The sequence below is a fragment of the Pinus tabuliformis genome, chromosome 3_1, assembly GCF_031772625.1.
Source record: "Pinus tabuliformis cultivar Carrire ecotype Pingquan chromosome 3_1, CPIR1, whole genome shotgun sequence".
NCBI lineage: Eukaryota > Viridiplantae > Streptophyta > Pinopsida > Pinales > Pinaceae > Pinus > Pinus tabuliformis.
In genome coordinates, this window is record NC_142301.1 from 637,885,338 (window position 1) to 637,957,426 (window position 72,089).

At 35.8% G+C, this 72,089-nt stretch overlaps 1 protein-coding gene and 2 pseudogenes across 1 annotated transcript; all 3 read left to right on the forward strand.

Moving 5' to 3' along the window:
- Positions 1–15,871: 15,871 nt before the first annotated feature.
- Positions 15,872–17,872, forward strand: LOC149188702 (caffeoylshikimate esterase-like; annotated as a pseudogene).
- A 2,181-nt stretch (positions 17,873–20,053) lies between these two features.
- Positions 20,054–24,361, forward strand: LOC149188703 (uncharacterized). The gene is made up of 3 exons (XM_089410043.1): positions 20,054–20,345; positions 20,673–22,229; positions 22,314–24,361. Exons 1-3 carry the CDS (start codon positions 20,054–20,056, stop codon positions 24,359–24,361), a joined length of 3,897 nt encoding a protein of 1,298 aa, XP_089266169.1.
- Positions 24,362–38,314: 13,953 nt separating this feature from the next.
- LOC149188704 (caffeoylshikimate esterase-like) lies at positions 38,315–40,324 on the forward strand (annotated as a pseudogene).
- Positions 40,325–72,089: the final 31,765 nt, after the last annotated feature.

The following is a 72,089-nucleotide window of genomic DNA, read 5'->3' on the forward strand; positions in this document are numbered from 1 at the left end:
ATTTTCAAATCAAGCACTCGATCGTGCTCTTGAGGTACTAAAAATCATAGTTTTAGCACCCCTTCTACAAATTTCTCTACAAGCCTATTTTATACCCTAGAGGATTTAGGGAGAATTTATCCTTAAGTGCCAGAGTTGATCATGTTGGATTCGGGAAAGAATCCTTTATCTAATGGCATATTAGTTTGAAACTTTCTAATTCATATGATATTTTTCATCTCATTTATTTTAAACATAATGTTTGAAATTTTTTGTACAATTTCAAAGGGACTGAATAAAATATCAATATCATAAAATATACAAAACGAAAAAATTTCAAGAAATATCACTATATTCATTTACGAGTCCTCCTCAAAATGGTACTATTGTTTTTTCAATTTATTTAAAGATTTGAATTTTTTTTTATGTGAACACATGTGTCTACAAAATGCAATTGAAATATTTCTTCGCCAACTTCAAAAAATATTAGAAAATATAATTTTGCATAAAAAATTAGAATTTTAATATGGAAAACTTAGTTATCTCCGTGTAGATAATGTTCACACACACACACACACACACACACACACACACACACACACACACATATATATATATATATGTAAAAAATACACATTTTAGACTAGGTTATGCTACACGAATACACAAATACCTCTTAAGATGTGTGAAAATTTTCAAGGACAACTATTGCATTTAATGGAAAAATTATAGATTATACAACTGATGAAAAGAGATCTGGGTATAAGCCCAAAATCCCCTTTCTTAAATAAATCCCAAAGTTTGGACCTATGGTTGTACCCACAAGGCCCTATCGGAAGCCTGCTCTGCTTTTATAACTATGGACTTATATTAAAATAGAGTCATCCCTTTTATATGGGATTTTACACCCATCGGAAGCCACCATCCATCCCCTTATTAACTATCGGCTAAGCCTTAAATCCCATGGCCTCAACCATCGCAAACATTGCAATATGTGTATTAAGTCTTAAAAGCCCCGTGGCCATATCTAATATGAATACATGGGAAAACATCATAAAACCCCGTTCCAATTGGTACACACAGATTTCAAATATTATAACTCCGCCTATATATATACCGGCGGTTCTGGCTTTCAGCGATTGCAACAATCCCTTAACTCCAACCTCCGATGGGATGCAGACCCGACGCCTCCTTACGTTCCCTCCTATACTAATTTTGGCTCCGATATATATCGGCGATTCCCTGTCGACGAGTTCTATTATGTATGGGTCTTGCGGACCCGACGAACCCTTTAACTGCGATATATAATATCTCGGGTTCTGTTCTCGGAACATACAGTTCTGAGTTTTCTGACCCGACGCCCTTTAGGAAACCCTATATAATATTTCGGCTCCAGATTTCGGAGCTCACCCACTTAGTCATGCTACGAGCTCCTTTCGGACCCGAAACTCTTATACGCCGTGCTCTATAATAATTCGGCTCCGATGGTTCGAAGCTTTCACATGACCATTCTAAAGGCCCCTCTCCAATGCGATGTTTGGTTTCGGACCCGATATGGGTCTCAACCAATCTTAATAAGATTTCGCATCTGCCCAATGCTCCGCTTATGTAAGAATTCGCTCGTCCTCCGTGTAAACAGAATTATACACAGAGCTTTATAAAAAGGTCTTAGAGAGTCTATGGAAGCAGCAGTGAAGGGTGAACTACCCTAAATGCATAAATCACACATCCCTGTGGTACTTCACTTCTTTAATGGATTAAAGGCTCCCATTCGATTCTTCTGAATCGCTGCAACTTGTCTCAAAGAGCTCACTGTGATTCCTCTTAAGGAATTACCTCCTCTGTGTCCTGCAGAATTCCTACGAACTCACAATAATTCATACATCATGAAATATTCTTCAACATCATTGACACGGGCAGAATTAACTCAAAATCTTTCTATATTAATGTAAAAGCAGAATTACACTCGAGACTCCTCGGTCTCGTTTACACCCACATGCATAAGCACGTAGGCCTAATATTCAACCATAATCAGGAGCCTGTATATATTAATAAGAAAGCATAAATTTACATTGAGACTTCGGTCTCATACACCCGCACAAACACACAGGCCAGATTTTCCACTCTAGTGGCCTCCTCCTTGCCCGTAGGCTTACATACATATATATCAAACTGGGATTGGATTACTAATCCCATCCTTTCCCCTAAATTACTCCAATAAAAGCTCTAACTCCTACATGCAATGCATACAAAAAGTCTCTTGAGGCTTTATTCCATCTTTTCCTGTTTTAAACCAAGAAAAGCCTCCTTATCCCTTAATGGTCCACATTCATTGCTTTTATGCCTAAAATCTCTCCCTAGTTTCTATGTTCTCATTTATTTTGAGAATATCTAATTAATCACTCTTAACAGCCTAAATATTAAACTGACTTGTAACTTAGGAAAATAATTCTAAAAATGCTTGACCCCCTATGTCTATATTTACAATGATTTTCCCTTGGGCTTGACCCGATATGGCTTTATACTCTTCTTTATAATAATTTCGGTTCCAGTTGTCGGAGCTTCCCACTTCGGTAGCCTCCAAGCCTCTCCTCCGATGCGATAATAAGGTTCGGACCCGATAAGGGCAAGAATCGATCTTAATAACGCTTCACGTCCGGAATACTGTTCCGGTTAAGGGAAATATCATGCACCCTCTGCATAAACAGAATTCTCCACTGGCTTTATAAAAGGACTTAGAGAGCCTACGAAAGTAGCAGTGCAAAGGAGATAACCATCAAAGCTTTAATCAAGCACTATGCAGAAAAACAAGGCAATTTCGCCAACTTCCAATACATAGTAACAAACTGTCTGATACGCATACACATTAACAGGACCCCATTAATTCCCATACACATCATAAACAATCATAGGGCAGGTACTTCATACATGTGAACATCATCAGGAACTCTGCATATATTAATCTGAAGGTAATGAATTTACATTGAGACTTCGGTCTCATATACATGCACACACACAGGCCAGAATTTCCTCACCAATGGCCTTCTCTTTTGCACATGCCAGATTAACACTACTAGTGGCCTCTCTCTCACAGGCCCGATTATCCATTCTAGTGGCCCCCCTGTTGCCCGTAGGCTTACATACATATTTATAATAATCATTGGATTGGATCCTTCAGGTACGATCAAAAGCCTAAGCTTCTACATGCATGCATCTATGACAAAAGCCTCTTGAGGCTTTATTCTATCTTTAGTCTGTTTTAAAATAAAAAAAGCCTCCTTATCCCTTAATGGTCCACATTCATTGCTTTTATGCCTAAAAGCTCTCCCTAGTTTCTATGTTCTCATTTATTCTGAGAATATCTAATTAATCACTCTTAACAGCCTAAATATTAAACTGACTTGTAACTTAGGAAAATAAATCTAAAAATGCTTGACCCCCTATGTCTATATTTACAATGATTTTCCCTTGGGCTGAATTCTCCTACATCAACAACACTATTTTTTTGGCAAAAAATATCATTCTGACAACAACACAATTCTCCACATATTGTATTTTTACTTTGGATAAAAATTCACAATGCTTGTATGAATTTTTAGGGCTTCAATTCGATAAAAGAGGAAGAATTTGAAATTTCATAGCCACATTTGGCCCAAAAATATAACCCTTCTTCATGCATCGACCCTATGGTATAAATCATAAAGGTGGATTGAAATTCAAAGATGGCATAAATTCCAAATTAGGTTTGTATGCTAAAATACTTTCATCAAACCTAACATCTCTCCCAATAAAAAAATCAATGGAATTAGATTGAAGAAGCATACGACTTTTTACATCTTCAAAATATCTAATAGAAATGCACTTCTCACTTTTTAACCTATAATAAATTCATTTTCTCATCAAGAATGTGAGCCAATGCTTTACTAAAATAAAATGAAAAAAACACGCTTCTGGTTTAATTTTACTCCATGCTTCTTTAGGTGTTATATGTTTTAAATCCTATGTGGGAGAATTATTGACTATGTAAATATAATAATTAATGGCTTTCGCCTAGAACGACAACATAATCTCTTATCATATAGTTTTCCATTTCCTTTTAAGTGCAATTATTTCTCTCAACAACACCATTTTTTGTGGTGTATATCGAATGACATGTTTTATCTGAATGCCTTATGCAATGCAATAAGTTGTAATTTTATTGTTAACGTATTTGCCTCTATTTTCTATCCCTAACTTCTACAATTAATGTCCATATTGTTTTTCTACAAGGGAATTATAGGCAAAAGACATGCCCAAAAATTCACTTTTGAGTTTTAAGAAATAAAACCAAGCTTGTTTAGAGAAGTCATCAATGAAAGTTAAAAAGTACTTGAACCTAGAGAAATAAGGCAAAGGAAGCACACCACAGTAATTAATATGAAAAAACTATAATGGGATTAGGACATGCTAAGAAGCACATTTTTCAAAACTATCTTGATGATGTTTGATAAGAACGCAATTTGCACAACCACCATCCTTGCAAGAAATGGAAGGAAGACTACTCACAACATTTTGATTATATAGTTGCTACAATGAGTGATAGTTTAGAAAATCAAATCTCTCACACCAATTTTTTCTCAATCCATCACTATGAGAAATAAAAAATGATGACCCAAAGTTTTCAAATATGGACAACATGGTAATATGATCAAGACTAGTTGGTAAAACATGCTTAGGATCTTTTAAATCCTTGATTATAACTTGGTGAGGTAAAAACTCTACTATTTTACAATCACTTAAATGAGAAAATAAATATATTGATAGGATACCATAGGATATACTTGGAACACATTATACATCACTAAAATGATCATGATCTAGTTAAGCTATTATGGACCCTACAACACTAAGAAATATATCATCGCCCTCAAATATTTATTTGGTATTACATTAATTAAGAGTAGAAAAAATGGTTTATCCTTAGTCATATAAAAATATTCTCTAAAATTAACAAGCAATTCATTAGACGAAGAAGTAGATGTTACATTAGAGGAAAAACTAAGAGCAAAAAGTGCAGGTCTATGAGAATACGAGTTCAAAATTGGGTCCATTCATCTTGAACCTAAAACACACAAGTCACATGGGATTTGGAAGGATAGGAGATATTGACTCTAAGAATTAATATTGATGTTGTTCTTATTCATTGTTTCTTCTAAATCTTGAAATATTAGACTCGAGATGACCCTCTTGCTCAAAAATTGCATTGTCTCTTAGTGTTCTTACTTTTGATTTCAATCGATTGTCGCCATTGGGAGTAGAATCTAGATGAGATGGTTTGGAATGCTTGTTTTGCCAAATGTTGTGAGGATGTTAGTTGTTTATATGTTTGGATCTATCATTTTCTAGGGATGCTAGGATTTTGTAGATGTACTTACAGGGTTGATCACTCCAAGATGCAAAATTTATCTTTCTCTTTAATCAAAGAATCACAAAATTATTCAAGAGACAGTGGCATGTAAGCATCCTCCGAATCTTCTTTAGTGGAGTGAAAAGTAACTACTAAACTAAAATATGCACTATCAAGCCTAATGAAAATAACATATACATACTTAGCATCATTATTTTTTATTTTACAGTCTTCAAGTAAAAGTTTGAGTGTTTTAAACTTAGCTAGATAATATTCAATATAAGAGAAATGACCATAATTAAAGAAACCAATTAGTTTTCAAGCTGGTGGGATCAAATATCATTGTGCTTCATCTAAGTCATACTAGAGATGGAAATTTCAACTAATCCATGTTCTTCATCATTTTTGTTATACTGTGATTTTTTTTTAGGCATTATTAGGGGTAGCTTTTTTCCAAGGTAATTATGTAAAGTCATTTACATCATAGTACATTCTCCATACCATATTTTCATGAGAAATTATTTGAACTTATAAGCAAAATATCACTTAGAATAATTGTTATAAAATATTTAAGTAATATGGTTTAATTAACTAATTTGACAAGTGAAGAAATAGGGAGTTTAAAAAATATGACACTAAAAATAGACCTCAAATGTTAAAATTGTGCATTTTTTAACAAATACACAAAAGATAACTAAAGTGGATCGTGCACATTGTGATAAATTTACAATAAAATTGATTAGTTTTTTTTTTTTTTTTTTAAGCTCACTTTTACAAATAAGATACTTTAACATGTAGTCACTTATTTTTTTTAAATAAGTGAGAATCACTTTTACAATAAAACTATTTTATAGATTAAAATATCATGCAAAAAATAGCTTAAAAAAATTAAAAAACATTAAGCTTATTTTATAGTGGTTAACTTTTATAATTTGTGTGAAATACAATTAATAATAAAGTTATCTTATAACTTAAAGTTGCATGCCCTCTTGTCAAAAAGTAATTTAATGAAAATAAAGATTTTAAATTAAGGCTTTTTTTTAATAAAGTAACTTTCAATTGAGATAAGTAATGCAAAATCTATATCAAAGTTTTTTGAAAGAGGTGAGTTTTTTTAAGTGCGTGTTTACCCTAGAAACTCTTATGTTTTTTTGCAATTTTTTTTAACATAGACATACACAAAAACAATTGAAAAAAATAAAAGTAGATACAAAGTTTAATAATAACATAGTTAGATCGTAGTTAGCTTAGTTATATGCATGTTTTCTCTTTCTTCATGATTTGTTGACAATGCATAATGCATAGAGCAAAATAAAGTACAAAAAATAAAATACTTTTGTCTTTGTTTTTGGTTTGTTGAGATTGCACAAATTACACAACAAAGAAAAAACACAACACATATATATAGAAAAAGATAGCAAACCAAAAATATGAATGGGAAAGTCTAAAATATTAACACGGTGTTAAAAAAATTAAAAACTACATGAAACTTTATACCTTTGGATTTAAAAAAAAAAATAGTTGTATCTTGGGAAAGCATAAACTTTTTCAAGTGAAACAAATAGTGTTTCCTTCTAAAATCAATACTTTAATGTAATGGAACAACTTGGTTAACCCCAAAATGCACATAAATAATAAAACCCACAATCTTTTTGATATATATAATAACACAAATTTAAGATTATGATAAACAACTAGAATGCACTTTCATATTAGCTCTATTGCTATATTCAATAAAATAAGATATTTCAACGTAAGTTGAACACTTTGAGAGATTTCTTATTCAAATAAATAAAAAGTAAATAAACTAATTCCAGCACATAAGAAATTGTTTATTCAAACAAATAAAAAAATCAATAAATAATTATAGTATATGATTAAAACATTAAAAAAAAATTCTAACTTAACTATTTTACGCAATATATTAATTAAAAACAATTATATAAAAAATTCAAAAGAATAGCAATCCACATTTTAAATAAAAAACATAAATCAAAGTAAAAGAAAAAGCAAATTTAAATTGAAAATATTATGAATATTAATTTACATAATTACAAATTTATTTTATAAAATATACCATATTTAAAATATATTAAACTAAATACATATATATGTAAACACAATTGATATTAAATTAGAGTAACTCGCTTTCGCAGAAAATAATGTCTAACTTCATTGTGAACCTTCTTTGAGGTTCTAGAACATTATTATCTTATGAACAATGTTATCTCAGGAACCTTATTATCTTATTATCCTATCTAGAACATTGTGTACGTTTTTTGGTATCGTTATGATCTTAAACGATATTTTTTAGAGGCATAATGTGATGAAACATCAAGATATATCAATATTATTTAAGTAGATATTTGAAGAAGAATGTGAAAAATGCGATTAATGATTATATATATATATATATATATATATAATAAATTATAAAAATTAAAAATTAAACAAATTAACTTAGAAAGATAGAACTTTGCACTTCTAACAAACTGTTATCTTAAATGATTTTTAATAAGACTACGATTATGAATTTAAAGTAAGTGATATGGAACGAAGTGACTCACATGCCATTGCTTACCGGTGAAGGAAATGCACCTTTGCTTTGTAAAGAGGCGAGTGCAGCTAAAAACCTCACATAATTGCTAATGATTAACTTTACAGCTGAGTACTCCATAACACAAATCTCCAATAGGTATTCCTTAGGATTAAGCTGAAATTTTCATCGTTAAAAAGGTATTCCTTTGAAAATGCAAGTTCCCAATTATTTAGCAAAATGGGCTGCTTCAGTAAGGTCGAAGAGTCAATTTACATACCCAATGGCCATTTAGTAATGGTTTCAGAAAATTATGTTGATGGTTTCAGAAAAATTTAAAATCACTTTCAATTTAGTTGCTCAGTTAATGGTTGCAGAAAATTACGTTGACTTTACATGATATTTTTAAATGTCTTCCAGTCAGTTGCAATGACAGATTGGAAATTTTTGTCAGGTAGTTTGACATATATATGTAGATGAAGGTTAATCTTTGTCATTCAAAGGACTTACGCAGTAGAAGCTATGACGATTACAGAAACACGAAACGTATAATCCTGGGATAAGGATTACTACAAGACGAAACGTAGAATCCTATACTCCACGAAATCCACTCTCTTACATTTTTTTAATTAGTATGGAAAGTTATGCATAATTTGGTTATTACTGTGAAGACCTACTGTCCATGGGTTTTTCTTACAGAAGAGTAATTTGCCATTGATACTTCGAGAATCACAGACCTTTCGATTTGGTGTTTTGAAAATCACTGAAAAACGAGAGGTTTGCAGAGCCGATGAAAAAGGACGATAACGTGCCCAAAATATCTTAAACCATGGAAAGGGCCGGTATGGAATCATTATTTGATCGCGTGGTTGCATATCCACTCTGTTAAACACACCATTAAAATTCATGTTCCGAATTCGAGAACTGTTATCAGTGATAGATGATTTTCATCGCTGGGCAGCTACAGATTTGACCGCCTTGTTTGAGTTCAGCGCTTTGCTGGATCACAATTATATTCTCTGACACTTTGGAGAGATCTTCCCTGCTCGGCCAACTTAGTTGCTATGGTAAGAAATCTGTTTGTATGGTATCATTCATTGCTTTAGTCTATTTGTTATATATTTTGGAGTTTTCTTAGATATTTTTCAATAAAATTTGTTCTTTGTTATATACTTTGGAGTTTTCTGAGATATTTTTCAATTAAATTTGTTCTTAGTTATATATTTTGGAGTTCATGCAGAGATATGTTAGAATCACACATTTAAATTGTAAACTCTAAATTATCTCAACAAATTTTCAGAGAATAAATTTTATATATAACAAAAACACATTTTACCAAAAATTATTTGGCTGACTGAAAAACTCCATAACAGAGACAACTCCGTTTCCATCTATTTCGGACACAATCCATGTTGAGAAGAGATGAATGCAGCTAGGAGCGTACCGATGTTGAAATTGTAATTTCAACTGCAGCAAAAATTAAACAGCAACATCAAACTGTTTTTCCTTATCCTTGCGATGCGATGAGATCGCAGATCGCAAATCGCAAGTTTGCTTTGAGCCTTCGTCTATTCACTTGATTTCTCCCATTGCGATGGTGCGATGTGATCCGATCGCATATCGCAGATCGCACCATATGTGTGTGCCCCAATTTTGTGTTCCGACCAAATGGGATTCTGCGATGTGATTTAAATGAAGTCAATGGTTGAAGTACAGGTCAGCATTAAATGAAATTTTATGTGAAGTCAAAGTTTTACTTACCGCCAGTAAATGTCAGTAAAACAGTAAATGCTATTTACTATGGGTTGGTAAGTTTTGATGAAATTTTTAATTTTATTTCAGCGGTAGTATGGGCACAAGAAAAGGTTGGTAAAACCATTTAATTTTACTATTTCTTTTACGGAAGCATGGCAAGTGAAAACGCATGCAAGTCCTTATTTTGTTGTCATATATATATGTAATGTTTTCTTATGATGAGTGTGAAGAGGGGAGACGCAGCAGCGCCCATGTAAGAGAATAGTAATGCACAACAGTGCGAAGTAAAAATATATACGCAGCAGCGTAGTATAGCAATGTGAGAGGAATGCACAGTAGTGCAGAAATGTTTTCTGTTTGTGCAGATTTGTAACAGTTTGAATGTTTTGCTTTTGGAACTGCAATTGAAGCAGTCTCTTGGTGAATCCCTCTGAGTGTAAGAGGATGAATTTTGTATCAGTTTATTTTGAATACAAATCCTTTATATGTGTGTTCAATACTCTGTTCTCAGTAATTTGTTTTAAAGCTTCCCTGTGCTAAGATCCTGTGTTTGAAACAGAGCATTGTCTCTGTGTTCTGTGATTTTGTTTTTGGGATTTTAACAAAAAAATCCCCAACAGTGGTATCAGAGCTAATCCAGGCTCTTTGAAGGGTTCAAAGAAGCTGAAGGAAGGATTCTTACTGCAGCAACTTCTCCAGCAAAGTGAAGTCTCACGCAAAAGAATCCAAGGTATTTCTCTTAAATACTTGACTGTATTTTGAAGCATAGTTAAGAGTGCAAAAATGGCTGGCACAAGCACCAGCAATAACATGGGTATGCAGCTCCCACTTTTGATGGCAAAAACTATGACTATTGGGCAATAACAATGAAAGCCTTGTTTGCTTCCCAAGACTTATGGGAAATAGTTGAGGATGGTTTTGAACAACCAGTAGAAGAAAATGAGTTTAATGCATTAACTCAGGGAGAGAAGGATCTGTTAAAGAGCCACAAGAAGAAGGACTCAAAAGCCCTCTTTTTCTTGTATCAAGCAGTGCATGGAAGCGTGTTTCCAAGGTTAGCAGCAGCTAAGACATCCAAAGAAGCATGGCAAACCCTCAAGACAGCCTATCAAGGAATGGAGAAAGTGAAGACAACAAAACTACAGTTGCTGAGGAAAGATTTTGAGAACCTGTGCATGAAGGAGTCAAACAATATTGACTCATTCTTCACTCAAGTAATTGACCTGGTCGCACAAATAAGATCTCATGGAGAGATACTTGAAGAAAGGAGGATTGTGGAGAAACTATTGAGAGTCTTACCCTCAAGGTTCCATGTGATTGTCACCACCATAGAAGAGACAAAGGATCTCACAAATATCTCAGTTGATGAGCTTCATGCATCATTGATCACACATGAGCAGAGGTTGAGTAGAAATGAAAACTCATCTCTAGAGCAAGCCTTTAAGACCCAGATGTCCTTTGGAAGAGGAAGAGGTCAAGGTAGAGGAAACAAGAGAGGAAGAGACAAAAACCAAAACAGAGGTGGAAGGAACAGTCCAGCAAATGCTCAAGGAAGAGGCAGCAATCCAAATCAGAACCAAGGTCAAGGCAGCAACCAACAAGGAGGAAAACATCATACTCAAGGACAAAGGTATGAAAAACCCAATGTCCAATGTTATTATTGTAAAAGATATGGGCATTATGCTAGTGAATGTAGGAAGAAGCAGCATGATGTGAATAATAGCTCTAGTGCAAATATTACTAGAGAAAATGTCAGCCAAGATAATGTATTGTTAGCTTGTAACATGGCTGAAACAAATAGTGAAGACATATGGTTTCTAGACTCCGGTTGCAGCAACCATATGACAGGAAACATAGCTTTGTTTTCTGCTTTATATCAAAGTGTGAAGTCACAAGTCACACTGGGGACTGATAGCAAAATTTCTGTTATGGGTAAAGGAGAAGTTAAGATATTTACAAAGCAAAGTGAAAAGAAAACCATAGCAGATGTCTATTATGTTCCTGGAATGAGATGTAACCTCTTGAGTATTGGATAGCTTGTCCAAAAAGGTTACAATGTCTTCTTTGAGAATGATGTATGCACCATCATGGATATTGCACCCAGAAAAAGATGTATTGCTGAAGTGAGGATGACGAGAAACATGATGTTCCCTCTCAGAATAAGAGCAGAATTGAAAAACAAAAAAGTAATTGCAGCAGTTACCCAAGAGGCTTTCCAAAGCCAACCAAAAGATGAAAATTCGTTGTGGCATTTGAGATTTGGACATCTCAACTTTGGAGGTCTTAACTTGTTGAGCAGAAAAGGAATGGTAAGAGGATTACCATTGATAGAGAAACCGGACAGCCTTTGTGAAGGCTGCATGTTGGGGAAACAACACAGAGAAAGTTTTCCAAGCGGGAAAAGCATAAGGGCAAAATCACCCTTAGAGATTGTCCACTCAGATTTATGTGGACCGATGCAAAATCAATCTTTAGCAGGCAGCCAATATTTTCTAACATTCATTGATGATTTTACAAGAAAGACTTGGGTTTATTTCTTGAAGAGCAAATCGGAAGTATTTGAAAAATTCTGAAATTTCAAAGCAGTCGTGGAAAATCAAAGTGGGCTGCGTATTAAAGTCTTGAGAACTGACAAAGGAGGTGAGTATATCTCTAAAGAATTTTTAAGTTTTTATAGAGAAAATGGAATACATAAGCAATTTACAGCGAGGTACACCCCACAGCAAAATGAAGTTGCTGAAAGGAAGAACAGGACCATTATGGATATGGCGAGGAGCATGTTGAAGGCAAAGCATTTGCCAAATGATTATTGGGCCGAAGCCGTAAACTGTGCAGTATATATCTTGAATAGGTGTCCTACAAAAGCTGTGATGAAAAAAGTGTCGGAAGAAGCATGGAGTGGGAGAAAGCAAGGAGTCACCCACATGAAGGTTTTTGGATGTGTGGCCTATGCACACATTCCAGATCAGCTAAGGAGGAAGTTGGACAACAAAGGGGAGAAATGTATCTTCATTGGATACAGTGAGGAACCCAAAGCTTACAGGTTGTATATCCCATCTATCAAGAAATTCTTTGTGAGCAGAGATGTTCATTTTATTGAGGAGGAAGCTTGGGATGGAAGCATAGAGAAAACAGTTAATGTTAAAAACTGTTTGTCTCATGACGAAGATCATGAAGAGATGGCTGAAACACCTCCCCAAACAACAGCGCCAACACAAGGACAGCAAGAGACACCTTTGAGAAGAAATGAGAGTGATTTTCCAAGCACACCACAAGGAGGAAATTCAAGTGCATCTTCAAGCACTTGCACACCAAGTGAAAGAGGTAAGAAATTTAGAAACTTAAGTGACATTTATAATGAAGGAATGAATTCCTTATTTGCCTTGTATTGTCATGTTGATGATCCTATTCATTTCGAAGATGCTATTAAAGATAAGAAATGGATAGAAGCTATGGATGAGGAGATGAATGCCATAGAAAGAAACAAGACATGGGATTTGGTTGAGCTACCAAAAGGTAAGGAAGTCATTGGAGTCAAATGGGTCTATAAGACCAAGTGCAATGTTGAAGGCAAAATTGAAAGACACAAGGCAAGGCTGGTTGTCAAGGGATACAAGCAGCAGTATGGAAGAGATTATGAGGAAACTTTCGCACTGGTTGCAAAAATGGAAACCGTGAGAGTAGTGCTATCCATAGCAGCACAAAACAAATGGAAAGTTTACCAAATGGATGTGAAGTCGGCATTCCTAAATGGAGTGTTAAAGGAGGAGGTTTAGATTGAACAGCCACTAGGCTATGAGAAGAAAGGCCAAGAGCACAAAGTGTGCAGATTGAAGAAAGCTCTTTATGGGCTGAAGCAAGCGCCAAGAGCGTGGTACAGTAGAATAGACTCCTATCTACTGGAAAATGAATTTGACAAATGTGAGGGAGAACCCACCGTCTACATCAAAGAAAAGAATGGAAAAATTTTAATTGTTGTCTTATATGTTGATGATGTTATTTTTACAGGTGATGATGGCTACCTCATTGAAAACTTCAAATCAGTTATGAAAGAGGAATTTGAGATGACTGACATGGGTTTGGTGAGATACTTCTTAGGAATAGAAGTAGATCAAAATGAAAATGGGATTTTTATCTCACAGGCAAAATATGTAAAAGAAGTGTTGGAAAGATTCCATATGCAAGAGTGCAAAGCAGCAAACACTCCCACGGTAATGGGATTAAAACTCAGCAAAGAGGACAACAACAAGGATTTTGATCCTAGTTTGTACAAGAGCATAGTTGACAGCCTTATGTATTTAACTGCAACTAGGCCTGACATAATGTTTGCTGTTAGTTTGATTTCCAGATTCATGGAGAGGCCAAAAGAGGTACGTTGGCAGGCGGCAAAAAGAATTCTGAGGTATGTCAAAGGTACAAAAAGATTTGGCATTTTATATACTTTTTCAGAAAATTCAGATTTAGTTGACTACACCGATAGCGATTGGGCTGGAAGTGTGGATGATCGGAAAAGCACATCCGGTTATGTCTTTCACATGGGTTCAGGAGCCATTTCATGGGCTTCCAAGAAACAACCAATTATGGTGTTGTCTACAGCAGAAGCAGAATACGTGGCAGCTACAACAGCAGCATGTCAAGCAGTGTGGATGAGAAGAATGTTGAGGAGCTTTGGCCAAGAGCAGGCAAAAGAAACAGTTATTTTTTGTGACAATAGTTGTGCTATTGCGTTGACCAAGAATTCTGTGTTTCACAAGCGAACAAAACACATTGATACAAGGTTTCACTACATCAGAGAATTAGTGAACAACAGAGAAATTGTTTTACAACATTGCAACACTCAAGAACAGGTAGCAGACATTCTGACAAAGCCATTAGATCAGAAAAGTTTTGAGTCTTTAAGGAAGCGCCTGGGTATGATTGATAACCCAGCAGTTGAAATTAAAGGGGAGTGTTGAAATTGTAATTTCAACTGCAGCAAAAATTAAACAGCAGCATCAAACTGTTTTTCCTTATCCTTGCGATGCGATGAGATCGCAGATCGCAAATCGCAAGTATGCTTGGAGCCTTCGTCTGTTCACTTGATTTCTCCGATTGCGATGGTGCGATGCGATCCGATCGCATATCGCAGATCGCACCATATGTGTGTGCCCCAATTTTGTGTTCCGACCAAATGGGATTCTGCGATGCGATTTAAATGAAGTCAATGGTTGAAGTACAGGCCAGCATTAAATGAAATTTTATGTGAAGTAAAAGTTTTACAATGTCAGTAAAACAGTAAATGCTATTTACTGTGGGTTGGTAAGTGTTGATGAAATTTTTAATTTTATTTCAGCCGTAGTATGGACACAAGAAAAGGTTGGTAAAACCATTTAATTTTACTATTTCTTTTACGGAAGCATGCCAAGTGAAAACGCATGCAAGTCCTTCTTTTGTTGTCATATATATATGTAATGTTTTTTTATGATGAGTGTGAAGAGGGGAGACGCACCAGCGCCCATGTAAGAGAATAGTAATGCACAGCACTGCGAAGTAAAAATATATACGCAGCAGCATAATATAGCAATGTGAGAGGAATGCACAGTAGTGCAGAAATGTTTTCTGTTTGTGCAGATTTGTAATAGTTTGAATATTTTGCTTTTGGAACTGCAATTGAAGTAGTCTCTTGGTGAATCACTGGTAAGAGGATGAGTTTTGTATCAGTTTATTTTGAATACAAATCCTTTATATGTGTGTTCAATACTCTGTTCTCAGTGATTTGTTTTAAAGCTTCCTTGTGTTAAAGATCCTATGTTTGAAACAGAGCATTGTCTCTCTGTTCTGTGATTTTGTTTTTGGGATTTTGACATAAAAATCCCCAACAACAGATTTGATGGCATAAGATTGATAAGAGAGGAAGAAAATCTACTTATGCTAGATATGCTAGATTTGATAGTATTAGTATTATACTTTCTTTTCAGGTTTCGGGTACTTGCTTTATTATTGGACCCAGCCTTTAAGTCTTTCACTCGTATAGTTCGAAGAATATTGCGTGCCAAGAAACGCAGAAAATTTATCTGAACGTCCTGCCTGCATGCTAGGGTTGCAACTCTGGAGCCAATCTTTTAGGCCTTTATTTCTGCAGTTCAAGGATTATTGCGTGGCAAATGCGGAGTTACGTTAACTTTTCTATGACAGTATCTGAATCTACTGATTTTCGTTTCCAGGCGGCGGCGGACATGTCAGGGGTGCAACTCAGTGGCCTCGTCGACTATGAAGAGGTAAATAACGGCAGTAACATAAAAGAAACAGTTCGTAAATTTAACTTTTTAGGTTATTCATTATTGAGAGGATCAAATTTCTATACAAATTGTGTTGAAAGGGATGAAATTCTTTTGGAAATATATTTATGAAAGTAAAAATTTGATAAAAAGCAATTAAAGAGAATCCAGCCAAGATCTTAGGCAAGTTCTCATGTCTCGACCAAAGGAGTTTATTATACATATGAAATGATTATTTCTTGTTATTAAACTCAAATAATCAATAGCTGTGAAGGTGAGATTTTAATATTGGGTCAGTGTCTCACGAGACTGATAAATTTCCACTACTAATGTTCTTTTAAACGAAATCCTCATCCAGGAGTTCATTGAAAGTTCGCGAGTGAAGCTCTTTACTTGCAGATGGTTACCTGCAGATAACGAAGCCAAAGCCATCATATGTCTCTGCCACGGTCAGCTTCCCAATTCATCGTCCACATCATAACGCAACCTAGTCACGAAACCATGGATTCGCCACTTCGTAAATTCGTTAAGGATTTCGAGTTTCTGTTGTGTAATTTGTTTTCTTCTTGTGCTTGCAGCCTATGGCATGGACTGCAGCATTTTCATGGAAGGTACTTCTAACTCTTTTCCCTGGAATAATATAAGTAAATATGACCAGGATGTTCATAAATGAACAATATTTGTTAGAGTGGTTTTACCAAAATTTCGTCTTAATTTAGCTATAAAATTAATAACCCAATTGGACCTATTATCAGACACAGGAGTGAGGCTTGCAAAGGCAGGGTATGCAGTATTTGGTATTAGATTATGAAGGGCATGGCAAATCTGCTGGAAGACGCTGTTACATAGAACACTTCGATGACCTTGTAACGGATTGTATAACTTTTTTCTGGAGCGTCGCTGTTATGTATTATTGGGTAATTATTGTCAACTGGTAATAAGAAAGTATGATAGCTACATTGCAGAACGCGGTGAGTATAGGGAGAAAACGAGGTTCCTTTATGGAGAATCAATGGGAGGAGCAGTGGCACTTCTCATCCATAGAAAGCAGCCTAACTATTGGAGTGGAGCTGTTCTTGTTGCACCTATGTGCAAGGCATAAATTATATTAATATTTCACATTGCATGGTTGAATTATTATATGCGCACTCACCTTGTTTATTGTTGCAACAGATATCAGAAGAGTTAAAGCTTCACCCCCTGGTTATAAGCATATTGAAGATGCTAACTGCAATAATCCCAACGTGGAAGGTTGTACCCACTAAGGATATTGTAGACGTTGGCTTCAAGGAACCAGAATTGAAACAGAAGGTAGTGAATCGTATTACTTGTTTGTCTCCTATTTATGAATTGTACGCAATTTGTCGAATTCCTAATTAATTTTCATGATCTGTTATTTTCTCTAATATCTGCACATAAGCACGCAAATCCTTTAGTTTATCAAGGTCGACCTAGTCTAAAGACAGCTTGCGAGCTTCTCACGATCAGCGTGGACATAGAGAAGCGACTGGACGAGGTACCATACTCGAACATTTAATTCAATCTGCAACTTTGTGCAGCTGCCTTTAGTAATTCCCTTTAATTAAATGCACCATCACAATCATTATGAATTATATGATGCAGGTGAGCTTGCCATTTCTGATTGTTCATAGAGAAGCCGATAGAGTGACAAGCCCGTCTGTGAGCAAATTACTGTATGCTTCTGCCAAAAGCACAGCCAGGACGCTGAAGCTGTATCCCAATATGTGGCATGGATTGACATATGGAGAACCTCCAGAACACATAGAGTTAGTGTTTTCAGACATTACTGCATGGTTAGGCAAGACAAGTGAAGCAGTAGGGCGCCCCGAAAACATCCATCCAGAGAGCAATACGGATTCGGCAGATTCCACCACGATGGTAGTGGAAAGTGAACGGAAGGCTGCCAACGACAGCCTATCCTGGTCAATCATTAAATAAGTTAAAGTAAATGAGTGATGTATTGCAAGGGGAAGCGAGCAGGAGTGGTGGTAATGATAAAATCGTATAATAAACGGCAAACGGATGTGTCGTGGAGTGGAGTGCGTTGTGAAAGGCTTTTTGCATCCCGGAACCGACCATTCGCTGTAAATGGCAACAGGTTGCGCGCAATTATCAGAGTTGAAATTATTTTATGTGGTTTATTGTTTTCAACCAGATGGGTCGATATTTATGCCAATAGCCCTCCCATTTATTGGAATGGGGTATTTTAATTTTTTTTTCTAATTAATTCCTTTGATCCGCTAGTCTAAACTATTCTTTTGATCCCATGGTCTAAACTCTCGTAGGGGTGGCCACTTCATTAATGGATAAAATTAAAAGCAATAACTTCCTTGTATATCTAAATTAATGGTTTAATTCTATTTAAATTAATTTTTTTACTAAATAATGATTAAAATTTTACTGTGCCTCTCATTTATCTCCACCTATATGAATTAACAAAAATGATATTAAAAAAAACAATGAAAAATATATGAAACAATATAGAGGGACAATTTTCCTTCTATATGGGCAGCCTCTTCGAGGGGGCAACCTCCTTTACATTACATAAATGAACAATTCTTGGATGATTCTAAGGCGTTGATCTATCTTTTCTATCTTTTCTTGAGCTGGTTTCATAACACAGGACCGGACAAATACTAAAGACAAAACCGCCGCAATACCCAACTCTTCAAAGAACAAGGGAGAACAATCAGAAGAAGACAAAGAGCAAAAAGACAATGATGAGGGACAGCCGGAGAAGGAGGGGGAAACCAGCGCAAACCCCAACAAGAATCCCACAACTAACAAAGCTTGCAAGCCCAAAAAGAACGATAATCTGAGGGTAATAATCAATGATCCAGAGATCCAGGCTTATAGGGAACACATGGTGGAACATGCCATTATCTGTAAATTTATGGGAGTCTGGCCATCAGAAAGAACTCTGTGCCAATGGATAAGACAACAATGGAAGCTGAGAGGGGATGTTCAGCTTCATCTGGGTGCAAAAGGTTTTTTCACGGTAGTGTTTTCTAATCTAGAAGATAAAGACCGAGTATTCGATGGTGGTCCATACTTTCTGGCTTCAGCGGGTCTGTACATGAGACCATGGAAGCCGAACTTCGTCCCATAAAAGGAATCTTTCACTCAAGTCCCAGTCTGGATCAGACTGTTCTCCCTCCCGATTGACTACTGGGGCTTGAATGCGTTAAAACAAATTGGTGACAAACTGGGAACCTTCATTAAGGCATCAGAGGCAACACTACAGAAAAGATATACCTCCTATGCCAGAATCTGTGTTGAAATGGATGTCTCTGGCGCGCTGCACGAAGGATTATGGCTAGAATACAGGGATGAGGAATACTTTCAGGCCATAGACTATGAGCAGATACCCTTTTGTTGTCGCAAATGCCACGAGCATGGGCATCTAATGAGAGACTGCCCGATGAACAAGAAGGAGGCAGAAACTGAAACAGTGCAAGACAACAAAGACAAAGACTCATTCATTAAACCAAAGAACAGACAAAGAGCCAACAGAAGAAGAGCTTACAAAGGCAACACAAATAGAAACAACTTCAACAACTCTTTCGGTGTCCTAGACCTTGAAACGGATTCAGAGGATAAGCACAACACATCGACTGAGGACGCAGGGCATGAAGGAAAGGAAGAACCAACCAGGAAAGAAACTGAGGAAGGAGATTTCAACAATGAAATCCAAATGCAAGAGAGAACTGAAGAAACGGAAGAAGAAACAGATATGCTTACCAGTGAAGGAGGGAGTGAGGATTTAGAGCTGGAAGAGGCCCTAACTTATGAAGGACTAAACCTCCCTGCTATTGCTGAAAGCTGGAGGACTCAAGGAATTGAAACAGCGTCGGATGAGGAAATCAAGAAGGTTAATGATTTATTCATAGCACGGCAAAAATCTGAACTAGAAAAACAAAATAGGAAGTTAGGAATAGTCAAAGGCAGTAGCCTCTACACCAAGAGCCTTCTGGGAAGAACCTCAGGTTCGAAGCAGAAACGATGCAGGGGCCGCAAAACAAGTGGAGAAGTACTGCAGGAGCTGGGTGAGATGCTATGTAACGCAGGAAAGATAAAGGTGCTAAGCGCCTTCCCGTCCTTCCAATAAATTGTTTTATCATGAAGATTGTATCATGGAATGCAAGGGGGCTTAACAGCCAGGCTAAGCAGAGAGTTCTAAAGAGGAAAATGCAGAAATACAAACCGGAAATATTGTTCCTACAAGAGACTAAATGTAACAGAGACAGCATTGAACGCATTCGCATCAAGCTGGGGAGAAATTTTGAAGTCCTGGAGATCGAGAGTCAAGGTCGTGAAGGAGGCCTGGCTACGTTTTGGGACACAAGGGTAATCTGGATTTTATCAGCGGAGGCAAGTAAACATTTCATTGCGATGGAGGTTCAACCCACAGGTAATTCTAGATCCTTCTTATGTATTAACATTTACAGCCCTCAGTTATTAGAAGACAAAATAAGTTTCCTATCTTCGATCTCTAGACTCATTGAAAGACACCCCAATTCCAAATGTATTCTGGGGGGGGATTTCAACATGATTACCACCCTTCTGGAAAAGAAAGGAGGCCTAAGGAAACTTAACAGGGATGCAGATGCCTTCACAAGTTTTATTGATAGTGCCAAGATGGTGGATGTTCACCCTAAGAGTGGTAAATTCACTTGGAACAACAGAAGGGGGGGCGAAAGATTAATAGCCTCCAGACTTGATCGTTTTTTAATTTCAGAAAGCATATTATTGGATGGAATAACAGTCGAATCGGATATCCTCCCAAGTGGAGGTTTGGATCACTGGCCTATTTCACTCATTGTCGAACTTCAGGGTACCCCCAGGAATAAGCCCTTTAGATTCGAAAAGTTTTGGTTAGACCATCCAAATTTTCTATCGATGGTTGAGCAGTGGTGGTCGGAACCGGCGGAAGAAATAGGTTCCAAAATGTTCAACCTCCAAAAAAAGCTAAAAACCATTAAAAATAGAATAAAAGAGTGGAACAAAACAGTGTTTGGAAACATCTTTCAGGAGAAAAGTATCATAGAAAACAAGCTGGAACAGATTCAAAGGGAAGGTACAGTAGGAAACAGAAGCGAGGAAACTTCTGAGCAAGAAAAAATGCTCACTCAACAGTGGCACAGCAGATGCAAGCAAGAAGAGACTTTGTGGAAACAGAAATCGAGAATCCAATGGCTGAAAGAAGGGGAGCAGAACACTAAGTTCTTTCATAGGTCGGCCATGGATTATAGAAGCACAAACAAGATCTTAGAACTAAAAAACAATGAAGGGGAGGTCCTTAAGAATCACACTGAAATATCAGCTCTGTTATCGGACCACTTCTGCTCCATAGCACAAGAACCGGGAACCAATAGAGAGGAAGCTATAAAGGAAATTACTAATGCCATTCCTAAATCTATCATACATGATCAAAACTGGGCCCTTCGGAGAGTAATATCTCTGGAAGAAGTTGAGGAAGCAGTGAGGAGCATGCCCAACGATAAAGCTCCAGGGCCGGATGGATTTACCATCAACTTCTACAAGGCCTGCTGGCACGTTGTCAAGCAGGAAGTTTGGGAGGTGGTGGAAGACTCCAGACGATCTAGTTCCATCTTGAAATCTTTGAACTCTACCTTCATTGCTCTCATACCTAAGGTTGAAGAAGCAAATAAACCGGAAAAGTTCAGACCCATTGCATTATGTAATGTCATCTACAAAATCATATCTAAGGTCATTGCCAACAGGTTGAAGTCAATACTACCGGGCATAATATCGCAGGAGCAATCTGGCTACGTTGAAGGCAGGCAAATTTTAGATAACATCTTGATGGCACAGGAGATGATTCACTCACTTCAGTCAAGGAAAGTAGCAGGAATGCTTATGCAACTAGATCTATCTAAAGCATATGACAAAGTAAGCTGGAACTACCTGGAAGCAGTATTAGAAGCGTTCGGGTTCAGCAGGCAATGGATAAAATGGGTGCTGGCTCTAGTTAAATCACCAAGATTTTCTATCCTGGTGAATGGCGCTCCTTCAGTCCCCTTCTCTCCCTCGAGAGGTATTAGACAGGGTGACCCCCTATCCCCTTTTTTATTTGTGATTCTCATGGAAGGCCTGAGCAGAATTATCGCCAAGAAAAAAGCAGAGGGCCATATTAAAGGTCTTCAACCTATCAGATCAATTCCAGCCACAACACATCAACAGTTTGTGGATGACACCATGTTACATGGTGTTCCCACAGTGAAAGAAGCGCAAGCCTACAGGGATATCCTCAACTTGTTCAGCAACGCCTCGGGTATGGAGATTAATTTCTCCAAGTCCATAATCTTCTTTTTCAACACTCATAAGGAAATCTAGATTCACCTGTCTCGGCTTCTAGGATTTCGAATTGGATCCCTTCCTTCGAAATATCTTGGAGCCCCTCTGACTCTCAAACCATGGCAGAAGGCTCATTGGGAAAAAGTTCTTGCCAGTATGGAAAGGAAATGCAAGCACTGGACTAACAGAGCTCTAAATTTCGCAGGAAGGCTTACTTTAACTAAAGCTGTCCTGCAGGCCATTCCTCAATACCTTTTATCAATTCTCTCAGCTCCTAAGGGGATCATGGATCAGATGAGAACAATACAACGATCCCTTTTGTGGAATGGAAAAGGAGACAAGAAAAAATGGTCTCTGGTAGCGTGGCAGAAACTATGCAAACCAAAGGACAGAGGTGGTTTAAATCTAGCCGATCCCCTAGTGGTCAACAGAATTTGTGGGGCCAAAATCTGGTGGAAATGGATAACTGATACAAGCTTACCTTGGGCCAAACATTGGAAGGAGAAGTACCTGCCGGAATATAATGATCAGGACCTCATAAGAATTCAGGACGTCCCTGCTGGCTCGCCAATTTGGAACCATGCCAAAAACAACAGAAATATAGTTCAGGAACACAGTTTCTGGGAGATAAGGAACGAAAGCCAGGCTCTTTTCTGGGAGGATGCCTGGCAGCAACTCCCTAAATTGGAATCCCCAGAGCTTGCATTCCTGAAGCAGATAAATCAAAATGAAGGTAAACACAGAGTTAACCAGTACTGGAACCCTAACAGTAGAGATCCGATTTGGAGGGAGTGGATGATCTTCAACACAGACATTGACGAGAACACAAGGGAGAACATTCAGCTTTTGAATCACAAAATTCTCAAAAGGAAGATTCGAAAAGCAGAAGAGAATGACAAGCTGAGATGGGGTCTGCATGGCAATGGAAATTTCTCCCTGAAAGAAGCCAGGAGCATAATAGAAAAGGAAGAGCAGCCTGAAGTCATGCCCTGGTGCAACAAGGTATGGGACAACCTCTTCTGGCCGAAAATCAGAACTTTTCTGTGGCTGCTGATGAGAAGGAAAACTCTAACCTGGGAAAATCTGTATAAAAAAGGTTTCAGGGGACCCTCAAGATGCCCAATGTGCACTAATGATGTGGAAACTATGAATCACCTTTTTAACTCTTGTGAGTGGGAAAACCAGCTGTGGAATTGGATGGAAAGTATTCTCGGCAAATCTGACCGTGACAGGGAATCCATTCACGGAACAATTCTCAATTGGAGAAAAAACTTCTCACAGTCTCGAAGAGTTAATAGCATATGGAAATGCATCCCAGGGTTTATGTTATGGACTATATGGAAGGAGCGTAATCGCAGAACATTTCAAGATGAACACAAAAATATAGAATTTGCTAAAGAAACAATTCTAGCTAATATCCAACAGCTTATTCAGACAAAATGTAAAGCAGAACAGGATGAGAAACCGTCAGCTCAGGACTTACGCATCCTGAAGAGCTTTCATCTGGAGGTCTCCAGCAATCCATCGACGTCGGTGAACAGGCCACCACCTTCCTCGCAAATCATAAGATGGCAACGTCCGCCGATCGGAGGTCTAAAACTGAATTTTGATGGAGCTTCAAGGGGGAACCCAGGTAAAGCAGGTATAGGAGGCGTAATTCGCAATCAGAATGGAGAAATTTTACATATATATTGCAGGGCGCTAGGAGAGAGCACAAACAACGAAATGGAATTTGCTGCGCTCGAACAGGGTCTGAGAATTCTTAAGACAATTCGAAGAGGCAATGTAATTGTGGAAGGAGATTCTTCACTAGTTATCTCTACGGCCAAACGCATTCAGGCAGGAACCAAGGCTAGCAAAGCCATTAACCACTGGAGGCTGGCTAAGGTCACTGAGAGTATCGCGGAGCTGTTGGAAGGAATGGGAGGCTTAGTGTTCCAAACGATCAGAAGGAAAGCGAATGGGTTGGCAGACCATCTGGCAAACTTCGGCGTGGACAACCAGGACAGAGTTTGGGACAGGTGTTGGCAGGAGGTGGACTGCCCTATTCTTAAAACAACATGTGCACAGCTGGCAGAGAAGGACTTAACCGAAGCCGATCGAGCTTAGCCGATAACGGTTTCTGGTCAAGGTACCGGATAAGTGGAGAAACCGGTAACGGCAGAAGTAATCTCCACGGGGGCTGGATGATAGAACAAAAGTGGCGGTGGCATTCTTGGCGGCAGCAGGACAGCCAGAACAACAATCATAGCAAATCACACCGCAGGTTTAACAGCATCAAAAGAACTGGAGACGGGACGCTTGGTACGTTTCCGTATAGAAAAATATCAGCAGCTTTTATGATAATATTGGGAGGGGCGATTCGGCCTGGGTCTTGGCACAAGCCGGCCAGCCAAGCTGGCAATTATGAAAAGTCACACCACCGAATTAACCGTAGCAGCAGCACAAATGAACGGGACACTTGGTGCATTTTTGGCTGGATGAAGATTTGCAACATTAATGTAATATCGGCTTGGATTGGCTCGGTTTGTGCGGCCATCACCCCAATTTATTACTACAGTACTCCCACTAGGCGATGGACAGGGACAAGCTTCATACGAAATAACATGGGGATACACTATATATCAGACTGCCGGGACCCTGGTTTACCTACTCTTATCTCCAAAGACGCTGAGAGAGTTTCGCTCATTGGCATTCGTATCAGCCGGGATAAGCACAGAGCGCAAGTCATGGATACGGGAAGCTGTAGGTCTGCGGCTGCTAACCATGAGCTGCGCGAGGCGCAGACTATGTATGAGACGAGAACGGCCAGCAGGAATAAGCGAAAGGTGGCCGAGCTGGAAGCCAAAGTGAAAGAGGAGGAGGCTCGGCGGACTGAGGAAGACATGGCGGGCGAGGTAAACTGGATTCAGGACCCCGGTACTCCCTCGAAGCGAGCCACACAATATGTCAGAACTAAAGCAGAAAATTGGCGCATCAAAACCCTCTTAGCCAAAGCCCTGGAATCTAACGACAAAGATAAAGAGCATGTGGTGAATGAAATTAATTTGACTGAGGCCCAGATGGCAAAAATCATAGACTACAACAGCTCGCTGGACCGTCGCATTACAACTGTGCATGAAGCAGTTGAAACAGTTAACAAGAAACTCACACTGCTTATCAGAATACTGAGGAATACCGTGTGTCCAGACCGCTCAAAGCAGCAGCACAAGACTACGGAGGTGCAGGAGAACGAGCCGATTGAAGCCCTGCAGGCCAAAGTGGATAAGCACGTTCTGGAGGTGGGCCTGGACACTATCAGTCACATGGGAAAGTTCATCTAGCTTCCTCCCTCGGTCTGTTCTCTCTGTTTCTGGTTCAGGCTTCGGCCTTTTGTTTTCTAGCTTTGCGTCTATGTACTGTCAAGTGTTTTTCTGTGTCGGTTCATTGAGCAGATGCTCTCAGTTTTGGCCTCCCTACGTGGTGTGCCCTTAGCTATCTTTTGAATCTTTTGAGCAGTTGGTTTGGATTTGTCTATCAGTCTGGCTTTGCTCTCGATCTGCCTAGGCATATTTTTTGTACTATATTTTGTGCTATAATATAACTTCTGACTTACAAAAAAAAAAAGAGAAGAGAATGAAATAAATTTAAGTAATTAAAAAATAATAGTTGTTAGGAATAAAATTAGAAGATTTGGAGAGTTTAATAAAGAATCCAAAGAGAGTGGATAAAATATGAGAAGAGGATGAAGATATAGAAAATTCGATGAAGAAGATATTGTATAATAATTTGCAACGTTGCTGAACTAAAGTCTAATATAAATTAAGTTTATATTCTTATATATGAAGTCTAAATACATATTTCAGAGGGAATTATTACTAACTTAGTGATAAGGCAAATCTTTTCAATTTGAGAGAATGAGAGATTCTTGAAAAAGCAAGCTAGTGATTACCTAATTGAAGGGCCAAGTTTATTTCATGAGAGAAAACAAAATCTATATCTGTAAATTTCTACAAATTTAATAAACTATAAAATAATTTGTGACTAAAAAACAATACAATACATAAATACACACACCATGATACAAGAAGGAACCTATTCAACTAGTTTCTAAGTATGTTAATATTTGAAAGCCTACTATACAATATCAAATTAGTTGGAAATGTTTTTCTTCATCAGAAGCACCATATCATTTAGCGTTTTAAAACGTGTAATTAAAATTACTATAAAAAAATAGTAAGAATAAATTTCTTAAAGGAAGAAATTATCATAACTATAGAGAATTTCACAATTCCAAAAAGAAAATGGAAGAAATGGGGGATAAGTATGAGAAAGCTAATGAAATTGTTGATAACAAAACAAAAAGAAATCAAAATTTAGAGGCTTTAGGTGATTTAGTGAACAAGGAAGATGCTTCAATGTTTTATCAACAATGAATGTACATTGTTATCATTTGTGGTGAAGAGGGACACAAATGATTTGAGTTTTTTTGGGAGAATTTACATGGAAAATTTAACACAACAATCAAGTAGTGCACAAGGAGGGGTAAGAGGATTTAAAAAACTATATGCTTCTACAAGGAACATTTTTAATGCATGTGAAAATATGGATATCCAATATATTTTATGTTTTCAATTATTTTCATCAAACTTGACAAAGTTTAAAATAAGGATCCTCCTTTATACTTTTGAACCATACTTTGCAATATATTTCAAGACTACATGTTGAGAAACAACTAGATGAATTTAATTGACATTAGATAGCCACTATCTAAGAAGACTACCATTGTAAACATTTCTAGCATATCATTAATACATGCATGCTAATTTATTTATTTTGCATTTATTAGTTATGAATTTAATATTGATTAATCACATGAGCCTTCCATGGAGCATTATAATGATATGCAATAATACACTCCCTTTTGGTGAAGCACAAATCTACACTACACTTTGTATGTCTTTAAAAAACTTGTTCTCTTTAAAAAATTATCATAACCTTCATGTGAGAATTGAAAGAAGAAACTTGTGAGGTTTTCAAAGGTAGGGATCATCATTTAGGATTCAAGGAACCATTAAATGTTATATATGATGATGGATGTCACAAAAATTTAATGTTGTTATATATGTTTAACAAATAATGTCTTCTCAACATGCACATTGGAAGGAGGGCTTCCCTTGCTACTTGTAGATCTTGACACATTTTCTCTCTTTTAACTCCTACAAGGACATAAAGCATCAATCAAACTAATGTTTATAAGTTTTGGAGCACTTACGTGAGAGCCTTTTTTGTATTCCCCCTTGTAAATAAATTGCCATGAATTGTAATTCATGTAAATAATATATGAAAATTATGCTACACTGGTTTTGTTTAGTTAATTCACATCCTTAGTTTTTTTGGGTTATCCTAAACCATTACAATTCGAAGATGGTTCATAATTTGTATGAATTCAAGTGGTTTAAAAAATTCCAATAAACCATGGTTTCAAGAGGTTTTTTTAGTTGTTTTTACATATAAATTTTTAACTACATGGTATTACTTTGAATGCTTATTTTATCTTAGTTTTATTGTTTTATTCTCCATTTGTTTCCTTTTTTCAATCATATTTCATAATGCATACAATATGGAGCAAGTAATATGAGAAGTGAGATAACTTGAGTTATCTGTATTTGCATGAGTTTCTTGAATTTGATGATCTTCTTGTTCTCTCAATGTCTATCATATTTTTCTCATCCTTTCTCTATATTTTTCTTGCATTTTCTCTGTGATTGGAATTTTCTTTCTTTTTCTAGATCCAAATCTCCAATTTCCCATGTTTGTTATGAATTCCTTTGTAACTTTCATGCTCTGATATTTCTTTATGAATGAATGTTTGATGTTATTTTTTCTACATTCAAATTTTTTTTTCTTGGTTGGCACCAAATGCTCAATCGAGTTGCTAATCCATAGCATTTAACATAAATGACATTAATAAAATTTGGCAAGCGGTTGGTGGGTGGTTAGTTTTTTAATGGCTTGATCGAGCTTATAGCTCGAGCAAGCCGCTGGTTAACCACCTTCACTACTCGATTGAGGGTTTCTTTAACGCTCGATTGAGCTATTTGAATTTTGAAATCAAGCACTCGATCGTGCTCTTGAGGTCCTAAAAATCATAGTTTTAGCACCCCTTCTATAAATTTCTCTACAAGCCTATTTTATACCCTAGCGGATTTAGGGAGAATTTATCCTTAAGTGTCAGAGTTGATCATGTTGGATTCAAGAAAGAATGCTTTATCCAATGGCATATTAGTTTGAAACTTTCTAATTCATATGATATTTTTCATCTAATTTCTTTTAAACATAATGTTTGAAATTTTTTGTACAATTTCAAAGGGACTGAATAAAAAATCAATATCATAAAATATACAAAACGAAAAAATTTCAAAAAATATCACTATATTCATTTACGAGTCCTCCTCAAAATGGTACTATTGTTTTTTCAATTCATTTAAAGATTTGAATTTTTTTTATGTGAACACATGTGTCTACAAAATGCAATTGAAATATTTTTTCGCCAACTTCAAAAAATATTAGAAAATATAATTTTGCATAAAAAATTAGAATTTTAATATGGAAAACTTAGTTGTCTCCGTGTAGATAATGTTCACACACACACACACACACACACACAGATATATATATATATATATGTAAAAAATACACATTTTAGACTAAGTTATGCTACGCGAATACACAAATACCTCTTAAGATGTGCAAAAATTTTCAAGGACAACTATTGCATTTAATGGAAAAATTATAGATTATACAACTGATGAAAAGAGATCTGGGTATAAGCCCAAAATCCCCTTTCTTAAATAAATCCCAAAGTTTGGACCTATGGTTGTACCCACAAGGCCCTATCGGAAGCCTTCTCTACTTTTATAACTATGGACTTACATTAAAATAGAGTCATCCCTTTTATATGGGCTTTTACACCCATCAGAAGCCACCATCCATCCCCCTATTAACTATCAGCTAAGCCTTAAATCCCATAGCCTCAACCATTGCAAACATTGCAATATGCGTATTAAGTCTTAAAAGCCCCGCGACCATATCTAATATGAATACATGGGAAAACATTATAAAACCCCGCTCCAATTGGTACACACAGATTTCAAATATTATAACTCCGCCTATATATATACCGGTGGTTCTGGCTTTCGGCAATTGCAACAATCCCTTAACTCCAACCTCCGACGGGATGCAGACCCGATGCCTCCTTACGTTCCCTCCTATACTAATTTTGGTTCCGATATATATCGGCGATTCGCTGTTGGCGAGTTCTATTATGTATGGGTCTTGCGGACCCGACGAACCCTTTAATTGCGATATATAATATTTCGGGTTCTGTTCTCGGAACGTACAGTTCTGAGTTTTCGGACCCGACGCTCTTTAGGAAACCCTATATAATATTTCGGCTCCAGATTTCGGAGCTCACCCACTTAGTCATGCTACGGGCTCCTTTCGGACCCGAAACTCTTATACGCCGTGCACTATAATAATTCGGCTCCGATAGTTCGAAGCTTTCACATGACCATTCTAAAGGCCCCTCTCTAATGCGATGTTTGGTTTCAGACACGATATGGGTCTGGACCAATCTTAATAAGATTTCGCATCTGCCCAATGCTCCACTTATGTAAGAATTCGCTCGTCCTCCGTGTAAACAGAATTATACACAGAGCTTTATAAAAAGGTCTTAGAGAGTCTACGGAAGCAGCAGTGAAGGGTGAACTACCCTAAATGCATAAATCACACATCCCTGTGGTACTTCACTTCTTTAATGGATTAAAGGATCCCATTCGATTCTTCTGAATCGCTGCAACTTGTCTCAAAGAGCTCACTGGGATTCCTCTTAAGGAATTACCTCCTCTGTGTCCTGCAAAATTCCTACGAACTCACAATAATTCATACATCATGAAATATTCTTCAACATCATTGACACAGGCAGAATTAACTCAGAATCTTTGTATATTAATGTAAAAGCAGAATTACACTCGAGACTCCTCAGTCTCGTTTACACCCACATGCATAGGCAGGTAGACCTAATATTCAACCACAATCAGGAGCCTGTATATATTAATAAGAAAGCATAAATTTACGTTGAGACTTTGGTCTCATACACCCGCACACACACACAGGCCAGATTTTCCACTATAGTGGTCTCCTCCTTGCCCGTAAGCTCACATACATATATATAAAACTGGGATTGGATTACTAATCCCATCCTTTCCCCTAAATTACTCCAATAAAAGCTCTAACTCCTACATGCAATGCATACAAAAAGTCTCTTGAGGCTTTATTCCATCTTTTCCTGTTTTAAACCAAGAAAAGCCTCCTTATCCCTTAATGGTCCACATTCATTGCTTTTATGCCTAAAAGCTCTCCCTAGTTTCTATGTTCTCATTTATTTTGAGAATATCTAATTAATCACTCTTAACAGCCTAAATATTAAACTGACTTGTAACTTAGGAAAATAATTCTAAAAATTCTTGACCCCCTATGTTTATATTTACAATGATTTTCCCTTGGGCTTGACCCGATATGGCTTTATACTCTTCTTTATAAGAATTTCCATTCCGGTTGTCGGAGCTTCCCACTTCGGCAGCCTCGAAGCCTCTCCTCCGATGCGATAATAAGGTTCGGACCCGATAAGGGCAAGAACCGACCTTAATAATGCTTCACGTCTGGAATACTGTTCTGGTTAAGGGAAATATCATGCGCCCTCTGCATAAACAGAATTCTCCACTAGCTTTATAAAAGGACTTAGAGAGCCTACGAAAGCAGCAGTGCAAAGGAGATAACCATCAAAGCTTTAATCAAGCACTATGCAGAAAAAGAAGGGAATTTCACCAACTTCCGATACACAGTAACAAACTGTCTGATACGCATACACATTAACAGCACCCCATTAATTCCCATACACATCATAAACAATCATAGGGCAGGCACTTCATACGTGCGAACATCATCAGGAACTCTGCATATATTAATCTGAAGGTAATGAATTTACATTGACACTTTGGTCTCATATACATGCACACACACACAGGCCAGAATTTCCTCACCAATGGACTTCTCTTTTGCACAGGCCAGATTAACACTACCAGTGGCCTCTCTCTCATAGGCCCGATTATCCATTCTAGTGGCCCCCTTGTTGCCCGTAGGCTTACATACATATTTATAATAATCATTGGATTGGATCCTTCAGGTACGATCAAAAGCCTAAGCTTCTACATGCATGCATCTATGACAAAAGCCTCTTGAGGCTTTATTCTATCTTTAGTCTGTTTTAAAATAGAAAAAGCCTCCTTATCCCTTAATGGTCCACATTCATTGCTTTTATGCCTAAAAGCTCTCGCTAGTTTCTATGTTCTCATTTATTCTGAGAATACCTAATTAATCACTCTTAACAGCCTAAATATTAAACTGACTTGTAACTTAGGAAAATAATTCTAAAAATGCTTGACCCTCTATGTCTATATTTACAATGATTTTCCCTTGGGCTGAATTCTCCTACATCAACAACACTATTTTTTTGGCAAAAAATATCATTCCGACAACAACACAATTCTCCACATATTGTATTTTTACTTTGGATAAAAATTCATAATGCTTGTATGAATTTTGAGGTCTTCAATTCGATAAAAGAGGAAGAATTTGAAATTTCATAGCCACATTTGGCCCAAAAATATAACCCTTCTTCATGCATCGACCCTATGGTATAAATCATAAAGGTGGATTGAAATTCAAAGATGGCATAAATTCCAAATTAGGTTTGTATGCTAAAATACTTTCATCAAACCTAACATCTCTCCCAATAAAAAAAAATCAATGGAATTAGATTGAAGAAGTATATGACTTTTTACATCTTCAAAATATCTAATAGAAATGCACTTCTCACTTTTTAACCTATAATAAATTCATTTTCTCATCAAGAATGTGAGCCAATGCTTTACTAAAATAAAATGAAAAATACACGCTTCTGGTTTCATTTTACTCCATGCTTCTTTAGGTGTTATATGTTTTAAATCCTATGTGGGAGCATTATTGACTATGTAAATATAATAATTAATGGCTTCCACCTAGAACGACAACATAATCTCTTATCATATAGTTTTCCATTTCCTTTTAAGTGTAATTATTTCTCTCAACAACACCATTTTTTGTGGTGTATATCGAATGACATGTTTTATCTGAATGCCTTATGCAATGCAATAAGTTGTAATTTTATTGTTAACATATTTGCCTCTATTTTCTATCCCTAACTTCTACAATTAATGTCCATATTGTTTTTCTACAAGGGAATTATAGGCAAAAGACATGCCCAAAAATTCACTTTTTAGTTTTAAGAAATAAAACCAAGCTTGTTTAGAGAAGTCATCAATGAAAGTTAAAAAGTACTTGAACCTAGAGAAAGAAGGCAAAGGAAGCACACCACACTAATTAATATGAAAAAACTATAATGGGATTAGGACATGCTAAGAAGCACATTTTTCAAAACTATCTTGATGATGTTTGATAAGAACGCAATTTGCACAACCACCATCCTTGCAAGAAATTGAAGGAAGACTACTCAAAACATTTTGATTATATAGTTGCTACAATGAGTGATAGTTTAGAAAATCAAATCTCTCACACCAATTTTTTCTCAATCCATCACTATGAGAAATAAAAAATGATGACCCAAAGTTTTCAAATATGGACAACATGGTAATATGATCAAGACTAGTTGGTAAAACATGCTTAGGATCTTTTAAATCCTTGATTATAACTTGGTGAGGTAAAAACTCTACTATTTTACAATCACTTAAATGAGAAAATAAATATGTTGATAGGATACCATAGGATATACTTGGAACACATTATACATCACTAAAATGATCATCATCTAGTTAAGCTATTATGGACCCTACAACACTAAGAAATATATCATCGCCCTCAAATATTTATTTGGTATTACATTAATTAAGAGTAGAAAAAATGGTTTATCCTTAACCATATAAAAATATTCTCTAAAATTAACAAGCAATTCATTAGATGAAGAAGTAGATGTTACATTAGAGGGAAAACTAAGAGCAAAAAGTGCAGGTCTATGAGAATACGAGTTCAAAATTGGGTCCATTCATCTTGAACCTAAAACACACAAGTCACATGGGATTTGGAAGGATAGGAGATATTGACTCTAAGAATTAATATTGATGTTGTTCTTATTCATTGTTTCTTCTAAATCTTGAAATATTAGACTCGAGATGACCCTCTTGCTCAAAAATTGCAATGTCTCTTAGTGTTCTTACTTTTGATTTAAGTCGATTGTCACCATTGGGAGTAGAAGCTAGATGAGATGGTTTGGAATGCTTGTTTTGCCAAATGTTGTGAGGATGTTAGTTGTTTATATGTTTGGATCTATCATTTTCTAGGGATGCTAGGATTTTGTAGATATACTTACAGGGTTGATCACTCCAAGATGCAAAATTTATCTTTCTCTTTAATCAAAGAATCACAAAATTATTCAAGAGACAGTGGCATGTAAGCATCCTCCGAATCTTCTTTAGTGGAGTGAAAAGAAACTACTAAAATAAAATATGCACTATCAAGCCTAATGAAAATAACATATACATACTTAGCATCATTATTTTTTATTTTACATTCTTCAAGTAAAAGTTTGAGTGTTTTAAACTTAGCTAGATAATATTCAATATAAGAGAAATGACCATAATTAAAGAAACCAATTAGTTTTCAAGCTGGTGGGAACAAATATCATTGTGCTTCATCTAAGTCATACTAGAGATGGAAATTTCAATTAATCCATGTTCTTCATCATTTTTGTTATACTGTGATTTTTTTTTAGGCATTATTAGGGGTAGCTTTTTTACAAGGCAATTATGTAAAGTCATTTACATCATAGTACATTCTCCATACCATATTTTCATGAGAAATTATTTGAACTTATAAGCAAAATATCACTTAGAATAACTATTATAAAATATTTAAGTAATATGGTTTAATTAACTAATTTGACAAGTGAAGAAATAGGGAGTTTAAAAAATATGACACTAAAAATAGACCTCAAATGTTAAAATTGTGCATTTTTTAACAAATACACAAAAGATAACTAAAGTGGATCGTGCACATTGTGATAAATTTACAATAAAATTGATTAGTTTTTTTTTTTTTTTTTTTAAAGCTCACTTTTACAAATAAGATACTTTAACATGTAGTCACTTATTTTTTTTAAATAAGTGAGAATCACTTTTACAATAAAATTATTTTATAAATTAAAATATCATGCAAAAAATAGCTTAAAAAAATTAAAAAACATTGAGCTTATTTTCTAGTGGTTAACTTTTATAATTTGTGTGAAATACAATTAATAATAAAGTTATCTTATAACTTAAAGTTGCATGCCCTCTTGTCAAAAAGTAATTTAATGAAAATAAAGATTTTAAATTAAGGCTTTTTTTAAATATAGTAACTTTCAATTGAGATAAGTAATGCAAAATCTATATTAATTTTTTTTTGAAAGAGGTGAGTTTTTTTAAGCGTGTGTTTACGCTAGAAACTCTTATGTTTTTTTGCAATTTTTTTTAACATAGACATACACAAAAACAATTGAAAAAAATAAAAGTAGATACAAAGTTTAATAATAACATAGTTAGATCGTAGCTAGCTTAGTTATATGCATGTTTTCTCTTTCTTCATGATTTGTTGACAATGCATAATGCATAGAGCAAAATAAAGTACAAAAAATAAAATACTTTTGTCTTTGTTTTTGGTTTGTTGAGATTGCACAAATTACACAACAAAGAAAAAACACAACACATATATATAGAAAAGGATAGCAAACCAAAAATATGAATGGGAAAGTCTAAAATATTAACACGGTGTTAAAAAAATTAAAAACTATAATGAAACTTTATACCTTTGGATTTAAAAAAAAAATAGTTGTATCTTGGGAAAGCATAAACTTTTTCAAGTGAAACAAATAGTGTTTCCTTCTAAAATCAATACTTTAATGTAATGAAACAACTTGGTTAACCCCAAAATGCACATAAATAATAAAACCCATAATCTTTTTGATATATATAATAACACAAATTTAAGATTATGATAAACAACTAGAATGCACTTTCATATTAGCTCTATTGCTATATTCAATAAAACAAGATATTTCAACATAAGTTGAACACTTGGAGAGATTTCTTATTCAAATAAATAAAAAATAAATAAACTAATTCCAACACATTAAAAATTTTTTTATTCAAGCAAATAAAAAAATCAATAAATAATTATAATATATGATTAAAACATTTTAAAAAAAAATTCTAACTTAACTATTTTACGCAATATATTAATAAAAACCAATTATATAAAAAATTCAAAAGAATAGCAATCCACATTTTAAATAAAAAACATAAATCAAAGTAAAAGAAAAAGCAAATTTAAATTGAAAATATTATGAATATTAATTTACACAATTACAAATTTATTTTATAAAATATTCCATATTTAAAATATATTAAACCAAATACATATATATGTAAACACAATTGATATTAAATTAGAGTAACTCGCTTTCGCAGAAATAATGTCTAACTTCATTGTGAACCTTCTTTGAGGTTCTAGAACATTATTATCTTATGAACAATGTTATCTCATGAACATTATTATCTTATTATCCTATCTAGAACATTGTGTACGTTTTTTGGTATCGTTATGATCTTAAACGATATTTTTTAGAGGCATAATGTGGTGAAACATAAAAATATATCAATATTATTTAAGTAGATATTTGAAGAAGAATGTAAAAAATGCGATTAATGATTATATATTTTTTTCTCGAAGGTGGTAAAACCTATCAACTCAGTTGTCAAACCAACAGTGAGGACAGCCATCTCTGGCTGCTATCCGCGGATGCTGGGTTTGACTCATCACTGTTAAATAGGAAAACCACGCCACCTGGTATAACCCTGCTGGTGGTCCGTAATCGGGAGCAGGCTCTCACGCCTGCCAGATGCCTCTGGGTCTTGGGCCGTTAACCTGTTTCCTTACGTCCGAGGAAGACGAGCTCTTAGCCAAGCAGAAGCAGTTTTACGGCATACTCCAGGCCGGCGATTAATGATTATATATATATATATATATATATATATAAAATAAATTATAAAAATTTAAAATTAAACAAATTAACTTAGAAAGATAGAACTTTGCACTTCTAACAAACTGTTATCTTAAATGATTTTTAATAATTTTTAATAAGACTACGATTATGAATTTAAAGTAAGTGATATGGAACGAAGTGACTCACATGCCATTGCTTACCGGTGAAGGAAATGCACCTTTGCTTTGTAAAGAGGCGAGTGCAGCTAAAAGCCTCACATAATTGCTAATGATTCACCTTACAGCTGAGTACTCCATAACACAAATCTCCAATAGGTATTCGTTAGGATTAAGCTAAAATTTTCATCGTTAAAAATGTATTCCTTTGAAAATGCAAGTTCCCAATTATTTAGCAAAATGGGCTGCTTCAGTAAGGTCGAAGAGTCAATTTACATACTCAATGGCCATTTAGTAATGGTTTCAGAAAATTATGTTGATGGTTTCAGAAAAAATTAAAATCACTTTCAATTTAGTTGCTCAGTTAATGGTTGCAGAAAATTACGTTGACTTTACATGATATTTTTAAATGCCTTCCAGTCAGTTGCAATGACAGATTGGAAATTTTTGTCAGGTAGTTTGACATATATATGTAGATGAAGGTTAATCTTTGTCATTCAAAGGATTTACGCAGTAGAAGGTATGACGATTACAGAAACACGAAACGTATAATCCTGGGATAAGGATTACTACAAGACGAAACGTAGAATCCTATACTCCACGAAATCCACTCTCTTACATTTTTTTAATTAGTATGGAAAGTTATGCATAATTTGGTTATTACTGTGAAGACCTACTGTCCATGGGTTTTTCTTACAGAAGAGTAATTTGCCATTGATACTTCGAGAATGACAGACCTTTCGATTTGGTGTTTTGAAAATCACTGAAAAACGAGAGGTTTGCAGAGCCGATGAAAAAGGAGGATAAGGTGCCCAAAATATCTTAAACCATGGAAAGGGCCGGTATGGAATCATTATTTGATCGCGTGGTTGCATATCCACTCTGTCAAACACACCATTGAAATTCATGTTCCGAATTCGCGAACTGTTATCAGTGATAGATGATTTTCATCGCTGGGCAGCTACAGATTTGACCGCCTTGTTTGAGTTCAGCGCTTTGCTGGATCACAATTATATTCTCTGACACTTTGGAGAGATCTTCCCTGCTCGGCCACCTTAGTTGCTATGGTTAGAAATCTGTTTGTATGGTATCATTCATTACTTTAGTCTATTTGTTATATATTTTGGAGTTTTCTTAGATATTTTTCAATTAAATTTGTTCTTTGTTATATGCTTTGGAGTTTTCTGAGATATTTTTCAATTCAATTGGTTCAAAATCATGCAGAGATATGTTAGAATCACACATTTGAATTGTAAACTCTAAATTATCTCAACAAATTTTCCAGAGAATAAATTTTATATATAAGAAAAACACATTTTACCAAAAATTATTTGGCTGACTGAAAAACTCCATAACAGAGACAACTCCGTTTCCATCTATTTCGGACACAATCCATGTTGAGAAGAGATGAATGCAGCTAAGAGCGTACCGATTTGATGGCATAAGATTGATAAGAGAGGAAGAAAATCGACTTATGCTAGATTTGATAGTATTAGTATTATACTTTCTTTTCAGGTTTCGGGTACTTGCTTTATTATTGGACCCAGCCTTCAAGTCTTTCACTCGTATAGTTCGAAGAATATTGCGTGCCAAGAAACGCAGAAAATTTATCTGAACGTCCTGCCTGCATGTCAGGGTTGCAACTCTGGAGCCAATCTTTTAGACCTTTATTTCTGCAGTTCAAGGATTATTGCGTGGCAAATGCGGAGTTACGTTAACTTTTCTATGACAGTATCTGAATCTACTGCTTTTCGTTTCCAGGCGACGGCGGACATGTCAGGGGTGCAACTCAGTGGCCTCGTCGACTATGAAGAGGTAAATAACGGCAGTAACATAAAAGAAACAGTTCGTAAATTTAACTTTTTAAGTTATTCATTATTGAGAGGATCAAATTTCTATACAAATTGTGTTGAAAGGGATGAAATTCTTTTGGAAATATATTTATGAAAGTAAAAATTTGATAAAAAGCAATTAAAGAGAATCCAGCCAAGATCTTAGGCAAGTTCTCATGTCTCGACCAAAGGAGTTTATTATACATATGAAATGATTATTTCTTGTTATTAAACTCAAATAATCAATAGCTGTGAAGGTGAGATTTTAATATTGGGTCAGTGTCTCACGAGACTGATAAATTTCCACTACTAATGTTCTTTTAAACGAAATCCTCATCCAGGAGTTCACTGAATGTTCGCGAGGAGTGAAGCTCTTTACTTGCAAATGGTTACCTGCAGATAACGAAGAGCCGTCATATGTCTCTGCCATGGTCAGCTTCCCAATTCATCGTCCACATCATAACGCAACCTAGTCACGAATCCATGGATTCGCCACTTTGTAAATTCGTTAAGGATTTTGAGTTTCTGTTGTGTAATTTGTTTTCTTGTTGTGCTTGCAGGCTATGGCATGGAGTGCAGCATTTTCATGGAAGGTACTTCTAACACTTTTCCCTGGAATAATATAAGTAAATATGACCAGGATGTTCATAAATGAACAATATTTGTTAGAGTGGTTTTACCAAAATTTCGTCTTAATTTAGCTATAAAATTAATAACCCAATTGGACCTATTATCAGACACAGGAGTGAGGCTTGCAAAGGCAGGGTATGCAGTATTTGGTATAGATTATGAAGGGCATGGCAAATCTGCTGGAAGACGCTGTTACATAGATCACTTCGATGACCTTGTAAGGGATTGTACAACTTTTTTCTGGACTGTCGCTGTTATGTATTATTGGGTAATTAATGTCAACTGGTAATAAAAAAGTATGATAGCTACATTGCAGAACGCGGTGAGTATAGGGAGAAAACGAGGTTCCTTTATGGAGAACCAATGGGAGGAGCAGTGGCACTTCTCATCCATAGAAAGCAGCCTAACTATTGGAGTGGAGCTGTTCTTGTTGCACCTATGTGCAAGGCATAAATTATATTAATATTTCACATTGCATGGTTGAATTATTATATGCGCACTCACCTTGTCTATTGTTGCAACGGATATCAGAAGAGTTAAAGCCTCACCCCCTGGTTATAAGCATATTGAAGAAGCTAACTGCAATAATCCCAACGTGGAAGGTTGTACCTACTAAGGATATTGTAGACGTTGGCTTCAAGGAACCAGAATTGAAACAGAAGGTAGTGAATCGCATTACTTGTTTGTCTCCTGTTTATGAATTGTACGCAATTTGTAGAATTTCTAATTAATTTTCATGATCTGTTATTTTCTCTAATATCTGTACATAAGCACAGATTCGGGCAAATCCTTTAGTTTATCAAGGTCGACCTAGTCTAAAGACAGCTTGCGAGCTTCTCACGATCAGCGTGGACATAGAGAAGCGACTGGACGAGGTACCATACTCGAACATTTAATTCAATCTGCAACTTTGTGCAGCTGCCTTTAGTAATTCCCTTTAATTAAATGCACCATCACAGTCATTATGAATTATATGATGCAGGTGAGCTTGCCATTTCTGATTGTTCACGGAGAAGCCGATAGAGTGACAAACCCGTCTGTGAGCAAATTATTACTGTATGCTTCTGCCAAAAGCAGAGCCAGGACGCTGAAACTGTATCCCAATATGTGGCATGGATTGACATATGGAGAACCTCCAGAACACATAGAGTTAGTGTTTTCAGACATTATTGCATGGTTAGGCAAGACAAGTTAAGCAGTAGGGCGCCCCGAAAACCTCCATCCAGAGAGCAATACGGATTTGGCAGATTCCACCACGATGGTAGTGGAAAGTGAACGGAAGGCTGCCAACGACAGCCTATCCTGGTCAATCATTAAATAAGTTAAACTAAATGAATGACGTATTGCAAGGGGAAGCGAGCAGGAGTGGTGGTAATGATAAAATCGTATAATAAACGGCAAACGAATGTGTCGTGGAGTGGAGTGCGTTGTGAAAGGCTTTTTGCATCCCGGAACCGACCATTTGATGTAAATGGCAACAGGTTGCGCGCAATTATCAGAGTTGAAATTATTTTATGTGGTTTATTGTTTTCAACCAGGTGGGTTGATATTTATGTTGATATTTATGCCAATAGGCTTCCCTTTTATTGGAATGGGGTATTTTAATTTTTTTTTGCTAATTAATTCCTTTGATCCGATGTTCTAAACTCTCGTCCCGGTGGTCACTCTATTAATGGATAAAATTAAAAGCAATAATTTCTATGCATATCTAAATTAATGGTTTAATCTAATTTAAATTAAATTTTTTACCAAATAATAAATTTTTCTGTGGCTCTCATTTATCTCCAAATATAAGAATTAACAAAAAATGATATTAAAAAAAAACAATGAAAAGTATATGAAACAATATAGAGTGACAATTTTCCTTCTATATGAGCAATGTGGCACATGCTATTACCCCATCATTTAATCATGAAACGTTTATCTCCACGTATAAATATTAACAAAAATGATATTAAAAAAACAGTAGAAGGTATATGAAACAATATCGGGCTACAATTTTCCTTCTATATGGGCAACCTGGCGCATGCCGTTATCCCGTCATTTAATCCTGAAATGTTTATCTCCACATATGGGACTCCATTATACAGACACAAGGTTCCTGGACTCAGTGCCATCACTGGAACTGCTCAAGTTTGTTGCAGTGGTTTTTATAAGAAAAAGAAATATCAGCATGCCTTCAGACATAAGCTTGTTTTACGAGAAGGATGAGGATGTTGAGTTCATAAAATCCGGTCCCAAGCTGCTCATGCACACAGATATTTTTCAGTAAGTTTTTACTAAGTTTCTCACAAAAATTCAATGAAAACAATTCACCTACTTTTGACAAAATTTGGAAGAAAAAGCAATCATTATTATTTTGATATCTCCTTTTTTCATTGGCAATGTATTAGGTTTCTAGACAAAGCGGCCATAATGGTACCAGACTCTCCAGCATGGAATACTGATACAGGGAGAAGAAAAGAGCCAAACCCATGGTATGTTTGCCTAGTAACTCAAGTAGAGGAAACCAAGCTTATCTTGAGGTATTCTCACTGAACATATCGCTCTTCGTAAAGCAAGGCAGAACCATGGATAGAAAACTAGGTCCACATTTCCAAGTGCCAGTGTCTTCTCTTCTGGTAGTCCAACCACTTTCTGCACTTGTTTCAGTGGTTATGTTTAATCATTGTATTGAACCACTGGCCAGAAGAATAACACGCAATGAAAGACGAATAACTGTTCTTCAATGGATTGGAATCGGCTTCCTTTTACTTATACTATCCATCGTGTCTGCAGCTCTGACAGAAAACATTAGGATCCATGTTGCAAAATCTCATGACTTGCTCCACCAACCCCAATCCCTCTCAACATTTTCTGCTTAATTCCTCAGTTTTTCTTGATCGCAGTAGCCGAGTTGTTTATTGTAGTAGCCTTACAGGAATATTTCTATGATCAATTCCTTGATGGCAAGAGCAGCTTCGGTATGGCCTTCAATCTCAGTGTTCTGGGATTCGGCAATTTTTTGGCCAGTTTTCTGGTCATCGTATTTCAGGCAGTGACTAAACGAGGAGGGCATCGAGGCTGGATTGGAAGCAATTTAAATAGATCTAAAATAGATTATTTTTATTGGATTTTGGCTGTAATTGAAACTGCTATTCTATGTTCCTAAATCAATCCATAAGATATATCTATGCTGGTAATATGTTTGCCCGTAGAAGTCCTCTTCTTTTTTCATAACTTCGTTGCATGAATATTGAGAATATTGATTTAATATTTGGTTTAACTAATCTGAATTTCATTCGTAACCGACCTTTTTTCCTTCCTTTTTCAGCCATGAGGTTTGACTTTAATGTTAATTCATTTTGTACCTGCAGGTGGGAATAAAAGAACGAATGAAGGAGTTGCAGCTCAAGAAACCATAAAAGAGCCGAGAATGGAGATGAACGAATCTCCAATGTAATTCCATCTCCAAAGAGGGGCGACTAGTACTACTGCAATTGCAAATCCTCATTGTTCGTTTAACACACCTCTGTGTTTGACGTCATAAGGTCTTTCGTTCGGGTAGTTGATATTTGTAATAGAAATAATTTTGTTACGTATTAGTTGAATTACGTATCTCAAATCCCTTCATTAACATGAGTGTGTTAGGGTTAATCTTTAATCTTTTTATATTTTTGCCTTCGCTTCCTCGTTGTCTTAATTTAAAACAATGTTACCAGAAACGGGACGGTTGCCACCGTTCCCCGTAAAAAACGTGTAAGAAACGGAAACCAGACGGAAACGCAGTTTTTTACGGTTATTTTAGCTAACGGGTGCATATATTTTATGGGAAATTTTTTATCAGTGGTAGTTCGCTCTTTTGCATGTCATTCTCAGCCTGGATTTTCACTCTTTATTGTAGATTTCACTCATGTATTCATTCAATAACTTAGAGGCTTATGCCAAGTATATAGAAAGTTGATCATTTCTGTACTATTGTCTCTTTTTTAGTTGATTTGTTTTCCTTTAATATATATATTGTTAAAATTCATAGTTTAAACACTATTTTATATGTGACTCAAGAAATTCACATTTAATTGCAAATTTTATTTATTGTTTATATATATATCTAATTATTTGGAAAAAAAATTTAAGGAAACAATAATTAGCTAAAGCCCCGAAATGCATAAAAATGTATACACTTAATTGATTAAGAGACATAAGAATGTATATATTTAATAGTCAATTTACTAATCATCAGTTTCTTATTTAAATTATTTAGGTTTTTAATAAAATTTGGGCTGGAAATTTAGTTGAAACTATATTGAAAATTAAAACTAAAGCTATATTTTTTATTTTTATTTTCATTTTCTCTCTCCTCGTTTCTTGAATGCGAAACCTCCAAACTCCGTTTCTCGTACCGTTTTCGTTTCCGTTTCTCATTTCTGGTAACATAGATTTAAAACTCCAATTAATGCATTTTCTTCACATTATCTATAGTGGAAGGGGCGGTGACTTGCCAACATTTAATCGTCGCTAAATTTATATTTTTTATTATAAATTTGATTTACTTATGCTTTTGTACGATTTAAAATATTTGATCTTTATCCAATTTATTTCTTTATTTTGACGCCCTTTTATAATAATTGAATAATTGAAGCTAGCCGATATTTTATTTTAATTCATGTATGTAGCCTAATGTGTTCTGTGGGTTAGATTTAAGTTCTAATATGTATCTCTACCTCATGGCCTGCCCTCTTCGTTATATATATATATAATCGCCTCTTGTGTAAGGGTCTTAATTTTATTTCTTGCTCATGTTTCGGTGATATTTGTATGAGCATGAAAATAATTTAAACCTAAAAATGAGATAAAAAACTTTCAAATGAGCTCGACATATCTCTAACAAAATCTAGTAACATGCAAAATAAATTCCCAAATATGTCGAGTGTAACCTCCCAAGATTCCTTTGTAAACCATTGGGAATAAGAAGAAAGTAATATCATGAAACATATCGTGACACGCCCTCGTTCTTGTAAAATTAAATTTCAAATTCATTGGATCTCTTAATCATTAAATATAATAAAGTTAGAGTTATTATAAATAAAGATTTTCGTTCTTGTAAAATTAAATTTCAAATTCATTGGATCTCTTAATCATTAAATATAATAAAGTTAGAGTTATTATAAATAAAGATTTTAAATATTAGTTATTATAAGTATTTAAAATAACATTTTAAATATTAGTTATTATAAATATTATAAAATAACACTTTAAATATGAGTTATTCTAAATATTAAAAATAACATTTTAAATATGAGTTATTATAAATATTAAAAATAAAATTTTAAATAATAGTTATTATAATTATTGAAAATAATATTTTAAATAATTATTATTATCAATAAATAATATATTTTAAAAATATACATAAATAAAAATTATTATTAATAATGGATTTAAAAACAATATTATTAATTTAAAAACTATTTATAACATTGTTAATACAATATTAATCATGTTTAATAACATTTTTTATTTGATTATTATAAACGTGAGTGATTAATAAATCCAAGGATTTAATCCTTTTGGTTTCTAAATTCAATAGTCACCACAATCAATGTTCTAAAATTGTGGTCAACCCATAGTCAACCATATTTATTTTAGTCAAGTAGGTTTATTTTAGAGTTTATATTTTTTGTTTTCGGATTTACATACCTTAGTTTCATAATATCAATCCGTTAGGTTTATTAAGGTAAGGGTTTGTATTCCTAGGATACAATATTATACATAGGGTTTATAATATTAATCCTAATGTTTAATATTAAAACTAAATTCAATATATTAGTGGTTTTATATATAAATTGCAATAGAGAATTCATAGATGGGATAAAAACTCATATGAGATCTCCACCATTTACAATTTTAGGTTATTAAATATTTAATAAAAAATAACATTTTAAATATTAGTTATTATAAATTTATAATAGTTATTATTATAAATAAATAATATATTTAAAAATATATATAAATAAAAATTATCATTAATCACAATGAATTTGGAAAAAATATTAACAGCATCATTAATACAATATTAATCATGTTTAATAACTCTCTTATTTGATTAATATTATATACCTAACTAATTAACAAATCTGAGGTTTTAATGTTTTTGGTTTATTAATTCCATAGTCACCATAATCAATGTTATAAAATTGTGGTCAACGTGTAGTCAACCATATTTATTTTAGTGAGCTAGGTTTATTTTAGGGTTTATAATTTTTATTTTCGGATTTATATACCTTAGTTTTATAATATCAGTCCCTTCGGTTTATAATATCAATCCCTTAGATTTATTAATGTAAGGGTTTGTATTCCTTGGGTATAATATTATTCATAGGGTTTATAATATTAATACTAGGGCTTAATATAAATCCCTTGGGTTTATAATCATGGTCAGCCATGGTCCAATGTCACATTGTAACAAAGATTGTCTGAATATGAAAATCAACCATGGTCTACCATGGTCAACCATAGTCTAACATCGCATTGTGCCAAAGATTGTCTCAATATGAAAATCAAGCATGGTCAACCATGGTAAACCATGTCTATTTTTTGGTTTATAATATTTATCTTAGGTTTTATATGCCTTGGGTTTATAGTATTTATCCCCTGGGTTTTCAGTATTAATCCCTTTGGTTTCTAATATTACTCCCTTATATTTATTAATTAAAAAATTCTTATTCCTAGGGCTTAATATTATTCATAGGATTTATAATATTAATCCTTGGGTCTAATATAAATCCCCTTGGTTTATGATCATGGTCAACCATAGTCCAATGGCAATGGGAGGGGAAAACCCCATACTAACTAAGGACTGCGATTGAGACATCGATAGGCATTGAGAGAGACACATACTTTCACCCATATGAACCACCAACTGGCCCTTGCACCTAATGTAGAATTGTTGTAGAGACCGTTTTCATGTTGACCGGACAATCCAATACCCGGCTGCACAAATGGGTTTATCGTGACCTCAATTTTCGATCGATTGATTAGAATAGTCAATCCTCTCTTTTCATCAACTGTCTACAGGTACAGCCAACAACATCGATGGGATCACCATAGCGTATTCCACTGGCGAGTTTTTGTAAGTCTTGTTGCAGGGTCCTACATCTATAGATGATGTTGCAGCCCAGATATCAATAGTAGGGTTGATCATCCGCGGTTTACCAGCAATAGTAGACCCCCTATTCGAGCTCAGATCCTGCCATGGCTTCGGTTACAGATCGATGCGATGGACCGGTCATAGATTTATAGCCCAGTACAATCATCACAGATTCATAGGCTGGTCCACCTCGGCCAGCACAGATAGGCTGGTAGATCATCACTTTGGTCCGTACAGATAGAGGGACAGGTAGGGTTAGGCTATACACCAGGGACATGCTATCCCACCTAGGCTTGATAACCCCTGTGCACTAACCCAGAAGACAGGGAGGGTATAGAATACCATATATACGTATATCTCTATATATCTTCCAGGAAAAACCAAAACACATGGTTCAAAACAATTTGAGAAATTTGGGGTATAAGTCAATTAACTCCGTTAGGAACACCAAGAGCCTATAATAAGATTCTCGTGTTGAACTAAGCCTTTACACAATCCATGCCCATGAGAAGTCAAGCATCTACTGCTTTGTATCCAAATCCCACTCCACCATACACTCCCACACCTCTTAATTAGGTGCTGCCTACTCCTACTTCAATGCCTACATACTTAGACGGTCAGGCAGTAACCCAGAATGTCTTTAGCTACACCACTCACACAACTCCCATAGTAAATCCTAAAGTGGTGCCCCAATTTATTAATGCCAATGTTTGTTTCTATGGGTACTCCTCAGGAACAACAAAAGATAGCCAAAATCCCTAATCCTAATCTCGAATGGGATAATATGCGAAAAATGGTACAGAAATGAAGTAATGACATGCTAAACAAAGGCAAGTTCCTTATAACCAACCTCAGCATACTACTACCAAGCAGAACCTGAACTTCCATTTCCAAAGGACCCGGAGGGCGCTTTCCTGTAATCGGGGAAGGACAAATAGTGGAATACTAGACCTAAGAATTGAGGTGTTCCCCCACCCTGCCAATAGTGCAAACTAGGCAGGAACTAGTAGTTCAGGAGCCTCTGTAAACTTAGCACATCTTGCTCTACCTAGGTGGTGTAGAATCCATGCCACTACTCAACATGGAGAATAGGATTGTAAGGTTTGCATTGGAGATAGTGAAAAAGGAGATGGAAATTTTGGAGTTAGTGTTGAACAATGAAGACCTTATTGGATTTATGCAGAGCGAAATAAGCCTGGTTATAATCTCATCGAAGACCTTAATAAAACAAAGTCCAGTTCCCCTATAGATCCAGTTGGTTCAGTCAATGAAGCAGATGCTTCTGTCGATCCAGCACCAAAGGTGAGAAAACCAGAATCCAAGTTCACAGCCGGAGTGGAAGCATAGCCCGTTGATCTCGTAGAGACAAAGGTGGGTACAGGGGCACAGTTGGCAAGGACATAGGTAGTGGTTCACCTTGTTGGAGATCCAAATACAAGACCAATAGTTTCAAGGCCATTGCCCACAGTCAGTCAATAGCTTGGTGCAGAGCCCGCATAAGTAAGCAGGGATAGAGATAGAGATAGGGACAAAGCTAAGTAGGGAGGCATCGGTAGCAACGACAACAATCCAGAAAATCAAATGTCACCATCCAGCCAGCATCCATCAGCCTCGCATGAATCTGGAGAAGTGTATAACTGGCTTACCCACTGGAATGAGATTCTCACTGGACCGCCTAGCTTATTGTTTGTATATGAAAATAAATCATGGTCAACCATGCTGCAACATTGCATTGTCAAAAATATTGTCTCAACATGAAAATCAACCATGGTTAATCACGACAATTTTAGGGTTTAAAATATTTATCATATGGTTTATATATCTTGGGTTGTTTATTCCTTGTATGTAAGATTATTACCTTGGGTGTTTAGTATTGATCCCTTGGGTTTAATAATCTAACGGCTCATATTCCTAGGGTGTACTATTATTCATAGGGTTAATAATATTAATCCTTGGGTTTACTATAAAACCTGTGGATTTAGTTAATTAAATTGGGTTGATAATATTCATCCATTTGGTTTAATATTACTCCAAACAATAGTCAACCATAGTCAACTATAGTCAACCATGTTTATTTTAGGGTTTATAATATTTATTTTAGGGTTTGTATACCTTGGGTTTATAATATTAATCCCTTGGATATAATATCCTTGGTCAACCATGACACTTTTAGGGTTTACTTTCCATGGGTTTACAATATCAATCCTTTGGGTTTATTAATCTAAGGGCCCATATTCCTCTCGTGTACTCTTATTCATATGGCTTATAATATTAATACATGGGTTTAATATAAATCTCATTTATTTAATTAATTAAATTAGTCCATGATCATGATCAACCATGTTGCATTGTTGCATTGTGACAAAGACTATCTCAATATGAAAATCAACCATGGTCAACGATGATATTTATGTTAGGGTTTATTTACCTTGGGTTTATAATATTAATCCCTTGGGTTTAATATTATTCACATGGGTTTGTAATCCTTTGGGATTTTAGTATTAACACCTTGGGTTTATAATATCAATATATTGGGTTTATTAATCTAAGGGTTCATATACATCGGGTATAATATTATTCATAAGGTTTATAATATTATACATGGGGTTTATTATAAATCCCTTGGGTTTATAATAATTTTGAAGAGTAGTTCAACGTCACATTATGACAAAGATTGTCTCAATATAAAAATCAACCATGGTCAACAATGGAAAACCATTGGGTTTATTCATAGGGTTTATTTTATTAATCCTTAGGTTTAATATAAATCCCCCGTGTTTATAATCATGTTCAACCTTAGTCAATCATGGTCCAATGTTACATTGTGACAAAGATTGTCTCAATATGAAAAAGAACCATTGTTAATCATTGTTAACCATGGTCAACAATGGTAAACCATTGTAAATCATTGTAGACCATGGTAAATCATGGTTAGCCATCTTCCTATGTCACATTGTGTCAACCTTAGTCAATCATGGTCCAATGTCACATTGTGACAAAGATTATCTCAATATGAAAAAGAACCATTCTTAATCATCGTTAACCATGGTCAACAATGGTAAACCATTGTCAAGAATGGTAAACTATTGTCAAACATTATAGACCATGGTAAATCATGGTTAGCCATCTTCCTATGTCACATTGTGACAAACATTGTGTTAATATGAAAATCAACCATGGTCTAACGTCACATTGTGACGAAGATTGTCTCAATATTAAAATCAACCTTGGTAAACCTTAGTCAACCATGTTTATTTTAGGGTTTATAATATTTATTTTAGGTTTTATTTAGCTTGGGTTTCTAATATTAATCCCTTGGGTTTAATATTATTCCCTTGGGTTTATAATCACTTGGGATTTTAGTATTAACACCTTGGGTTTATTATTTCGTTGGATTTATAATATCAATCTCTTGGGTTTATGATTCCCTTGGGTTTATAATATTAATACCTTGGGCTTATTAATTCAAGGGTTCATATTCCTAGGTTATAATATTATTCATAGGGTTTATAATATTAATCATAGTGTTTGATAAAAATCATTTGGGTTTATAATCATCATCAACGATGGTCAACCATGGTCCAATGCCTCATTGTGAGAAATATTGTGTAAATATAAAAATAAACCATGGTCCAATGTCACATTTTGACAAAAATTGTCTCAATATCAAAATCAACCATTATCAATCATGGTCAATGATGGTCCAACATCGCATTGTGGCAAAGATTAGCTCAATATGAAAATCAACCATGGTAAACCACAGCTAACCATGTTTATTTTAGAGTTTATAATATTTATCTTAGTGCTTATATACGTTGGGTTTTTAATATTAATGCCTTGGGTTTAATATTAATCCCTTAGGTTTATAATCCCTTGGGGTTTTAATATTAACCCCTTGGGTTTATAATATCAATCTCTCGGGTTTATTAATTTAAGGGTTCATATTCCTAGACAAAGATTGTCTTAATATGAAATTAAACCATGGTCAACTGTTGTCAACAATGGTAGATCATTGTGAATCATTATCAACTGTGGTCAATGATGGTCAACCATGGTCTCAATACGATAATCAATCTAATAATGTTTGTTGCAATGTTATATTTCATTGGAATTTATTCAATGTTGTAATGTGATATTAGAAAATTGGGGTTTAATATTAGGTTTCTAGTATTGTGTTTAATATTAGATTTATAATTTTAGAGTTTAGTATTGGGATTATAACATTAGAGTTTTTGTTATTGGGTTTAATATTAATCCTAGTGTTTGCAATATTAATGCCCTGTGTTTATAATCATGGTCAACCTTGAAATTTCGAACGAGTGAATTCGGTCACAGTCGGACTGCTACCATGGCCGCCCCTGCAACCCTTCACCACGAACAGCAAGAAGCTGGGAAAGACATCCTAGGCAGTGTGGAATCGAAACACGGAACTCTGGATTATGCCCGGAACCTTCATGCACCCTCAACGGCAGCATATCTTGGCCACAGCGGAAGGGGGGTCCTGAATCAGAGAATTAACAAAGATAATGCAACACTCATGCCCACTGCAACAGGGATCTGGACGAGCCACTCTCATAAATGCGCAGGAAATCTGGATGCTCAAAACAATGCCATGGGAGGAAAAAGGAAGGGGGCCCTAGGCGTTATGGGTACTGGATCTATAGGATTTCCCATCGGATCAAACGCTGAAATCAATAGAGGCTGGCCGCACGAAGCGGATCTACTCCCTCCAGCCGTGAACAGGTACAAACACCCCAGATCTGGCCTGGATCTACCCGATCTGGACAACAATCAAAGGAAACACCAAGATCCAAGAACTCTGGAACTCTGGATTGCGAAAGGCCATCGGGACCGGGACGCGCTAAACTTCAGATACCCGGTCCACTGCGATTACAACAAGCATTGTTCGGTAGTGGTGATGGGTCCCGCACAGGCACTCTTCACCGATCTCGTTCCCCATATCTCAGAAGGGGCTATATGGCATGAGGATAGCCTGAATACAAAACAGAGGAGAATAGTTCCCACGGTCTCTATGGCGACAACTTTACCAGATCCTCGCTTCCAAATCATTGTAAAGCCTCCCTCTGGGAAATCAACCCTAATCTGGGTTCAAGCTTCAGACAGTGTCTCAAATCTGAAGAAAAACATTGCCAATCACACTGGCTTCCCGGAAGGATATCAACATTCGCTCTCTGAGGGAAGATCATTACAAGATCACAGAGCAATTGACGACTACAACATCAAGCCAGGATCTAATATTATACTCAACATGAGGCTGCGTGGAGGTGCAGCAGCCAGTGGCCCACGAAAACAAACAGAAGGGGGCAGTGGATCCAAAGCAAAACATAGCTCAGAACCACACCAGCAACACAGAAGCGAAGGAACATCTTGCAAGTATATTCTACAAGGGGGGAAATCTTCTTCTGCAGCTCCACAACAGGCCGGAACAAAACCCAGCCCATATATCGTGGAACAACTAAACTATACACCTGAAATAACAATAGATATAGCAGAAGTAGAGGAGGTACGTAACATTTACGAAAAACAAGCCCTCATCTATCGCTTCAACGGTTTCTCGCCAAAACCCATGGACCTTTTTCACTGGATTTTCACAAAATGGTCTCTTAATTGGATGTCATGCTCTGCTCCAAAGGCTTCTTTATAGTCAAACTCCCTTCAGAAGAGGTCAGGGCCCTAGTAATTCAGGAGGGACTGTGGTTCTGGGGATCTTCAGGACTCTTCATTACACCTTGGACCCCAGAGTTTGATGCAAACTCCTTCATCGTTTCCAGGATGCCAATATGGGTACGCCTACATAACCTCCCTGCACATTTTTGGGAACATAAGACTCCCGCATGCATTGTAAACTCTTTTGGTAGATAAATTAAAATGGATACTCAGTGAGTGGAAGATGGAATCTACACTTTCGCACGTATCTGTGTGGAAGTTGATCTCAGAAAGGATTACCGGACGGCATAGTACTGAAGCATAAAGATCGTAGCTGGATGCAAACAATAGATTATGAAAATACAGAATTCCAATGTAGAGTATGTCGGAAGACAGGACACCTACAAAATGCCTGCCCAGATTCCAAAAAAGACAGCCAAAGAAGGAGGAAATCCGGGAAAAAAAAGGGTGGACATTCCCCCCACCAGACCGTGAGGAAGAGGAAGCAGGTGAGGAGGAATTGCCCATCCCAAATGAGAACAGCCAAGCAGAACCCCAGAAATAATCTCCACAAGTGCCCATGGAATCGCAACCGGAAAAGGCTTTCGACACAATGGAACTGAGTGGAACCAAAAGGTAGCATAAATCAGACACCTCAGACTTTGACAAGGAAAATCCTCGACCCGGTGAGGAAAACCCTCTTCAACTCAATCCCATGCATCCGGCCCAAGGCGAGTGGCACAAGGTAGAGAAGAAAAAGGGGAGGAAAACTTGATCTCCCCCCTATCTGGCATATCAGTGCTCTAGGCATGGTTTATTTTATTAGTTTTTTTACACTGTACTTGACACTTGTGTCAACCATTTTTTGTCAGGCTACATAGCCTTGTCTTTGCAATGCTTTGGCATCTACAAAATGTAATTTTCAAAATTAATGGAAATTACGACTTTTTCCAAGGGAAAAAAAATCATGGTCAACCTTAATCAATCATGGTCCAATGTCACATTGTGACAAGATTGTCTCAATATGAAAAAGAACCATTGTTAATCATCGTTAACCATGGTCAACAATGGTAAACCATTGTCAAGAATGGTAAACCATTGTCAATCATTGTAGACCATGGTAAATAATGGTTAGCCATCTTCCTATGTCACATTTTGTCAACCTTAGTCAATCATGGTCTAGTGTCACATTGTGACAAAGATTGTCTCAATATGAAAAAGAACCATTGTTAATCATTGTTAACCATGGTCAACAATGCTAAACCATTGTCAAGAATGGTAGACAATTGTCAATCATTATAGACCATGGTAAGTCATGGCTAGCCATCTTCCTATGTCACATTGTGACAAACATTGTGTCAATATGAAAATCAACCATGGTCCAATGTCACATTGTGACAAAGATTGTCTCAGTATGAAAATCAACCTTGGTAAACCTTAGTCAATGATGTTTATTTTAGGGTTCATAATATTTATTTTAGGTTTTATTTAGCTCGGGTTTATAATATTAATCCCTTGGGTTTAATATTATTCCCTTGGGTTTATAATATTAATACATTGGGCTTATTAATCCAAGGGTTCATATTCCTAGGTTATAATATTATTCATAGGGTTTATAATATTAATCATAATGTTTGATAAAAATCATTTGGGTTTATAATCATCGTCAATGATGGTCAACCATGGTCCAATGCCTCACTGTGAGAAATATTGTGTAAATATAAAAATAAACCATGGTCCAATGTCAAATTTTTACAAAAATTGTCTCGATATCAAAATCAACCATTATCAATCATGGTCAATGATGGTCCAACATCGCATTGTGGCAAAGATTAGCTCAATATGAAAAACAACCATGGTAAAAAATAGTTAACCATGTTTATTTTAGAGTTTATGATATTTATCTTAGTCCTTATATACCTTGGGTTTATAATATTAAGGCCTTGGGTTTAATATTAATCCCTTGGGTTTATAATCCCTTGGGGTTTTAGTATTAACCCCTTGGGTTTATTAATTTATGGGTTCATATTCCTAGACAAAGATTGTCTTAATATGAAATTGAACCATGGTCAACTGTTGTCAACAATGGAAAACCATTGTGAATCATTGTCAACTATGGTCAAGCATGGTCAACCATGGTCTCAATGCGATAATCAATCTAATAATGTTTGTTTCAATTTTATATTTCATTGAAATTTATTCAATTTTGTAATGCGATATTAGAAAATTGGGGTTTAATATTAGGTTTCTAATATTGTGTTTAATATTAGATTTATAATTTTAGAGTTTAATATTGGGATTATAACATTAGAGTTTTCGTTATTGGGTTTAATATTAATCTTAGGGTTTGTAATATTAATCCTACTATTTATATTAATCCCGTGGGTTTATCAATACCCTAGGTTTATAATACTAATACCTTGGTTTTATTAATCTCTTAGGTTTATCAATCACTTAGGATGATTAATTGCTTGGGTTTATGATATTGAGACAATATTTCTCATCATGAGAAATATTGTCTAAATATCAAAATCAACCTTGGTCTAACATGGTCAACGATGGTCCAACATCACATTATGACAAAGATTATCTCAATATGAAAATAAACCATGATCAACCATGGTCAATGATGGTCCAACGTCGCATTGTGGAAAATATTAGCTCAATATAAAAATCAACTATGGTAAACCATAGTTTATTTTATTGTTTATAATATTTATCTTAGTGTTTATATACCTTGGGTTTATAATATTAATCCCTTGGGTTTAAGATTATTCCCTTGGATTTATAATCCCTTGGGGTTTTCGTATTAACACATTGGGTTTATAATATCAATCCCTTGGGTTCATTTTCATATTAAGACAAATATTGTCTTAATATGAAATTGAACCATGGTCAACTCTTGTCCACAATGGCAAAACAATGTCAATCATTGTCAACCATGGTAAATCATGGTCAACCATGGTCAAATGTCACATTCATCTGAAAATTTGTCAAGCATTGCATTGTGGAAATCATTCTCTCAATGTGATAATAAATCTAATAATGTTTGTTGCAATGCTATATTTCATTGAAATTTATTCAATGTTGTAATGTGACATTAGAAAATTGGAGTTTAATATTAGGGTTTCAAATATTATGTTTCTAAAATCAACAATGGTCAGATGTCACATTTGTCTGAAAATTTGTTAAGCATTGCATTGTCACAAACATTGTCTCAATGTGATAATCAATCTAATAATGGTCAACCAATGTTATATTTCCTTGAAATTTATTCAATGTTGTAATGTGAAATTAGAAAATTGGGGTTTAATATTAGGGTTTCAAATATTAGGTTTCTAATATTGTGTTTAATATTAGATTTATTATTTTAGAGTTTAATATTGGGATTATAATATTAGGGTTTTTATTATTGGGTTTAATATTAATCGTGGGGTTTTAGTATAAATCCCTTGGGTTTATTGTCCCTTTGGGTTTATAATATCAATTTCTTGGGTTTATTATTCCCCGATCAACCATGGTTTGTTATGAAGTCAACCATGGTCCAACATGGGATTGTGATAAGGATTGTCTCAATATGAAAATAAACGATGGTCAATCATGTTTATTTTAGTGTTTATAATATTTTCCTTAGGGTTTATAATATTCATCCACTGGGTTTAATATTATTCCCTTGGGTTCATAATCCCTTGGGGTTTTAGTATTAATCCCTTGGGTTTATTATTCCTTTAGGTTTATAATATCAATCCCTTGGGTTTATTTTTCCCTTAGATATTAATATCAATCATGATAAGTCATTGTCAACCATAGCCAACCATGGTGAGTCATGGTTGAATGCCGCATGGTGACAAGGATTGTCTCACCATGAAAATAAAATATGTTTATTCTAGTGTTTGTAGTATTTATATTAGGGTTTACCAATGTTGGGTTTATAATATTAGTGTCTTGGGTTTAATATTATTGCCTTGGGTTCATAATCCCTTTGGTTTACTAATCCCTTGAGTTTAAAATATTAATTCTTAGGATTTATTAATTCAACCATCTTTATTTTAGTATTTTTTATATTTATCTTAGGGTTTTTATACCTTGGGTTTATAATATTAGTCCTTTGGGTTTAATATTATTCCCTTAGGTTCATAATCCCTTGGGGTTTTAGTATTAATCCCTTGGGTTTATTGTTCCTTTGGGTTTATAATATCAATCGCTTGGGTTTCTTAATCCCTAGTCAACCATGGTTTATTATGATGTAAACCATGGTCATCCATGTTCCAACATGGAATTGTGATAAGGATTGTCTCAATATGAAAATAAACGATGGTCAATTATGTTTATTTTAGTGTTTATAATATTTGTCTTAGGGTTTATATACATTGGCTTTATAATATTAGTCCCTTGGGTTCATAATCCCTTGGGGTTTTAATATTAATCCCTTGGGCTTATTATTCCTTTGGGTTTATTATATCAATCATGGTCAACAATTGCCAATCATAGTCAACCATGGTTCAATGTTGCGGTGTGACAAGGATTGTCTCACCATGAAAAAAACCATGTTTATTTTAGTGTTTGTAATATTTATATTAGGGTTTATAGTATTAGTGCATTATGTTTAATATCATTCCCTTCCATTCATAATCCCTTGGTGTTTTAGTATTAATCCCATGGGTTTATGTTCTCCATGGGTTCATAATATCAATCTCTTGGGTTTATTATTAACTTAGTTTTATAATATCAATCATGCTCAACCATGGTCATCCATAACAAATAATGGTCAATTGTGGTCAATCATGGCCTAAGCTCGCATTATAACAAAATTTGTCTCCACATAGGGTTTATATACCTTGGATTTATAATATTAGTCCCTTGGGTTTAACATTATTCCCTTAGATTCATAATCCCTTGGGGTTTTAGTATTAATCCCTTTCTTTTATTGTTCCTTTGTGTTTATAATATCAATCGATTGGGTTTATTATTCCTTGGTCAACCGTGGTCAAACATGGAATTCTGATAAGGATTGTCTCAATATGAAAATCAACGATGGTGAATCATATTTATTTTAGTGTTTATAATATTTATCTTAGGGTTTATATACATTATGTTTACAATATTAGTCCCTTGGGTTTAATATTATTCCTTTAGGTTCATAATCCCTTAGGGTTTTAGTATTAATCCCTTGGGATTATTATTCACTTATCACAATTATAATTATTATTGGACCATTGTTGTTATTATGAGTTAATATTATTATTATAATAATGATATAATATTATAATAATAATAGTACAATATAATTTTTTTTCTAAATAAGTCTAAAATCTATTACTGTAACATAATGATACAGGGAGGCTTTGGCCTCTGCAATTCAGTGCCAAGGTTCATGGCATAGAACATTAAAAACAAGATTGAGACTGCCCAAAAATGGGAAACCAGTCCAGTCCAAAAAAAGAATTTGCTGCCCGCAGGGGAAACCAGCATATGAAAATGTAGCAAAATTCTGTTGACTTCATTTTCAAAACTAACGAATTGCTCAAAAATTCATAAAATGAACCTATAGATGTGATTTCCAAAAACCTGAAAAGCGAAGACACGTAGTGAGTCATGTGTCATGTGGTGCTGACGGGTGTTCGTCAGCTGATGGGTGTTCTTCAATGATGAAACATCTATATTCGTTGAAGTCGTCCTCATCATTTTGTACCGCACCTATGTCATCCTTTTCCTGAGGTTCTTGAGTATTCTCCTCTACGGAAGTCTTGCTCTGAGCATTGTCCCTCTTCTCCATTGTGCAGGTTGGGCATCCTTCGTCGCTTGATGGCTCCTCATGGAAGGTGACTGTGATGGTGGCTTTGATGAGTGGCTGGTTCAGAGAGCAGTGATAGATGAATTGGGCCGAGTGATGGGGTTGCTGAGAGCTGGAGGGGATGTCAGTGGCTGGAATGGCATTTTGTGAAGGGTGGGAGTGGGTAGCTCTTGTGCAGCTTCTGCCACTGCGAGTATCTGGATAATGGCCTAAGACATAATTAGCCAAGGGGGTAGAGGAGTCTGAGACTAGTGAAGGTGGAGAGTGAGGCAGTCTGCCTCTGCTGCTACCTCTTCTGCTACACATTCGATGGTACAGTCAGGGCATGATGGCATGGGGACGAAGAGAATGCCTGCGAGAGGTCGACACTGAGTGGGGCTCAGAGATAGAAGGCTCAGCAAGCTCAAAGTTTAGAAGCAGGTTGCAGATTATACTTTGAGAATAATGGATGCTCTGTCCAAACTCAATGCAGGAGAGAATGTTGTAGCACCTGCCTGCAGCCGTGCATGAACTTCGCCCCACTGCAGCCAAGGGAAATTGGCAGCTTAGAGGCATAGGATTAGAGAGAGAGGAGGTGGGTAGTATATTACCTGAGGGTGCCATGATGCAGAGCGGAGGTAGGTTGGTGTGGTCGAGTTGATTCGAGTGCCAAATTAAATGGCATTTATTGCTGTTGTGAGGTGGTTTTATGGCTTTGTGTGCGGGTTTACGGGTGGCCATGTGGCTATGCCACTTGTCGTCCCGTTCCCTTGTCGTTAGCTTAGTCCCTACATACACCCGCATCTGAGAGAATAATACAATATAATTGCTATATTATTATTATTATTATTATTATTATTATTATTATTAATTAATATTATTAATATTATTAGGAGTTAATATTATTATTATAATAATATAGTAATAATTATAATATATAATAATAATAATAATAATAATATAATATAACTATTAGTGAATCATAGTCAACCGTGGTCAAACATGCTCAAATGTCGCTTTGTGACAAAGGTTGTCTCAATATGAGAATCAACCATGGCCAACCATGGTCCAACATCACATTGTGACAAAGAATTAATTATTATTATTAATTATTATTATGTAAAGATGAATTAATTTTTATATTTTTAGATATCATTTTTTGGGATTCAACTGCGTTAAGAAAGTCATTCATCTAGGACCATTTCCATGAGAGGTAGTTGTAACTAACTCATTTCTCATGATTTTTGAATAGTCCACTTAGCACTCATTACATCCGGTGTCCACTTAGCACTCATTGCATCGGGTGATGCTCACATGGGTGAAGAAGTGGGATTGAAAATATTTAATTAAGAAAATATTATTATTGTTTAACAATAATGAACTATTTAACTATTATTTATTAATTTTGATGAGTAAATTATTATTATTATTATTTTTAATTATGACTTATAAAATAAAATAAAATATTTTTTTTTAAACACAATAATTTTTTTTTTAATAAAATAAGTAATTATTTATTTACATTTTATAAAAAATGAATATATTATTATTATTAATGGTTTGTATCATTAATAGAAATGAAGCCTTATGGGTATATCAACCACATTTACTAAAAAAATTATTGTTATTATTAAATAATTATTGCTATGAAGATTATTATTGTTAATTAATATTGCTAATATTATTATGAGTTAACATCATAATAATAATAATAATAATACTTATTATTATTATTAATTAATATTACTAATATTATTATGAGTTAATATTATTATTATAATATTAATATAATAATCATAAATATATAAATATATAAGAATATGATTGTTATTATTTATATAGTTAGTTTAAAAAAAATACACATAATAATTATTAATGTGGTTGATATAGCCTATCGACGTATATCAACTACATTGGAAAATGTGGTTGTGCTAGTTTTAATATTTTGAAGTGTGTAGTAGTTAGGTTAATTGGTGATAGAAGAAATGTGAAATCTGTGAAAACTAAGAGATTTAAGGGAAAAATTGAGAGATCTAAGCGGTTCAAATTCTTTGGTTGAAGAGGATTACAGATGTAGACCCTGCAAAAATATTAATCCTTGGATTTATAATATTAATAAGTTAAATTTATTGATGCCCCTTTCTGTTCATTCTAATGGTAGAAGGGCTTGGAAGAAGTATTAAAGAAGCTCTTCAATCCCAGCAGCTCAGAGGCCTCTCCTTTCCCAACACCCCTGCTTTTACCCACCAACAATTTGTGGATGATAACATGCTATTTGAACATAACTTGGTTCAGGAAGCCCTCAAATTAAAATCCCTTCTGAATGAGTTTTCAGATACCTCTGGTGCCAGGATTAATAAGGCTAAGTCCCAAATATTTTTCTTCCATACCCCTGCTATCACTTAGCCTTCCATAGCCTATATCCTTGGATTCACGATAGCCACTCTCCCCTCTAAATATCTGGGTGCACCTATGACTGATTCTGCTTTAAAGCACTCTTCCTGGCAACTGCTCTTGGAAAAATTGGAAGCTCGCCTCTCCTCATGGACTTATAGAGCCCTCAATATGGCCAACTGTCTAGTGTTAATCAAAGTTGTCTTGCAATCCATGCCTCTTTATCTCTTTTTAGTACTGGCAGCGCCAAAATGGGTACTCAAGAAAATAAAAAATCTTTAGAGGACTTTTATGTGGGGAAATTTGGGACAAAATAGAAAATGGGCACTAGTGAAATGGGCTACGGTCTGCCTTCCAAAAATCTCAGGAGGCACTGGGCTTCGTGATCCTCAACACAGTAATGTTGTCATGGGGGCACGTCTTTGGTGGAAATGGATCTTGGCGCTGCATACTCCCTGGGCCATCCTCTGGATAGCAAAATATGCAAACAACTAACCAATAGATGATCTAATCCAACTCACAGAAGTAGGCAAAGATTCCTTAATCTGGAACACGGTTAATCAACACAAAGGTATTATCCAACAACACATCTTCTGGGAAATAAGGGATGGCAATAATGCAAGGTTTTGGGATGACTCTTGGCTACAAATACCAAAGTTAAGGAACTTGATCAAACCCCACCAAATACCGGAATGGGAAGAGCATCAGATGGACAAGGTTAGTCGGCACCGGTTGCCCACTCTCACACAAGGATACAGACAATGGATTAACTCAGACCACATCATTAGGCAAAGCATAGAGTCCATTCAAAAAAAATTGGAGGCAGAGCTTCTTAATAGGAAAATTCATTTTTCTGATAAGAAGGATATAATAAGATGGGGTTACAAGGCACGAGGAACTTTCACCACCCAAGAGGCATACAACCTAATAATAAGGAATCACACAGTCAAGGATCCTCTTTGGAACAAAGTTTGGGCCCCCAACATTTGGCCAAAAGTCTTCACTTTCCTCTGGTTGTTATGTCAAAACAAAATAATCACTTGGGACAATCTGTGGAAAATAAGCTTTCACAGGCCCTCCATTTTGTTATGACACTAGCTCAAGAAAAAGATAGAAAAGATAGATCAACGCCTTAGAATTCAGCCTCTTCGAAGGGGCAACCTCCTTTACATTACATAAATGAACAATTCTTAGATGATACAAATGAAAAGACCTCCTTACTATATCTAGGAGTCTAATGGGTCATAACATAATCAGAACTGACATAACAATAATAATGTAAGGGCACAATAATAACACTAGTGGGCTTCTATGGGGCACAATAGTAACAATATGGGCACTACATGGGTACATCAATATAATAAGTGGGTTTTACTAATAACAATAAGGGGTTACACTAGTAGTATAGGGGCCTAACATGCCCCTCTCCTTCAAAAAGCGTTGTCCTCAACGCTTGAGTAGTTCTTGATGCTTCTGCATAAATTCTTGTCCTCCCTTGTGGAATCTTCAGCAGGTAAGTTCTTCCACTTGATGAGATGCTCTGAAATTGATCAATTTCGTAGCTGTCAGGTTCTTGTTTCTGTGACTGCTCCAGTTTCCAATATGATTTTTCCTTCCTCTTCAATTTCTGGCAATATTGTTTGAATTGGGATCTTTTGCAACTTTTGAATAAGTGGCCATACTTCTTCGTCCTTCTTCCATTCGTCCCTTGCTTCGTTTATCCAATCTGGTTGGATAATGGAAATAGCACAAAACAATGCTTCCACATCCTCATCCTTGAAGTGTCTTCCCATTCGGTAAGGTCGCCATTTTTTAAGTGCATGTAGTATTGCCAACATTTCCTTCTCATAAATAGCTTGCTTGAGATGTAGCAGTAAAAAGAGCCAATCACCTACATCAAAATATTTTTCACTACGATGTTGATCTACTTGTTGTTTCATTTGACTTTGCACCGAAGTGGCGTTATCCTTTAAAATTTGGAGAACTTGTTGTTGATGCTGGATGTGATCTTTCACTACTTGAACCTTTTTCTTCTTGATATGTCATTTATCTCTAGAGTTTGAGTGGTAATTTCTTCCAATCCTTCACAATATATGGTCAGATTCATTTCTTGATGCTTGATGTGATCTTTCACTTCTTGAACATTTTTATTCTTGACATGTCCTTCTATCTTGATAGTTTGAGGAGTGGTAATTTCGACCAATGAATTACAAGATATGTTTGGATTCATTTCTTCTTTCTCGACATGATCTATCACTTCTTGCACCTTTTTCTTCTTGATATGTCCTTCTATCTGGAGAGTTTGAGGAGTGGTAATTCTTGCCAATGCTTTACAAGATATGGTCTAATTCATTTCTTCTATCTTTGGGGTGGGGTCCTGGCGTATATCTTCTTCTGTTGATGTTTCTTGATCCTTTTCTTCCTCCTCTTCATATTCTATGTAAAATAATTTCTTCTCAGCACACTTATGACCTTTAGTGCATTTGCTATCACAATTTTAAAAAAGCCCTTTTTCTCTTTTTTCTTTCAATTGTTGTGGTGTAACCTTTGTAGGTTGTGGAAGGTTAGGAGAAACAAAACTTCCATCTTTATAGTTGTGAGGGGTAGGCTTTCTAGTTTCCATAATTTTTCTTTCCACTATGTCACAAAACCCTTTTACTCCTTCCAATTGTTGTGGTGTTGCTCTAAAGAAGGTGTTGCTCTTTGTATCCTCATAATGTGTTATCATTTCCTCCGTGAAAATTGACCACGTAACAAGTTGTTTATGAGAACAAAGCCCTTCATACCATAAAAATTGATCTGGTTCTAAATATGAAGATGCAATACATACCTTTTGTAACAGTGGTACACCATGTAGATCAAAATATTGCTCCATCTAAAGTATCCAATTTACCAGATCCTTGCCATCAAACTTCCTCAACTTGCTTTTTCTTGATTTTAGGAGCTCGATATTGAAATGATTGTAACTTTGTACTTTTGGATCTTTAATTTCTGAAATTGCAACTTGTGGTAGCCCTCTTTCTTCTCCTTCCAATTCCACCAGTTTGATCCAAATTGTATTCTCAAAGAAAGAGTTATGCACAATCTCCGAAGATTACCTGATTATAGACCTTTCCAAAAGAGCAAACTTGTATGAAGCACCACGTGTCACTGTTTCGACCTTTGGCTCTAAGGAACATCTACAAGAAACTATAGTCCATCCTCTTTTTGTACCTTCTTACGAAATTTCAATCTGATGCTTAGAGAGAAATTTATGACGATTTTCCCCAGGTCACCTGTTTGGAATGTAATTCAGGAGTCTGCAAAAAGACCAACTTCCTCCGAACATATCTCCGCAAATATAGCATGAAAAGCTCTGAAATTTGGACCCGAGCTTCAGTGTGATCTCGTATCAATTGGGTTTTTTTTTTAGCTCTGAAACATTGCAGAAAAATAGTTATAGCAAAAATCCCACGATTACCTATTTGGAGCAGTGAAACCCTAGAATCCAAAGTTGTGATACCAAATGTTATGAAACCAGCTCAAGAAAAAGATAGAAAAGATAGATCAACGCCTTAGAATTCATCCTCTTCGAGGGGGAAACCTCCTTTACATTACATAAATGAAGAATTCTTGGATGATACAAACGAAAAGACATCCTTTCTATATATAGGAGTGTAAGGGGTCATAACATAATCAGAGCCGACATAACAAAAATAATGTAAGGGCACAATAATAACAATAGTGGGATTCTATGGGGCACAATAGTAAGAATATGGGCACTACATGGGTATATCAATATAATAAGTGGGTTGTACTAATAACAATAAGGGGTTACACTAGTAGTATAGGGGCGTAACACATTTGCCCCAACTATAAACAACAGGAAGAAACTACTATGCATCTCATGAACTCCTGCCCATTGGGAAACAAACTCTAGGAAAAGCAAGCTTCAGATGCCAAAAAGAATGAATAATTAAAGAGGATATCACCAACACCATACGTAGTTTGGAAATCAATCCATATAAGAGTAAACTATTAAACTCTTTATGGAAAATCATCCCAGGTCTTCTCATGTGGACAATATGGAAAAAAAGAAACCATTGCATCTTCAAAGACCAATCCACACCTTTAGAAGTCCTATGGAAAAATGTTTGCCAAAACCTTCAAGAAACACTAATGCTCCAAACTTGGTATGAAGAAGACTTTCCTTCCATTCCATAGGAAAAATATATGGGCAAACTGGAGCCTTCATTTGAACCATGTACGGGAAAATCATAGTAAATTCTCTACACACTAAAAGATACCAAACAAATGGCTCCATCCACCCCATAATATGATACAACTCAATTTCGATGGAGCATCCAAAGGCAATCTAGGCAAAGCAGGATATGACGAAGCGTTCAGGGATCATAAAGGCAAACCTCTTCTAACTTTCCTAGGCTCATTTGTCTGGGATACGAACAACTCGACCGAATTAGAAGGGCTATGGCAGGGGCTTCTTCTAGCTCAACTTCAAAGTTTCTTCCCACTATTAATTGAAGGCGACTCTCAGATTCTCATTAACATGGTTAATCAGATTCTGCAGGGGACACAATCATACAAAGTGGTCCGCAACTGGAGATTGTCAGAAAGATTAGAGCTCATAGAACAATGGCTCTCCACCAACAGAGCAGTCACCTTCAAACACATCCACAGAGATGGAAACAAAGTGGCTGATTTCTTAGCTAATATAGGAGTTGACAGTGGTTAGACTTTACATATTGGCTCGCTTAACACTATTGCCATTACATCCACGATAAAGGATTACAATCAATTGCTACAGAGTGAAGAAGCACACCCGGATGCGGGTGATCATAATGCCATTAATGTTGATTAGATGGAAGGATGGCAGGAGGCTTGGCCACATGGCCGCCCACATCCCCTCCCAGGCCAGAGTAAGGCGAATTCATGGCGACTTGCAGGCACCATTAATATGGTGCTCAAGTCGAGAATTCTATAACAAGCATAAGGAAATGGCCTCCATAGACCATAACTCAGTCTTCCCTCCTCTGATAAACAACACTTGCCCTCCTCAGGCTGTGGAGCCATGCTCTCGCACCATCACTGGCAGACGATGTTGGTTGCTCAGCTACGTGGATGTGGGAAATGGGTATCATTTCTCCCAAACGACGCACTGTAAGTTGATTCAAGCTCAAAACCCCTTTGTTTTCTCTCTGAACAACCATTCCAGTCCTAGTAATTCCTCTGATTCCCCAAGTGTTAGCTCTGAGACTAATTCAGTCATGGCGCACATCCGACACCACATGCGCAGTAGAAGAGGGGGCAGTCGTGGAGGAAGCATTCATCCTCACGCTACGCCCAGCCCTGAATCTGCTTCTCCCTCCTCTTCTCCAGTCATTACTCATACCCATAGCACCTTCTCCAGTAGGTATCTAGACATGCATAGTGGTAGAGGGCGGGCTCAGCTCTAGTGTGACCGCAGAATGAACGCAACCATCCATACTACCAATTTCCCCTTCCCCCTTACCCCGCTCCTCATATGACTCAATTCCACTTCCATAGCACTCTACACCAACTTTTCATCACCGCTGCTATCACCATTACCTTCATTGAGGAAATTGACCCGCAGGAAGCTCAACCATGGAACAATGGTGAGTAGCAGTGGGCCACTCAGTGGAACAGGAATGCCCGAGACCTAGGAAAGCAGCAGATGATTGAGAACTCTACCACCCCGCATGGAGAGGAGCTAGTTGGTAGCCATCCGACCACCGAAGGCAGAGCAGGAGACATGAAGGCAACCAATGTCACCTAGGGTGACACATCAGGCAAGCATGCAGCAGAGGGTAGCTCTGCTGGCAGTCAACCAGTTCGTGGAATACTGCATGGCACGTTAGTAGAGGAGGAAGAGTGGTACAAGTATGCGTGTCGAATTGTGGAAGAACCTGCTATAGATGACCTTCAGGGGGTCCATCCTGATTGATAACTGGTCTGCCAGGTGTTGCCCTTCCGCCAGTTGGAGGTTTCATATGTTGTTGTCTGATTTTTGCTATGTTTTGTTTTTGAAAACTTTCCTTCTGGTTTGATTCGCTAGTTTTCAATCTAGATCCCCTGTGCGGGTTTTTGATGTTAAAACTTGTGACCCCTGTGTGGGTTTTTTAATCTAGTTTCACGGACTGGTTTCCCCCTCGATGGGGCAGTCGCGTTTAGGTTGTGATATTTTTTGACAAACTTTGTTCAGCACTGTAGAGGCCAATGCCTCGTTGTATTTTTATTTTGTTTCATATCAATAGAATAGTATTACTTAGAAAAAAAATATTTATGGTTTATAATATTAGTAATTTTTAGATTTATTATATTATTGGTAATTTCAATAATATTATTACAATATAATAAATATATAATAATAATAATAATAATATATTTATAATATATTTATTATTAGTATAGTTATACAATTTGAGTGGCTCTAATGGTTAAGAGCATGCATTTATGCTTATGTAACTTAACAGTGAAATCTTTGAGTGAAGGTGAGGTCCTTTTTCCCACAAACAAAGAGTTCATACACCAATTTAGTATCTGGTCGTAACTTTAAAATCAGATAATAATAATTTATTATTATCAATGTTTATATTAATATTAAATTCATATCATCTATGTTTTTTAGGACATATCAATAACTTACACTTAATGATATGATAATCTTAATCTTATACATGATATATTAAATAAAATAAAATAAAATTCAACTATTTTTAAATTGATGTTTTCCTGAACATTAAGTATCCACACTATTAAAATGTGTCCAATTCCAAAATATGATTACAAATATTGAAAACACTACAAAACAATATTAAAAATATTAAAAACACTCCAATCTCCCCATCTCTCTCTTTGAATTATGGATTGTTGCTGTCTATTTGTCTTTTTCCCACTTGAATCATTTTGTTTGATTCACTAAAATGCCCATTCAAAATTGTTGTCTCATTCATTTCATTCACTAGAAAGTTGATTCGTTCCATTCCAGCAAGCCAACACTGATAAAGAAATAATATGGCCATGGGTGGTGGAAGAGGAATTCACTGGTTTGCAAATTGTTCTAATTTCCAAATTAGGTCCCTTTGATCTGGGCATCTTTATGTCAATTGCTAATTCCCTAAATATTCGGGAATTCGACGGACATGGGTGACTACGCCTATGTCTGTCCGATTCCTGAATATTTAGGGAATCAACAATCAATTTAAACTCAAGGCTTTGATCCATGATGAGCCATCCAAAATATCCTCCATAGTACTAAAAGTGTGGAGGAAATCTCTTGTTTTCAAGTGAAACTACTTCGTTATTTTCCATTTAAACCAAAACCTTGTGTTTAGAGTGCACAAATACACTTTAGATCTCAACAATGAAACCATTCTCATGGACACTACTAGAATGACACTCCTTACATTTCGAGGAAAGGTATACAAAGTATATATTATCCTTCAATTGTGTTTCCATAGTCAATAAAATCTCTGTGATCTAAATAATTTCTCACTCTCCATGGTTATAATTGCTCGCTAGAAAAACATAAATTATGGTTGAATTAGCTCTCAGATTGTATTTTTCAAGTAGTTTTTTAGAGCTTGGGTTTCTTTTAAGATGTATTTTTAATAAAAAGATATCTATTGGATACCTGAAATATTTATTGCACTATAAATATGTAAAAGGTATGAACTACTCTATAATTTGTAGATAATGCTAATTATTTTTTATAACTTTTCAAAATGATTTTTTAATTTATTGTATATTTTTTCTTCTCAATTTTCAATATCTTAGCTTTAAAAAAAAAATCATAAAATTATTTTCAATATATTATATATTTTTTCTCTACAGTTTCTCAATTTTTTTACAATATAAAATACATGCTTGACAAGATTGCATAACAAGTCCGATATATATGTGTTAGATATGCGGTGGATGATAAGAATGGCAACAATTGAAGCCTTATATATTTTTTATTAAGTGTGGTTCACGAACACCCTGGTCAATGAGTGGTCACTATCTCCACGGAAAAATCTAGGCTAATCGCCCCTCGGCCTACTCGCAAGACCTAACCCCAAGGGCTTTGGGTAGAATAGACCCTGTGACCTCCCAATGGTGAGGCATGGTTTTTTGACCAATTGAGCTAACCCTTGGGGCTATTCAAAGCCTTATATTGATAATTATCAAGTTTAATATTTGTTCATTAAGAAAATTTAAACACTATTTCGTCATAAATACGTTGTATGGTATTTTGTTTTAAACTAATTTTTTTCTAGAGTATTGGACATTGTAAAATATCATAATCGATTCAAAGATTGTGGAAAATCTATGTGGCAATTAAGGTTTGTCATTTATCTCGCTTTTTCTTTTGCTCGTGTACTTTTAAAATGATTCATTGCAAATATTTTGGTAACTCCACTAATAGGTTGTGAATATCTGTAGGGGAGGGACACCAATACTTGCGTGTCTTTGTTGCCACGATGTCTAACCAAGTGGAATACCAGCTCATCGTCATACAACATAGGTCCAACATGTTCGTCCACATGTACTGCTAGGTGGGCACATTAAAAACCACCAACTACTATTCGTCTAGGGCTTATGATATGCCATTTTGTAAGGGTTTTTCTATACCCTGTGCATTCTTATTTGGGCCTGGTGTGTGGCCATTGAGCCACCCTAACTATTATTCATCCAACCGCAGATTCTGGTTCACCTCACATGCTCGTCTATGCTGCTCGAGGGTCATTGTTGTGTGGATAGGTTTGTGGGGGATTTACCATTGCGCCTGTCACTGTAATACTTGGTTCGTGGGGAATTTACCATTCCTCTTGAGGTTGTTTCATTTGGTTCATGGGGGGTTTTAGCCAATACATTTGGGAACTAGGAACTCAACTAACACTAAGGACTTTTCATACCGAGGGGATATTTTCTGGTGATATTGTAAAACATATACGAGCCCCTTTTAGTGGAAAGATTGAATTCAATGAAAATTTGGTTTATCCCACACGTACACGTAATGGACGTCCTGCTTATCTATGTCATAATAACTTATCCATTACTATTGATGGTCAGGATTAGGTTGAAAGCATGAATATGGGTTACACTTTTGGTCCAAATGTGACAATGAAATTTCAAGTTTTTCCTCTTTTATCGAATTGAAGCCCTTAAAATTTATATAAGCACTGAGAATTTTGATTCAGACTAAAAATATAAATTGTGGAGAATTATGTAATATTCCCTTTTCTTGATATGGTCAAAATGGGCAGAATCTACCCATGGTATCTACCATGGTATTTTCCCCTAGGATCTGCCCATGGCATTTGCCTTCCTTTTTCGAGGGAAAATAATAAAATAAGGTTTGTGAAGGTTGCACACTTCTTTCCGTTGAAGTCTATATTCTCAGCTAGTGATGTGGAACATGTATTCTTAAGAGATTTGGTTAAACTGCACGGCGTTCCAACGAATATTGTATCAAACAGGGATACGAAGTTCACTTCCAAGTCTTGGAAGGAGTTATTTTCAGGTTTGGACGTATAGTGGGCCTTAAGTACATCTTATCATCCATAGACAGACGAACATACAGAGAGGGTCAACATGATATTAGAGGACATGTTGAGGATGTATGTGATGCATCAACAGAGGAAGTGGAAAGAGTATCTCCCCTTGGTAGAGTTCACATACAACAATGGTTATCAGGAGTCATTGAGGATGTTTCCTTTTGAGGCATTATATGGGTGAAATGCAACACTCCCATCGGTTGGAGTGATCCGACTAGCAGGGTATTGATTGGACCAAATATGTTGGCAGACATGGAATAGGAAATGCAGGTGATCAAGAAGAATCTAAAGGTAACACATGATAAGCAGAATAGTTATTCAGATAGGAACAGCTTGTTCAAGGAGTTCTAGGTGGGGGAACAAGTGTACTTGAGCATCAAACCGAAGAAGAGCTCGTTGTGTATTGGATCATGTGCCAAGCTGGCACCATGGTTTTGTGGACCCTTCAATATCATTGAGAGGATTGAGTGAGTAGCCTATTAACTTGCACTGCCTCCGATAGTGAAAGTCCATGATGTTTTCCATGTATCTTTGATTAAGAACTATGTTAAGGATGTTGATCCTGTGATTGACTCCTTTGTATTGTAGGTGGAACCAAATGGAGCATTCCAGTAGAAGCCTCATCTTGTATTGTAGAAAAAGGTGTTCATGCTCTAGAACCGAGCAATGGAGCAAGTTAAAGTGCAGTGGAAACACTTTGGGCTCGATGAAGCTACATGAGAAATGACGAATCAAATGCGATCTATGTATCCTTCCTTGTTTTCTGGTTGAGGCAAAGAAGCTTCGATATGGGGGTTTGGTATATGCTTTATGATGGTTTGGTATATGCTATATGATTTTTTGATAAGTTCTTAGATATGGTGTTTAGTATATGTTTTGATATATGGTTTGGTATATGTTTTGATATATATTTTTGGTAATATTTCTATATGTACACATGTATATGGATGTAAATACCGCCATGAGCTATGTTATAAAGCTCCACTATGCGGTATGGTTGTTATGCCTTTATGATTATGTTGCCATGTTACTATGCTATCATGTGGTTATGTTATCATGATGCCATGATGTCATGTGGATTGGCACTAAGCGGGATGATCATTGTAAATACCGTAATGAGTTGTGTTATAAAGCTCCACTATGCGGTATGTTATCATGTTCTCATGATGATTATTTTAAGCAGATATTTCATTGTAAATACTACATCGATTTGTGTTATAAAGCTCCATGAATAGTATGTGTCTTATTCTAGTAGGTTACTAAGGTATATATGTGATTGAACACCAAGGACGATGTCCCCGAAGGAGGAGGGTTTTGTAACAACCCTTATGAAAATTCCATGTAATAAAAGTTAAAAACAATAACCACGGTTGATGGGAGCTGCATTTTGGGCAGGACATCCTAAGGGGTGTTCATTTGGTTGTTTATGGATAAGGAAATTGGCAAAGGAAATGGCTCAGGCTTTCGAATGGAAAAATGGCATTTTTGGCACAATTATTTATGAAAAATAATTGAAATTAGGAGAAAAGGGAGGTGAAAGGCCATATGTTGCAAGTGAGGAGGAAAATGAAGAAAAGTAATGGAAAATGAAGAAAATATATGCCCAATTCATAAAAAGTCTTATGAGGATCATTTGGTAACCTTTTGTTAGTTGAGTTTTGGAGCTCTCTCATTATTCTCTCTCTCTCTCTCACACACTCTTGGACACTTAGATTTTTCTTGGAGCATTTTGGCATTGGAGTAAGAAAGGCATTGAGTTTTGGAGCTCTCTGATTATTCTCTCTCTCTCTCTCTCTCTCTCTCATACTCTTGGACACTTCGATTTTTCTTAGAGAATTTTGGCATTGGAGTAAGAAAGGCATTGAGTTTTGGAGCTCTCTCATTATTCTCTCTCTCTCTCTCATACTCTTGGTCACTTAGATTTTTCTTGGAGCATTTTGGCATTGGAGCAGAAAGGCAAAGAAGGAAAAAGGAAGCAAAGATCAAGCAGGGAAAGGTAGGTGCAAGAAGTTACAAAAACCTTCATTGTAGGTATCGACTTGCATGTCTATTTTTCTCGCCATGTTTGACGTGCATGACATTGCATGTGGTTCTTTTCTATCATGGCATGGATTTTTCCATGTGTAACAATGTTTTCAGCATAGCCTTGCCATTTCTAGATAACCATGGTGTGATGAGGTTATCATGTTTTGGTTGAGATGGATTGCTGGATTGATTCAAAGCTGAGTGAGGTGGATCTCCGAAATGATAGAACACATGGACTAGTAACCCTTGAGCCAAATTGTGGGTTGTGGTAAACCCAAATTTTGTGTTGCCTCAGCTGGCCTAGGAATCCTTGCCGGTGAATGATGGGATATATGACAAAGCCTAGAGGTCTTTTTCTCTCCAGTGGGCCTAGTAATCCTAGGTTGGGATATGCCATAAAGCCTGAAGAGTGGGTCTCAGTTTAGGGCATAGTGATCCGAGTTTGGATTGCGGTAAAGCCTGAGAAACTAGAAGACAATAAAATTCCTCACAATGTTGTTGGAGAACAGGGAAAATTTTAAGAAACCCCCCTAAATTTATA

Bases quoted from the DNA above. Each gene is read 5' to 3' on its own strand.
- LOC149188703 (XM_089410043.1), top strand. From the start codon at position 20,054: ATGAAGATTGTATCATGGAATGCAAGGGGGCTTAACAGCCAGGCTAAG. The intron at 20,346-20,672 runs GTAATTCTAGAT...TTTTAATTTCAG, and splicing joins GATGGAGGTTCAACCCACAG to AAAGCATATTATTGGATGGA. The intron at 22,230-22,313 runs GTATGGAGATTA...CTCGGCTTCTAG, and splicing joins CTTGTTCAGCAACGCCTCGG to GATTTCGAATTGGATCCCTT.